Below are 54,141 nucleotides of genomic sequence, written 5' to 3'. Positions count from 1 at the left end.
AAAGAAAAATACCATATTCGTTCGACTTGGAGTAAACAACAAATCACATTATCACTGACCGCCAAATGTAATAATTACGTTCTATTCAAATTTAAACTTTTTTTTGTTTAATTATTATACATTTATAATATTAGGTTTAGGTAATTCATTGACGTACACAGGGGGGCGAGTGTTTTGGGTGTTCAAACACCCCCCGAAATATTTGGTTTTTGTCATAAAAATGATGTACTAAGAAATTAAAATAATTAGTATAATTTGAATAAGAATAAAAATACTTATTTATAAATAAAATAAAATTATACCAATTGTGCATTGATGTGATGGGAACAAAAGAAATACTTTGCAATAACTGATTTTCAAAAACACCCCCAAAATTTTTTTCTGCGTACGTCATTGTTGGGTATAATACTATAATATGTATATTAATAAGTGCAACTGGGGGTGACCCCCCAAAAAAACTTATAGCACCCCCCAAAATCAAAAATATTTTATACATTTTTAAATTCAATGTAAAATAGTTATTTCGTTCATATGAATTTTCATGATAAAATAGAAAATTTTGACCTCGCTCAGCTATCTTATCACAACTTGTATAAGCCATAAGGTTTGTTCCAACACGGAATTTGGGATTAGTTACCTACAACTAATCCATGATTGATTTGCAACGCATACGCTACCATGGACTGATCATGACTTCAACGATCATGGATTTTAACTCCCAACCCGGTCAGAATCCACGGATCGTTTTGACTGTCGATAACCAGTCATAAAACTGGTCTAATAAAGTGTTCAGACTGAACAGTTCAGTGTTGGAACAAATATCTGATAGTTTGACTTAGGCGAGTTGGAATGGAAAAATTCTACTGCACATGCTCCCAACAGTTCTATGATAGTTCGACCGCGTGTTGAAACAAACCTATAACAGTATTTTCACCTGACATCCTTTTTTTTCATAACAGAAATAATTTATTACTCAATATTATTTAACAAAACTATTTTTCATTACTGTAACGCGTTTTTATGTGTTTCCATATAATCCTTGAGTCGCAAATGTTTTGGTAACAACTAGCAGGTATGTCATAATGGCATTGAACATCAATAACTTCAGATTTAGATATCAATATAATATTTTTTAAGCCATAAACTTCAAACTGAACATTTTTTTTACATCCTCTATAATTTACATTATTTTATTCTAACGCATTTAATCATTATATTAGAAACATGAATATATAATTTTAAATCCTAGAGAATTGTATTTATTGTGGCAAGTCAATAACCAAATCGAAATATATTTTATTTCTCAAAAGATTACATGATTAGCATATAATTACTAGATCAACTTTATAATATATTGACATTCTCAAAGGATTACATGATTAGCATATAATTACTATATCAACCGTATAATACGAGTATATTGACATTTCATCTAAATTAAAACAATTTTTAATTTAATAGTTTTTTTTTTTTTTTAATTTACAATCAATGTTAAACATATAATTGAACGTGCTAATACAAAAAATAGAAGGTAATATAAATTATAAATAAATAAAAAATATTTCTGACATTTATTAGTATAAAATTGAACAAAATAACTTTATTTCTAAATCATTTAAGTTGTATTACAGTTAAAAATAAGGAAAGTACAGGAGGTTATATCACAAAAAGTTAACTTTAAGTGCGACAGTAAGTCAAGTTCATCTTAAGATTACATAAAATCTTAAAATGAACCTAAAGTTAACCAACTATAATCCCATTATCCAATGATTAACAAATTAAATACAGAAAACGTATTTAGTGTTAACGGTTTGAATATAAAATAAAAATCATTACATTATAATAAAGGTAGGCTAAAACTTAGTTATAATGAAGATATATATTAAGACTTAAAAAATTAGTTTTCTAGTCATCATTGTATGTGGTTCATATTTATACATAAATATGTGTATGTGTATGTATCAGTATTATAATTAAAATATATACTTAGCATTTAGTCTTAAATAATTAAAATTTTAGTTTTTAGAATTTCTTTTTATCCTTGTTGTGGTTGAATAATATTAAACCAATGTTTTTGGTCTTCTCCATCATCGTCCTGTATTTGTATCTGTACTATTTGAACATTTTCACCATTTATAGTAGCATGTTCAGCAAATGCTGCAGCATCACTTTCATTCAATGTAATATGGCGAGTGGCTGGCACTATTAATTGACGATGTTCTTGTCCACCAACACTAACAGTAACAGTCTCCAAGTGTCCAACATCCACATCACCATCATCCCCATGATGATCCATATTCAACATTGTATGAACATCACCATGTTGGTCAGTCGTTGTGTATTGAATCTAAAATATATTAAGATATTAATAAAAGATAAATTATTAAAACAAAAACATTGGATAGCAAATGATTAATTACTTGATATTTATTATCAACAAGTATTTGCTCAACAGAATTTAAATCATTTCCAAGATCTTCTTGTTTCCCTGGCAAAAGTATGTGCTCTTTTAATTCTCCCGCAAACAATTTTCTTTCTTCTTCAGTCATATCACGCTAAAATGTTATTTTTGTAACATTAAATTAATTATTGTTATTTAATTTAATTAGTTTATTAATTTTAATACTAACCAATGCTGTTTGATTTCCATCAGAATCAACCACCATAGCCAATTCCATTTCAGAATCTGTACCTGGCATTTGAATGTCTTCTTGAATTTCTTGTATAGTTACAGGACTTGATGCCAGCCGGGGTTGATTAACAACAATAGTATCATTCAAATGTCCTGCTGTAGTCATATGATTATAAAGCAATGGTTTTCGCATAAATCCAGCACCACAAACTAAACATTCGTAGGGTTTTTTGTCACTATGTACAAAACGATGAGCATTTCTGTTATCTCTACTGTTGAAGGCTTTACCACAAACCTTAATTTGATAAATTTAAATATTAATTAAGTAATTTGAATAGAAATATTTTTTACTCTGATAGTAATTTCTTACTTCACATAAATACGGTTTTTCCCCAGTGTGAATACGTGCATGTTTTTTAAAATGTTCTGGGTAAATAAATGATGCTTGACAAACTTCACATTTGAAAGGTCTTTCTCCAGTGTGCGCAGCTTTCATATGATAATCTAATAAGCGACGTCTCTTAAATCCTTTACCACAATCTGTACATTTATAACGTTTATCATCATAATGGGTAGCTCGTTTATGAGATTGCAAGTTGCTTCTTTGACTATATGCATAAAAAATATAATGTGAGTATTAATTGATAAAAATATTTCATTTATTAAAAATTATACCTGAATGTTGCTCCACAAAATTCACACTGGTATGGTTTTTCACCAGTATGAATGCGCTCATGATCTCTAATCTCAGCTTTCCTAGCAAATGCTTTACCACACATACGACAAATAAATGGTTTGTACCCTGTGTGTACAACATAATGCACTTCTAAATTGCGTGCAGTGCCAAAAGCTTTGCCTAAAATTATTAAAACAATATTATATTCATAATTATTAAAACTTGTAAATAAAATAATATAAGATACGTAATGCATTCAGTATTCAGTATTTTTTTTTTTTTTTATTAATCTTTTTAAGCACGGCAACTATGACCATTAGCTGTTAGTAGGTTTGTTTATAACTGTTTTACTGTGGGAGAAGGAATGGTTAGGTATGACACGTGTATGTGTGGCAACAAGGTTTTTATCACTACAATGCCCGAGTGGTTACCTATCCGGAAAATAGTGGCAATGGTCGGTGCTTACTCTCGATCACGTCACGTGGTTAATCGCAAGCACTGTGCCACACCAAACCACCTATCCAGTATTATACATGAATAGAAGTTCATTTTTAAAATAATGAAAAAAATAAATATACATTAATAAAAATGGTAATTTAAGATCACATAGGTATTAAATAATCAATAGTTCATAAAAAAAAATCGATTATTTTTTAATTATTTAAACATAATATAGAATTTATACTGAATTAGCACAAAAAGTATATAATATGATGATAAAAAAGGAAAGAACATAATATGCACAATTAAGAAGTCATCCATTATTTTCTTATGTTGTAGGGTGATTGAGAAGAGAGAAGGGGAGGAATTAATCAATAGAATAGAAAAAAAAATATGATTGTATGAATGTAAAAGATATCTGCATTACCTCCCTTTCAGTTGACAGTGAAGGTTATCGAGAAGCATTTAAGTAATTAGATTACTGATTGTTAGTTTTAAAAGAAATTTTTTGATTGAGATATAAATATATATATACCTAGTTGTACACTTACCACATTTTTGGCATACATAATTTTTAAGCCCCGAATGTGTCCGTTCATGATGTATCAGATTTTGCTCAGTAAGAAAAGCTTTACCACAGTTAATACAAGTGAAATTTCGCTCACGATTGGTATGTACCTTTTCATGTGCTTTGAATGTATACTTGGAAGTAAAATCTTTACCACAAATTTCACAACGATATGGACGCACTCCTGTATGTGTATTATTATGTTCTTCTAATGTATTTCGTGATCTGTAAAATAAATAATTTTTATACCGATTTTTGGAAGGAAATAACTAATAAGTAAACATGATTAATTAAATTTACTTACGCAAATTGTCGGCCACATGTTTCACAAGTGTGATTTTTTGATTGTGGCATGTGCATTTTTTTATGTACTCTGAACATACGCACATTGGTAAATACTCGACTGCAAATGTCACAAACAAAGTTACCATCTTCACTATTTGCATGGTGTTCAAGATGTTTCATCAGTTCAGGTCTAGAAAAAAAAATTTACATAATATAACAAAATATTAAATTAGCTAAAAACAAATAAATATTATAAGCTATAGAAAAACCTAATTCAATAAATAATATTAATTGTATAAGAGTAAAGAAAACTTTTATAAGCTAATGATGATAATAATAATAATAGAATAAACTAAGTCACAAAAGCAATGAAATGTAATAAAAATCAATCATTGCAGCAAATGTTTAATGCTTTGCTGTCTTTTACCAAGTACTTATATTGCTGTAATGTAGCGAAATATTCATTCATCAAATATCTATTAGGGCAAAGAAATTCGTTGTAATGTCGAAATGTGCACAATACAGAGAAAACTTTTAAAAAATTGTTCACTAATTTACAAATTAAGTATTGTGATGACTAATAATATAAAAAGGCAATTAGGTAAGTGTATTCAAGTACATTGGTCATTGTTTTTTTTTTACTTGTGGACCATTTTCAAGAAACGCAAGTGACAAATATTTTTTAGGCAAGTTTACTAGTCATGAGAACCTAGCATATGGATGTCATTTATTATTAGTAAATATATATTGATGTTCATCATTAAAAGCATCCATTAATTTATACTTTAGTGTCTAATTATAAAATTGTGTTAAACACCAATTAAGGATAATATGTAGGTAGTTCTGTATAATTAGTAGTTAATATTTCTAAATTACCTTTTAAGGAACTCTTGACCACATATATCGCAAATAAATAACTTAATCTGATGTACATTTTTTGCATGAACTACAATACCTCTAGCATCTGCAGTAAATTTATTATCTACACTGCACAACAGGCAAGTGTAAATTTCTCCATCGTGATGGACCAACTATAAGAATAAAATAGATTAGAGATTAGAGATAGTTAGTCTTAAAGTATTTCAATAAAAATAAATGCACAAATAACTTACCATTTGTGGTATGAGAATTTCAGGAGTTTTTTTCTTTAGTGTACTTTTTGTCATTTTTGGTTTTTTTGGACTACTAGACTCGGCACCATCATTTTTAGAATCATCATTTCCTTCATAATCTGAATCATCATCATCAAGTATTGCACTGTCATCTAGATCTTCTTCTTCGTCAATATCTATGTCTGCAAGTAAAGCTTCCTGAGCTTCCTGTTTTATATCAGCAGGTTGAATCAGTTTTTGAGTGCACTCTTCTTCAATTCCAATTGAATCATTATTATCCTTGCAATCATCTTCCAACATCTCTATTAAATTATCTACTGATGAACACTTTTGCTGCTTTTCCATCTCTTTGTCAATGTCATCTTGTAAAGCATCTTCACTGGAAATAGGTACATCAATAGTTTCCTCCTTAATCTTAGGACGTCGTCCTCGTTTTTTAACTGGCTTTGGTGTATCAATTTCATGTTCCCCATCAATAGTGTCAATAGTATGTATATCTACACCTTCAGATTTACTCCTAGAATAAAAATTGTTTGCTATATAACATATATTTAAAAAAAATAATATTTTTTTAATTCATTACTTGAGTGTACGTTGATATTGGGAGGTAAGCTCTAATTTTATATCAGCTAACCGATCTTCAAGTTCATCCACTTCATTCAAAGATTTAAAACATCGACGGCACACAACAGTGGAATGTACATCTTCAGAAGAGAGAACTATACCAAGGACACCGTCAATTACCTTAACTACAGTACGATCTGAAGATGTTACACGGTGCTGAAATATAGAGATAGCATTTCGAGCTGACACTCCTGTGCTACCATCACAAATTAAACATGTATTTGATGTCGTTGTTGAAGACCTGTCATGATCTAGATCAGTTGCCATTATAACTTGCAAATTTGTAAAAATTCTAAAAAAAAAAAATCAGAAATTCAGATAATTAACCATCATAAACTAATCTTTTAAGCTAATAACTTAATGAATTTAAATCGATAAAACTAAATTAAAAATCTACATTATTTTGATTAGGCAATCATTTAATTTGCTATGAAATTTTGGTACTTAAAAAGTAATTTTAATTATTTAAAATCTAAATTACATCTTTAAGTTGAAAACAATATATATATATATATATTATATATATGTTGTTATTTTCATAAATAATATTATAGAGTTCAAAAATCTAAGAATGGACATGAAAATAAATTTTAATAGGAGTTTAATATTACATAATTATTAATACAAATTAAAATTGATTTAATAAATAATAGATATGTAGTAATATTAGAAATTCTAATTTCTAGTAATTGAACGAAAACAATTTATTAAGCTAGACTGCAGTTTACATATAAAACCCGAATTCTTAACTTGAAGCAAATCGAAAGTCTACATGATACTATAAGACGGAAATTTTAAAAAATTATAATAAAAATCGTCAAAATATTCTAATAAATATACTTTTGGAGGGAAAAAATTGGACGGCAATCATTTATCACCAACAGTCGAACGCCAAACAAACTTTTTTGATTATATCATTGGAAGAAATCGAATGAGATCGCGTATACTTTATTATATGATAATAATAAAAATTATATAATTTTTTTATGGTCCATCATATTAAAAAACATAATGGGCGCTATAAATCGATCGGACATCTGCGACCGTCGTTTACGCAGCATAGACTACCAGGAATTACGAAAAACAACCTTGATCATTATAGGACAGCATCGTTTGTGCCATCGACAACACATAACAATTATAATAATATCATAGTATAAAACGTATATAATATTACGCTTAGTTCAGAGAGCAAAAATAAAAAAACCCTTAAAACTAATTTTCGTTTCTTCAAAAGGACTTTGCCGTCGGACTTACGGACGTACGATACGCGTAACGACGTATCGTCACCGACGTCTCAACGGCTCGGCATCCGATCGCCGACGGGAATCGGTATTAATTAATCATTACAATTGTGGCGGAGACGTCGGGCCGAAAGGGAAAACAAATCGGAAAAATCGTCAGGCATTTGGGAGACGTCGCGTTCGTCCGGGAAAAATAACCGTCCGGAAACGCGACGTCCGGGCCCGGGAAAGCGCACTCCGCAGTTGGCGCGGTCGGGCGACAGTACCGAACGAATTACGAAATATTTACGTCTACAAATAGTACGATGATATAATAATGTTATGGAGGCGCAGGCGAGAAAAAATAACGTCCGTCCGTGTCTGCCGAAAAATGGACAACCTGTAACGGTCGGAACCAAAGTTGCCAATATGAAATAGTATATTGTGTGGCAAGGGCGGGAAGTGAGCCATTTCAGTCGCGGGCGTTGTGTGCGGCACGAGCCGTAGGCAAGTGCCGCATTTCGCCCAAGACTGAAATGGCCTTCCCGCGCGAGCCACACATACTATTTTTTGTCACGCCCCTGCGTTCATGAAAAATGTTATGCAGGGATCTATGCAACAATTATAGACTATTACTAACGCATCGTTCGACACACTTATATAGGAACAGTGCAAATTAAATATGTTTAAATGTTTATGCGTCATGCAAGGAGGTTACTATACATTTAAGATGTAACCAAAAGTTTATGTTTTGTAAGAACCGTGGTAGGTGTACATTTCTGGTTGTGCAGGAGATACCTACGCGCCCGGCGGCCGGCACTTTAGGGGATTTCCTCTTTTCCGCCCGGCACTTTTGGGGATTTCCTCTTTTCCGCCCGGCACTTTTGGGGAATTCCTCTTTTCCGCCCGGCACTTTTGGGGATTTCCTCTTTTCCGCCCGGCACTTTGGGGATTTCCACTTTACCGCCCGCTGGACGGAAAAAGGACGCTTTCGAACGCTTCAACCGTGGTCGAAAACCAAACTTTCGGCGCAGGCGTGACAAAAAAACATTTGCCCGTACAGCATTGTCGTCCCAGTGTTGGCCGACGGCCGCCCGGTCCCCATACCAACCAAAAAAATAACGCCGGTGACCGGAAAACGGCGGACGCGGTCGCGAACAGGCTGTACTCACCTGCACTGTGCTCGGGTGCGTCGTCGTGCTCGGCGTTCCGCGTGCTGTCCAAACCAAGTGCAAAGCTCACGGCGCGCGATGTCCCGACGAGAAAATCGACTGTCGAACCGTTGTTACCGTACGGCGGTCGGCCATTTTAGGTTTCGGTTTTATGTGGCAGGCGGCGTACTGGTAGCGCCCGTGTTCCCCCTTCCCCCGTCGCGGTAGTCGAGTGTGCGTGCGTGCGCGAGTCGGCGGCGTTCGACCGACGTTAACGGAGGACGTAAACATCAACAACAACAACAACAACAACACAACATATTATTAATATTCGGGCACGCTGATAACGACGGTAAAACGTAACCCGTACGCCGTGATAACAGTACGCGCCCCGTCGTGGTTACCGGTTTTACTGTTCCATGAAATGCGCGACAATTTGTTTGCACGTTCGTAATTCGCCGCCGTCCGGGACATGATCCGACTTCCGTGTCGATTTCCGAGTTTCGACGACATTTCTGTCCTATCACCGCCTCGTGCAACGGCCCGGGTGCGTTTGAATGCCGGCCGGAGTCAATGTGCGTCCAGGCCATGCAGTCGAACCGTCACATCACGTCCGTCGAGTACGGTGAATGACATTGTCTCTCGGGTGGACAGGTTACGTGCTTTATATTCCGAATTCGGTCGTCACCGTCTGCTGGGCCCGTCACGCCCGGAATATTAAAGGCGCCAATTCTCCCGGGTTCGCGGGTCTTCCAGCGATAATCAGTCATTCCAGGTTAGTTTAGCCGTTTAGGTTATTTGTAGCTGCTCAATAGTGGCGTGGCCAACTAAAAATATTCCACACTGAATCCAGAGGCATTTGACGATATGACATATCTCCCATAGGACTAACCCCCACTACTATAAACCTAAACAGGGTCTTTTTACCTAAACCTCTAGGTTAGATTAGGTTAGTCGATTACCTCAGGAATTACCCTTCGCCATTCCACTGTAGCGGCTACTTCAGTGGCCCTCAAAAACCGGGTTACCCACATATATATATATATATATATGTACAAATCACTTTCACGATAATTTTGACAGGCACGATATTTGTGACGCTAAATTAACTTTTAATGGAATCGTGGTCACCTCAGACATTATTCATCCATAGATTTCGTCAAACACAGGCTTTTCCAACATAAAACCTCATGATTAACTTTAATATTGAATTTCATTTAAGATCATTTTTGATAAATTATTGTTATTTTTGTACTTAATAGATACTTATTTGATTCAATAAGAACTCAAAATAAAAAATCATACTAATTAAAAAATATTGTTTTAAACTAAATCTTAATGTACTTATTATTTAATTATTTTACAATTTTTATTACAGATTTTTTATTCGGTCAAATTGAGAATATGTCAAACAAAGTAAAGTATGGAGTAAAAAGCCCACGTGCTAACTCTAAAATTATTCATTTTAGAGAAGTAAAGGATGTTCAACAGAAACCTGTGAAAAAAATTGTTAGAATGAGCGATTTAAAAGAAAACAATACTGAAGTTATAACTGTTTCTCCAGATTTCTTGGATGACAGTTCATCCGAGATTAGAGATGATGGTATGTCAGATTCAAGTTATGATGATTTAGAAGTAAATAGTGAATACCAAGATGATCCAGAGGTTATTGTTGTCTGTGGTGATGATTTAGATCAATCTAGTGGAAGCGATTTGGAATTTATAGAAGACATTCAACAACAAGAATCCAGTAAAAATAAATTGCATTATGATGTCAACTCTTCCGATGTAATTGTGAGAACAGACATTTTAAATAATTTATTAGAAGGTCGTATGACAAAAACTACTAAAAAGCTTCTTGATTCTACCAAAATTTCTTATTTACCTATGCAACTAACTCCAAATGAATTTCATTCTACATACTCTAATGAAAAAAGTCCATTTAAAGTTCGACCTATAAAAGCTAACAAAGGCTTGAGACATTTTTCCAAAAGAGTGTGCGATAAAGTTAAGACTAAAATGGTTACCACGTATAAAGAAGTAGCTGATGAATTAGTTGCTGAATGCGTTGGCAATAGTGATAGCCCAACATTTTTATATGATCAAAAAAATATTAGGCGCCGTGTATATGATGCCTTAAATGTATTAATGGCTTTAGATATCATTGCTAAGAATAAAAAAGATATAACCTGGAAAGGGTTACCAACTGGATCTATACAAAACAGTGTATATCTTGTTCAAGAAAAAGAAAACCGCCTTAATAGTGTAAAAAGAAAACTTTTAGCTCTTCAAGAGACTATTATGCAAGAAGTAGCCGTCAAACGGTTAGTAAAACGTAATCAAGATTTAGAAAATGAATTTGGTCCTCCACCTCATAACACGTTTGTCAATCTACCATTTATGGCCATTAGTGCTAATGAAGATACATCTGTTGAAATAGAAATATCAGAAGATGAAAAACAATATCAAATGAGTTTCAATGATAAATTCAGTGTAATTGATGACACTGAAATTTTGAAAACAATGGGTTTTACTTTAGGATTGGATCGTGGTGAAGTGAGCCATGAAGACTTAAAGATTTTGAAAACATTAGTACCCAAAGCTTTTGAAAAACACATTGTTATGATGGCTACCAAAAATGGAGAAATGTTTAATGATATCTGTAAGGAATTCGATGAAAAAATTAAGTCTGCTGAAATTGAACAAACTTCATCAAGACCCAGTATCATTAATAGAAGGAAGAATAAAAGATAAATAAAAATTGTTTACAATGTTTTTTATTATTATCATGACAATCAAAATTACTTTGTTAAATATGTATACTTTTTTTTTTTGTAAATAATTGAATGTTAATTAGTTTTAACTTGTACAGGTTTAACTATTTTATAAATAATTTAAATATATATATTATATATTATATGTATATATTTATCATTAAATTACAATAATGACTTGTTTAACTAATTTTCATTATATTTGACAACTTGTTTTTATTATTTGAATTTTAAGTGCCACATTACTATTTATTTCCTTAAGAAAGAAGAAAATTTAATTTTTATAATTTGTGACTTCTTATGTAATAATAAGTTTACAGATAGTCATTTGAAATGACAAAAGCAAAGCTTATGTTATGGCATTTTTAAGTGCTTGTCGGAGATATGAATGTATTAATTTTACAATAGTGTTAACAAACACATAACTTTTTTTAATGTTATTTTAAATCCAAATTTGGGCAAAATTAAATATTTAAACAAATAACAGTTTTAGTTATATATTTTGTGGTAATTCAAAAATATTTCTAGTAGGATTTGAAACTTACATAATATATTATTAACTGTTATAATATTTTATATACACAAAAATATTAAGATTAATTTTGTACAGTGGGGACCCTTCTCGTCAATTATTTTATCATAGAACCCCTAAAACCTAACATCAAATCCTAAATTGTGTTGACTAAATCAATTTGAAAGATTTCGGGCTAGTACTTATTTTTAACATAAGCTTTTTCATAAGTCATAACATAGTACAATAGTCAATAAGTTAGTATTTACTCAAAATTTAATTTCATAAATATTTACCATAATAATTAATAGGTGATATAATACATTAATTCAACAATATAAATATATTGTGAAACATAAAATACAGATTGATAAATCTTATTCACTTGAAAGTGTATTTTGTATACAATGATTTATGACTAAATACAATATACATCAATCAATGATGACGTCATATTATACTTAACATCTACTGTACTGCAGAGCTGTTATCCACTTATCCCTCCCTTTTTATTATTAGGGATATTTGTGACAGAATAGATTTTATAAAACTTTATTCATTATGACAATCATAAAAAGTTATTTTATAAAAAATATATTGATATACTCGTTTCATTTTGATAGGTATTTGTAATTCTAATTAAAATAACATTTTCTTCAAATAAACAGTAGATAATCTGATTTTTATTAAGATTAACAATAAGCAATGTCATAACTCATAATCATTAATATAAAATATATAATTCAACATTTTTTTTTTTTAATGATAACTAATAATAATTATAAAATAATCATTTAACCAAATTGTATACCTTTTTCTTCTTTAATTTGTCTTTGTATATCTAATGCTCGTTCTTTATACTTCTGAGCAAGATTCAAATCTTTAGGTACACCATCTCCTTTTTTATATATAATTGATGCATTAACACAACCTTTTAATTCATTTTGATCACAAGCTTTTATTGAGTATTCTAAGACTTTGGACATATTAGGTTCCAATCCAATTTCCTTAATGCCAGCAAAATGAATATTACTAGCTACATAACATGCTTCTGAATGCTTGTTATTACATGCTTTTTCTAAGTAATGCAGACTCTAAAATAGATTGGTTTTGTTATTTACAAAATTTAATTTTAATTAAGTATTGCCTAAAAAACTTACTTCAAGTAAACTTTTTGTTCTTTCATCAACATCAGTAATTGAATCACTGTGATAACGGAGTTTCATTCCTGCAGCAAAACATCCATCAGACCAATTATATTCACAGCCTTTCTTAAAATATCTTATCATCTATACAAACAAGAAATTATATTTTTACAACTATAATGTTGAACCACAAATTAAATATCTAGAAAAACTGTTATTGGATAATTATATAATATAATTCACTAAAATATATATTCTCAATACCTCAGGAAGTACTGGTTTGAGATTTTTCAAGTTATTTTTTTCAACATAAGCAGCATACTTGTAGCAACTGCGACCAAAATTCCGTTCATCACAATTTTCTTTATATATTTTAGCTGCCTTATCATGGTTATTTTCTACAGTCTCTAAGTAATCACCAAGTAACTGGCATACTACAAATTATTTAATAAAATTCTATTATTTAAAATACATATAAAAACAACAATAATAACAAAATACCAATTTATAAATTTACTTTGTGCATCTTTTTCACTGAAACATCCAAATCTATATTCAATTCCTAAGTTTTTAATATATTCCTTAACATCTTCTTCTTTCTTGAAATCATATGACATTTTTAGGAAAAGTTTATTAGTTACAAACTACTTATTAAAACTAAAACACAGAATGAACTAATTAATTAAAATGTTTAAACAATATACTTAACAAAAAATTCATTTTAAAATGCTTATTAGTATATACTATTTAGCTTAAAGTTATTCAGCTGTTGTTGTATCATATTCTTATCAATGTGTAGTATCACAGGCAATAATTTTGTGCTGCTTGCACAACCCTTAGGGCTTAGGTTAGGTTAGTAAAAAAGTAATAAAAAAAACCTAACAGTATATAATATGTTCATGCACAAACCTATCTTTAGACTCATAACCTAAACGGCTTAACCATTCCCCCCCTCCGTCCAACCGCCATCGAAACCCGCAAACTAACAAATTAAATGGTACCTATGATTATATAGGTAGATCAATGGTAGGAAAAAAGTACAAATTGCAATATTTTAAATAAAACTTATACCTAATCACTCTATTATTGTCTGTAACATGATTAACTAACTAACTACTAAATAATATAATTCTCTGGTGGAGATTGAAATTGTTGAAAATAAAAATATAATCCCGCCAAAAACTGATAATCGTTTCTAGAAGTCCCGTGGGCTGTACCAACTTCAAACTATTGTATTGGTTTTAAATTGTAGTTGGTACGAACACCTGAAATGTTTATCACTTTACGTAAGATCATTCGTGCCATGATTGATATTTGATATATCACAGTTAAATACAATATATAATATATATATTTATTATTTATCTGTGGATGTTACATTTCTTTACTTTTCCGATATTACCATTAAGGCACGTACCGACTAGTACCGTACTACCGTAAAAATGTAAAATGTTTGTTGTTTATAATACAACGTTTAGAGTAAAACAATAATTTTTTATGTTTAACATATTGTTACATAATAATTCAAGTCAAATAATATGTTGTTGTGTTTGGATTAATTGATTTTAATTGCTCATTGTAAACAATAAACAATAACCACAGATTTGAGATTTTTCTTTGATGTCTGTTGTAGTTGTTACGTTTAAATGTCGCATAGTCGTGGGTTATGATGTGTGTAAATGTAAAGTTAAATCGTGAAAACTATTGTGCTTACATATTTTCCGACCAGAAGTAAATTTGACTTGCGAAGTAAGTAAAATTAATTATATTTTCTTTCGAAAATCAATCAGGTGAGATGCAATACGTTGTACAACATTTTAAACTTTGAATAATTTGTCGGAATACACTGTTAATTTGATTTAAAATATTGTAAATCATAAGGTTGGTTAATCTACCCCAAATAAAATTGCAGCCATCCTGTTTCAGTATAAATTAAAAATGAACATGCTACCTGGTCCAAATGGTAGCATGAAAACAATGTAAAACATCCCTACACAATTTAAAAAGTTGTATTTGAAAAAAAAAATTGTAACTTTTTTACCCTAGGTATTTTATAAGCGTCCTGACACATTATAATATATCTACTTATTGTCAATTTAAGTGTGAATTTAGCAGTTCAGTAATGAATGATTACTTTACTCTATAGATCACACACATTGCACATTATACATTTTACAGTCATTTGGTATCAGATATTATATATTATGTTTTTATATAAAAGCTAAATAACATAATATCTTGGTCTCTGTCGTATGGATTACAAAATACAACATAGGTATTGAAGCTGTATGATACAATCATATAGGTATTATTATTCACCATTAACAACATTAGTTAGTCGCATAATATAATAATCAATGAATTTTTAGTCATATTACAGATTAAATAATTTAACTAAATTAATAAAATAATAGTTAATATACTGGTCATTTTTATTAATTATAGTGAAACCTTCCTTAACAAACATCTCTAAATAGCAGATAATGGATATACTAAATACTACCAAATAACGGGAATTTTTTTGAGAACGGGGACATTTTATTACATATTTTCCATAACAAAAAAAATCTCTAAACAATAAATATACAAAACGATTTTTTTTTTTTTTACCTTTTTAGTTTTTATACATTTTTATAAATAATAAATATATCTATTAATACATACATAAATAATTTTAAATAATAATGTAATAATATAAATGCATACCTATTGTAAACGAATTACACATTTTTATTAATTGATTTACAGTTTTCCCCACTTTGAATATTCAGACACCCCCAAAAAACATACAAAATGTTGGCAACTGAAAGTATCCAATATTAATAGGTTTCACTGTATTATACATTATCAAATTATTGTTGTTGAACTATTGTAGTTGTATAATAGTAGTTGTTAAAAATAAAAAAATTTAATAAATATGTGTAGGTACAATTTATGTTAATACTCCCAAGTGATGGAATAAATGAGTTTTAGAGTTATAGTCAATAAATTAATAATAAAAAAATATTATTTTTAAATTTGGTGATCACGGTTTTAGATTGATTTTCACTATATTCAATGTGTATAACAGACAATTTATCAGTCTTGATTTACTATTGTGCATTTATTAAAATAATTATGCATTTTTGATCTATTATGACTATGTTTTTGTATTCATATTTACATAATTAAACCTTTGAATATAAAATACCTACACAAATTATTATATGTTGATTTATCTGTATTTTACAACCAAAAACTAAAAATTCTGTAGTATTCAATGTTTCTGAAAAATAAATTAATATATGATCTTATTTGAATCTGCTCTATAAAGAATTTTTATATTATTTTTTTATACATTTTTATTAAAATAAGTAAGGTTATCTCATATTTTTGTTTGCTATATAAATTATATTTTTAATTATTTACACATAAATAAAATCGTAGAATCACTTCTCTTGTAAAATAACATTTTTTTTTTTTTAATTTATGATAACTTAAAAATTAGATGCAGATATGTTTATTATTTATTTGATTCATGATAAATGATATTATATTATTTCCTGTTTTATGATAAGTTTATTTTGGAATAAAATTTGATAAAGATAAATATAATAATTGGTATTTTACTAATGATGTATCTAACAAATGAAAATGTTATTCTTAAACTAGAAAAGTATTTGTTAACTTTGTTTTTTAAAATTGATTTTTATCAAGATTATTGGAAATGATCCGTTAATAATTGTTATTAAAGAAGTTTTGAAGATCAATTTTATGTAAGGTAAGTAAATGGTTAATTCATACTATCAGGTATAACAAAGTATATCTAATTTATGACATTTTGATTGTAATATGGTTCATTTTAATATATTTTAGTGTATGTATTAAAATTAGTTGATGTAGGTATCTACCTATTTAAATTAAAACTAAAACACAAATTTTTATGGTTACTTCTATATTTAAATAACTATAGTTAAATAATGCCCATTATAATTCAATTTATTTATCTCTATAAAAGTGTAAAATTTAAATTTAAACAATACAATATTATATTTTTGTATAATATAGGAATAGCTTTTTTTTCTATATTGTTATTTTAATAAAACACCTTATGAATTAAAATGTATGATGTATTTATTTAAAATTATTAGTATCAATTTATCAAAAATAAATCAATTTTAATTTTATAAACAAATATTATTGGATAATATATAAGCTCTAAGATTAATATATTTTTTTAACAATTATTATTTGACATTATGTTGGTATTTTACAACTTTGTTAACAATATTATATTTTCATCGAATTAGATTTTAAAATATTTTCTACTTTTCTTACCTATCTATAATTTCTAACCTCAAGTTGATTAACTAAAAACAATTATTTTCCAACAATAACAAGAATTTTTATATATTTTCGTTGATTATTTTATTTATAATGAATGATAAACATCATATTGAACATATTTTTTTTCTTTAACCATTCAGGCTTTTTAATTTAATTTTATATTGTTACTGGTTCTTCTTATAAATAACCTTTATATTGTATTAATAATTGTTGAAACTAATTTTATTTACAAAGTTGAAATAAAAAAAAAAATAATAATATTAATCAATGATATTATTTATTAGTTAAAAATATTTTCAATCTATTTTTTTTAATATTGAGAAAAATTTATATAAGCATTAATTATAGAATTCTGTAATCAATGATATAAGTATAAATATAATTAATATGCATTTTAATATGATTCAATTCACAATTAACTAACAGAATCTTGACATTTACTTTTAATATTTACAAATATATAATATTTTTTTTTTATGTTAAGTAAATATCTTAACTGGTTAAATTTTAATTAATGTTGTTAGGAAGAGAAATGATAAAATACTTGTGAAAAGACTTATCACGTTAGTCGTATATCATATTTAAGTAAATTTATCGCAATACTGAAAAAAATATATTTTAAAATATCAATGTATAACTTGCACATACTTATATAATAATATTTTTAGGGGACGCTAACAAAATCTTATAGTCTAATCATAATGTTAACCAAACCATTATGCATTTAATAACAAAGTGCATTATGTCAATTGGCGTCATTTAGTATATACAAACAATGTTAATAGATGTCATTTGGTTTTATCTGCAGTTAATATGTTAATAGGTTTTTTAATTTATTGTAAAATATTTTATTATTTGTGGAAATTCTGCAGGTGGCTATAGGTATTTATGAAGAGATTAGTCTGTGATTTTAATTTAATAAATAAATAATGTACTATAATACTATATCGATACCGTACAGTTAATATTATACAATTGTATATGGTTATATAATATGTTTAATTTATTACTCTAGGGTTTATTTTATCCAATTTTATTAACTTTTAAGTATATTTTTACTAATTTTATTTAGTATGTTCTTTTATTACATACTATTATTTAAATAAAAATGAAGTGACTTAAATTTGTTAAATATCCTTACAATAGAACACATTATACCACTTTGGATGTTAAAGAAAGGTAAGTATAAAAAAGACATTGAACATTAATTTATCAATGTATATATTTTTATAAACATTGCAACATTTTTTTTTATGTTTCTGTGTCTAATTAAAAATTATAAATTAGTGTATGTAAAAACAAAAACATCCATTCTTAAATTTCTATAAATATTATGTGTAAAAAAGTAAATATGTATTTCATTTACTTGTCTTTTTTATAACAAAAAGAAAAAAGTTTACTTAGTTTGTTGAGTTTTGTTAATTTGTCATAAATATCATATAAAATAAGTATTACTTATTAATGTCGTACCTGAGGAAGGGCTCTTTCCTTAATTCTTTAAAGATTGTAGGTTCAATATTTATATTTTAAAATATTTAGGAAAGTATTTAGTTCTATAGAATATTAATTGAAGATAGAGGTTATTTAAAAACAGTAAAAATTAATTTTTGTATTGTTATGTTATAAATTCTTCAAATTACAAACAATTATTTTATTCAAAATCAGTAAATAGATATAGAAATTAATCTGGTATATTAACCTGTATGTACATATATGTAATAAAAAACATCTATCCATAAGGATGGTTTAACTTATAAATTATAGGTAGTTAATTTTTGATTAAATTATAAACAGCAAAATATATTGTTATTTTTCAGTTCTCTAAAATCAGCTACATAAGAAAATCCTTCCATTGAAGTGACTAGAAGAGCATGTGTTCTCATAAAATTTGATCTTGAGTGCAGTGATTAAATTAAAACATACATAAATTAATTTATATTCGAAAACAAATTTTGTTTTTTATCGAGTGGTTATTTTACAACTTTGCTATTTCAATGCATTATCAAAATTTTAATGATTTTGATATTGAGTCAAGTTTTCAAGAAGATGAGAATGTTGTCATTGATAAACCTTTTATTCCTGCGAAACCTCCAAAAGCAGCATCTCCGCCACCAGTACGTTCAACGTTTAAGGTAATAATGTTTGTTTATTTAAATTAGTTGCATATATATTTTTTACATAAAATATTGATGTTTTAATTTGATATTTCATAGTATTATGTTTCTCTATTTTACTATTATTATTTAAAAATTGTTACTGTTATATATTTGTAAAATATAATAATATTTAATTTTAAATATTATTATTTATAATTTTAAAGCTTAATTATTTATTGTAATTTAAATATAATTTATGTATTCAACTTTTTACATACTTACTATGTTTTATCATTAAAAAGATATTGTTCAGTAATGAATGGATAAAAATAATTTAAATTCATATTTTGAATAATCAAACAAGTTTATGAATTTTCCTAGATATTTATTTGTACAATAAATTAAATTTAATAGCCTTATTACATATAATTCTTAGTGTGAATAATATGATTAATAACCATTATACTAATTATTGGTGAAAAATATAACAAAAATTTATCATGAAAATACATTTAGCCTACTTATGTATTTACTGTTTTTTCTGTACCCATTTGTTTCGTTAAAAGATATTGTTTCTAATAATTTATCTAATATACATATTATATATTTTTTTGATAAAGTGTATGATTTAAATTAAAAATTATTATACTTTTAATATATTTAAAAGTATAAATGAAAATAATTACCAATACAATTTTTCTAATATTAAGTTATATTAAGAAAATTTACTTCATAATAATATTACCTATAGAATATTCAAATTACATTGAAAGTGAAAATAAAAGTATTTATATTACTAATATTATTGAACAACTGAAGAAATTGTTATGTATTAAGGGAATATCTTGGAATATCTTCTATATATTTTGAAAGCAGTGAAAACAATAATATTAACAAACATCAAAACATGCGATTAAAACATATACCTAATTATCAAATTCTCAAGATTCAAGAATAATTGCTATTATAATTTTTTTTTAATTGTTCAATAGTTGTTTTTTTTCTATTACTAAATTGTTTTGTTATTAAAAATGGTATATTTAATTGTTTAGTGAATTGTATTTATTCTAAATCAAAAGTATAGTTATTGTATGGTTTAACATAGAACAGTATTATATCTATTTTCTGAAATAAGTACTTTAATTTAATAATATATTTTACTCCTCTATTTACTTAGTTTTCTTTAACATAAAATATAAATTATCATAAATATTAGATTAATGGAATTTTATACTTCAGTATTGTATTTTATTGTTTTGATAAATAGAAGTATTCGCTTATTACATAGACTATGGCTTATTATTACAAATTAATTCTTAAAATATAATAAAACTTTTAAATTTCACCACTAATCCAAAATCCTTTTTTAAAATTTGTATAATCATTTGTGTATACTTTTGTTCTAAAATTTTATTTACCATTTTTTTTTCTCATGTTTGAATTTTTTAGTTGAATTCTAGCATTGATACATGCAATTTTAGATCTTACCAGTTACCACTGATAAAATAATTAGGAAAACTATTGATTTATATATATATATATACTATTATACTACTGAAATATTCTTTCTGAAGACAAATGAATTAAAATTGATTCATATGTGAATATCTTTTTATACAGATTTATTTAAATCAGTCAAATCTTGCTGTTTTGTTGATGGAGTACACAGTGATTCTTTTAATTGTGTAATCACAACATAATAATATTACACATTAAATTGTTTTTTTCTATCCATTAATCTTCATAATATTCAAACATAAATGTTTCTAAATTCATTGTAATGTCATTCTTTTATTATAACAAAACTAATTTAATATACTATATTAATATAAATTGTCTACCTAAAGTTGATACTATCTATGACCTTTCTATTGGTATAGCATTATTAAATAATTTAATTTTCTATATTCCTATTAAATATGCATTTTTGCTTTTATTGCTCAGAACAATGGTTTTCATCAGATATTAAATAAACATGTTAAACAAGAAAGCTAATTCCATAAAGAAATTTAATCCCTTTACAGTCCTGTGATAAATTTGTAATTATTTTCTATACTGTTTTTTAAAAGTGGTTTTATCACGTTCTTTTTGCCTGATCTTATTCTCTTTTATGATCCTCTTCTCATATATATCTTATTTAAGTTTTTTTTTTTATTTAATACATGATTTAACACGAAAATAAGATATAAATATCTGTACACAGTGTATCATATTGTGGAATGTAACCACTTAACATTAAAATTAGGTATATATGAATATTTTAAATAATTGTGATATGCTGTATATTATTATTATATTTTTATATACAAACTGTACCTAAGATAGTTTTTATTAAAAAAAAATTAATAGAATATAATTTTGTTGTATTCATATTTGAGAAATAGTTTTTATTATCCGTTGTTAATCTTTTTAACGAATTTCAAAATAAAATGTTTGAATTACTAGTTATACAGATAAATGATTTCAAATTATTTTACCTATTGTATTTGTATTTAATTGTTTATTTGTTATTATTGAGCTATAATTGAATAATATAGAAAGCTATAAAAAATATACAATTATATTAACATAAATAATTGTTATTTTACTATAAATTGAATAAAGCTGAACTACTTTACAATGTGGGGTATTTTGGTTTGACCAATGATAAAATAAAGTTTTAAATTTTTTAGGCACCCACAGGTCTTTCTAGAGAAGAACAATTGTTGTCCACAGTTGTTCACTTGGATAACGGTACAACTGGGTATTTAATAACTTTAAATAAAACAACAGGATCATGGTCATGTCACGCTTGTTATCCATTCAAAGTTCCATCTTTATCATTGCTCGAAGAGCATTTAACCAACAAAATGCATTTATTAGAAATGGGAAAATCTTGTTTTCCGGCAAAAAACTTTATCAGAGCATGTTCAGAAAGTAAATATTTTTTTTTGTATTAATGAAATAGTTAGGCATTTTTCGTACTAAGTTTTAAACATATGTATGGTAATATTGAATAGCAGGAATAACTGTTGGTATGCCATCAATGGTATCGGGTGAACCAATACCGCCAGGAATGGAAGATGAAATAGATAATGTGTTGGCCCGTATTCAAGCTACATTGGATTCAATTTTCATGCCATTAATAGGTATAGAATTTATTCTAGAATTATTGCCATCTGAACCCACTGAAGAACCTAGATACATGTGTGCATTGTGTGATAAACGAGGTGATCCACGAACTTTTCCTAATCACTTACGTAGCTTTAATCACCACATGGCATATTTGGTAATTACTATTTTTAAACTGTCAATATTCATTGTAAAGTTAAAAATTTTGATTTTAAACTCTAGCGAAGATATTTTAGAACATTAGCTAGTGCATTGGAAAAATTAAACAAAGTGTCTTCTAAAGGATTTCAAGAATTAGTGTTTCATGTTATTGGAAAAATAGAAGAAACATACGGCCGTATGAAACCAATAGTGGTTGATGCAAGTCTATTTGATGTATCTACTGAAAAAATAAAAATCTTAAGACAAGTAAATAATGGAAAACATATCATGTAAGTACATTTTATGTAATTTAGATAAATATTAAACATGTTCAACTGTTAAAGGTTTATTATATGGATAATAGTTATTAAGTTTTGGTAATAAACCCATTTAAAAATGTATACAATGATACTATTGTTATAGTTTAGTGTTATGACAAAATAAAAACATACAACTTACTATTACTTAATTATATATAATATGTTTACCCCTTTAAAAAAACTATTTGGTTTGTGCTACAAGTATAGAACGTTGAGGCCGTTGAGCAATACCAAGTTAACATTTTTAAATAAATTACAATAATTATTTTTCTCTAACTAGTCAAACTTAAATTATTTACTAATCCATTGTCTTCAATATCATTATCCATTAAACTCCTTTATAATACTCAATCTTATGAACTTCAGTTATTCTCACATGAGCACAGAATTTTTTTTATTTTTTATATTTATGATTTCAGCATATTATATTATTATATTATTATATTATACTACATAAATAATTACCTATATACTTATAATCAATAGTAATAGGTCATATATAAAAATATTAAAATATTAGTTAACTGTGATTTATGTCATAATTTGTATATAAATAAGTTGAAAAAAAAACCTTCTTTCGCTATCATTTCTATAAACATATACTTAGAGAAAACCATTAATTTCTTATTAATAAAATTTTTAAATTGGAATTGTCTGGTTATTACAAAAAAACAACTGTAAACTACACATTCTAAAGAACATATTTACAGGAAAACTTGAGAAAAATTCAAAAAATATTGAATATTTTTAGTACATTTTGTTTATCTTTGATATAGGGAAAATCCAGAAGATTTATGGATGTTAGATATGATAAAATCAGAATTTGTTGAAAACCCTTCACTATTACAAGAAAAATGTAAGTTATATTTTATGATTAACTATCTTAATATCATTACTTGGTCATTAGACGTAAGTCTATTATTTTCATTTTAAATATTTATTGTTGCAATTTTAAATTATTTATTTTAAGTTCCTTTAAAAAAAGTAACTGAGAAAAATAAACGGGATGAAGAAGAAAAACAAAAAGCTATTAAAGCTGAAACGTAAGTAAAATTGTATTAAATAATTTTCATATCTTTCAATTACTCTCAATTTGTTAATATTTAAAAAAATGTATATATTTTAGGTCATTTAATAAAAATCCAAGAATTTCTGTTAATAAATCTCAATTACGCCCTAAGAATGATAAAGAAGAAAGTGATTCTGATATTGAATTTGTTGATATTAAAACAAATACTGAATCTAAACCAAGAAAGCGTGTATCAAGTAAATTTATCAATTATTATAAAATAATTAATTAAAATAAAATATTTCAAGTTTAAATAAATTATTTTTCATTTTCAGGTAGAGAATCTAAAGATAGAAGACGTAGATCACCACCTAGAAGACATCGCCGTTCTAGAAGTCCATATCGTCGTAAGTCACGTACTCGTTCAAAAACCCCTGTAATGATTAGACAGAGATCTCGTTCACGTTCTCGATCAAGATCTCGTTCACCTTACTACAACCGTAACAATAAATATTCTAGTCATCGGTAATTTAATATTAAAAAAAATAAAATAAAAAATAAAGCACTTGTTTTCAATATTTATTTATGTATTATACCAGAAGGCGTTATAGAAGTAGAAGCAGAGATAGAGATGAATCATACAGAAGACAGCTTTCTCCTACATCAGACGTGCATTCTATGCACTCCATGTCAGGTTATGTCTCGGGACATCCACATCCTAGAATGTTTTATGCTGCACCTTATATGTCTTTTCCTAGGCCATTTATGAGATTCCCTCCACCTAGTAGACCTAGGTTCTACTCTCCAGATATGTATTCAGCTGAATATCATACACAAAAAGAAAGGTTTGAATATTACTGATTTTTAAATTATAATGTGTGTTTATAATACGTTTAAAGTTTCATTAATATTAATTTAAAATATGTTACAATAAAATTAATATTTAAAATATAAATAAATATTTATAATAAGATTTGATTTTCAGAAATACTAGTAAAAGAAAAAGATTGATACAAGAATACGAAAAAGCAGTTGAAGAAATGAAAATTGAAATGGAGAAAAAATTAAGTTATCATGAAAAAAACCCTGAAAAACATCCATTATATCCAGATGAATGGAAAAAGTTTTGGAATCGACGTTTTAAAGAATTGCAAATGGAAGGTAAAGATCCAAATACTTATGATTTTAAACCTGAGTGGATCCTTTCATGGAGTAAGCGCACACAGGAAATGCATGATGAAGAAGTTAATGAAAAGATGGAAAAATTGAAAAATAAAATATTGGGTGATATTAATATGGATAAAAGTTCTTCAGAGTCACCTTCCAGAGATTCTCCTCCCTTAAAAGATAAAAAATCGTCAACAGATTTAAAACACAGTTGGCATAATTTTCCAGTATCTGAAGTATTAGAAAGGGACCCTGATGTTGTAGTTAACAAACCGTCTAACGATAGAAAACCTAAAGTTGCTGGGGCATCTCCTATTAATTCAGATTCAGAGGATTCAATAAGCGAAATCAATGACCATAATAAACCTAGGGAAAAAATTAAAATTGAAAATCCATTAAATGTAATTACTGTGTTGAGACAACTAAGCGTTTTGGAAAGTCAATTAGGTTTATTAGCACCTAAAATAGTTGATTTGTTATCTAAAGGTCTTGTAATGGAAAAAATTGAACCTAAATCATCAATTAAGCTGTTGACCCCAGAAAATTGTGTGATGTTTGAAACAGTAAAGGAAAAACTCAAAGGACAACTTTTAGCAGGAGTTGTTAAAAGAAGTTTAGTAAATGCTACCATGTTCTCTATTCGCAACATTGAAAAATTGATGCAGTTAGCACCGAAATTTATACCTACTTCAAGCATGTTGAATTCTACACCCACACCCATACCTATTCCTAATCCTATACTTGCACCTATACCTACACCTGTACCTACATCTATACCTAAAACTGCTCCAATTGTAGTGCCTGGTGTTGGTGTTATTGATAAAATGGCTATTGCTCAGCAAATAACTCAAGCATTACTAGCACAAGGTAAAGTGGATGTGTCACAGGACGATTTAGAAACTCTGATAAATGCTGTTGTGGGTATGGCACAATCTGGAGATAATATTCAAGGGGCTAAGAACTTATTAGCAAACATCAATAACAGCGGAGCTGTGTTGAAAACTGCTCGTGAAGAAGTTGATAAGAAGGAAGAAGTCGATAAGATGAATTTAGACCAATTATCACAGGGAGATATAATAAACTTATTGAAAAATTTCAGAGATTTGAACACTGATGAACAGGATGGACTTATAACTTATTTAAAAAAGTTAGGAGAAAAAAAACCAGAAGAAGTGAAAAAATTGAGAAAGTACATTGATATGGGACCATCTAACTTAAAAGAAGTTACTTCTATGTTTAAAGATGAAGAAGATGATGATAATTACGAACTATCAGAAGTTTGTTTGGCTGTCAAGGAAAAAGTTGGTGAAAATAAAGATGAAGATGTGAAAAACATGACTGTTAATTTTGAGATCACTGAAGAGCAACAGAAACTTTTAAGTAGTTTAAAACAATTTTTACCAGAAATAAAGTCTGATTATGGTTTGGTACCTACCAACACTCAAAAACAAACCACTTCTGATGAATCATTTTATAAAAATTCTAACAATGAACCTCATACCACTTCATATTCTTTAGATCCATATTCAGCTAATAAAAATGATACTAATTATTCGCCACAGCCATCAACATCCACTACATTTTTAACAGACCAACCTGATAAATACAATATTCCTCAAGAAAAGTCTAATAAATATAACAAATCACAAGAACAGCCTAATAAATACAACAGACCATTAGATCAGCATAATAAATACAGTCATCCACAAGATCAGCTTAAAAAATACAATAAAAAGCAAGAGCAGCCCAATAAATACAATATACCCCATGAACAACCTAATACATATAATGCATCACAAGAGCCACCCAATAAATACAATGTATCTCAAGATCCGACTAATAAATATTTGTCTCAAGACCCATCTAATAAGTACATTGCATCTCAAGAGCCACAAAATAAATATAATATACCTCAAGAGGAACATAATGAATATCATACGTCTGAAGAGCAATCTAATGAATATAATATATCTCCAGAGCAACCTGATCCGTATTCAGCTCACCAAGTAGATGATTACAATGATCCTTACTCACAAAATCGGAGTAATAATTATTATCAAGGGCAACAACAGGATTCTTATAATAAATATCATCAAAATTCTTCCAGTTATTATAAAGGTAAAAATACTTATAAAACTAATAATTCTTATTCTGATAACTACCAAGGAACGTCTAGAGAAAATAATAGGAACAATCGATTTAATCGTGGTCAAAATAATCGATATCAAGGTAGACGGTAAAATGAATGTAATTTGATTTTATATTATTTAATTAAACTGATAGTTTTATAATCATATTAAGGTTTTATGTATTTACTAAAAATTAAATCACATTTTATGTATTACATATAAGTATTTTAATATTTTATTGTATATAAACCAATAATTTTCTGACCATGATTTTTCTTGGTTATATAACATTTTATTCTAATAAAATGTTTTATTATTGTATTTTTTTTACATATATATATATATAACTAGTATCAAAACTGAAAATATAACATGAGAAATATAAGTAAAACACTTTTCTCATGTTTTTGATGATATTTGGATATTATATATATTATACAACAAATTAAAATGCATATTAAGTATATGACTATATTTTTTAAGTATTAATGCAACTTGCTAAAATTATTATATTATACCATATTGATACCTACATACTTTTTAAGTATATCTGCATATGATTATTTTACATTTTTACATATAACTCATAAGCAATTGTATTACTGCTATAAACTATTACTGTTTACAAAAGTTTTAATTGAATACATGTGATTATCTACTAATTTTATTATTTTAATTTTATTGTTGATAATATTGTGTACATTTAATCTCTTAAAATACTATTTATATTAATATTCCTATTAATTTGTGTTTCTACTAGACGGTAAGTAACCAATAGTTTTTTTTTTAATTACAATTTTCAAGTATTCTATAAGTATATTATTGTTGAATTATAGATGCTAAGTACTAACTATTCCAGTAAAATACATTTAAATATTTTTAATGAAAATGTTACCTTCTGCAAAGAATGCTATGTTACTATATATTATGTATGTCAAATATAAAATTTATATAATAGCCGTCTAGATGAAACACATAGGTTATACTTGCTGACATGAAGTATTTTAAATAAATAAATATTCAAATTAGTTCTGAGGATATTTTCTGAAAAATATTTCTAGTTAAATAATGAAAAACCATCTAATGAGATGTATAAAATTGTATGATGAGAAAATTTTAACAATTATAAAAACATCTTACAGCTGTTCTTCAGTAATACATTCAGTGCTGCTCGTAAACTTATATTATGTCTAAATAGACAAAAGGAGATTCAAGTTAGAAAGTTATTAGCTAACAAACCATAAATTTAGCTCATAATGTTTAAAATTAATATGGAAAAATTATTGTTTTAGCTCACTTTATAAACAATGTATCTACTTTTTTAGTTTAAAAAATGGATTACATACATAAAAAGTATCTTTTGCCTACCTACCTATATTTAAGTAATATTATTTTATAAAAAAAAACAAAAGGAATTTATTATAGTATTGTTAATTATTAGTGTTATTACTTTTATTATAGTATTAGATTATTTTTTATTCAAAACCTTGTATTTACTAGGTAACTATAAAAGAATAATGTTAAAAACCATTAAAACCAAAAATTTCAAAAATTATATTTATAATTTTAACTTGATGGATTACTTTTAAACTAGCTGTCAAATCGATGATACCTAAGCAAGGGCGTATTTCTGGGGGGGGCGATGGGGCGAATCGCCCCCCCAGAGCCTCTGTTTTTATTTCTATTTAATAGTACCTACTTTAATATTTTCGTAATTATATGTAATTATGATACAAAAAGTGTACACCGAATAAAGTAAAATAATTAAACATTTTAGAATAGCACTCCTAGTTGTTTAAATAGGTTAACATATACATTATAATACGGCCTTTTACGGTTTTTTTTTTTAAATTGTATCAATAAGTCGCCCCCCCTTGAAAATAGGGCCAGAGACGCCCTTGTACCTAAGTAAAGATTAATAAGTTATCACGAGCTTTAAAAATAAACAATCAACTAGAAGCAATTATATTTTAATAATATTATACTATAAATATTAATCATTTCTACTAAATTCATGGTGTTTCAAAATATCGAAAATATTTTGAAAAATTACTCAGTTAAATTCAATTTGAGCTATTACAATACCCTAATACATATATGTCATATGATTTATAAATAAATATCTGATTTTTCATAAACTTGTATCATGTACCTGGGTATTTATGTGTGCCGTATTACCTCAGCAACCACAAAAATATAAATTATGTATTGATGTTTCCAGAGTATAGTCGTAAGGATTATACACTCAAAACCAAATAACTATTGGACAAAAAAAGTTCGATTGATTAAAAAGTCCAAGAAAAAATATAAATAAAGTAATTAAGAACGAGTATATACGTTAATAAAAAAGTATATAATATATATTATATTATAACAATGTGAATAAATAATAATACCCCACGCCCTATTTAGGCCTCTATACGTTTCAAGTTGAGTAGACTTCAAGAGGTATGGACTCGCTACAATATTTGTACAAAGCTGGGAATCGGCTTTTCTCTCGAATCCTTATTATGATATTGAATATTGATGTGACCCTGTATAGAAATATGATTATTAAATAATATAAATATTGCAAAACATGTACACTGTATAAATACGTTGATCGTTGATGCAACCCGTGATAATCGAAGTCCACATCCGAAATCTCGCACATATACCAATACACTCATATTTGTATATTTTTTAGATATACTGCGATCGGATTGTAAATGACTGAAGATTAAATTTCTGGTCAATGGCATTTCGCAGTCCTAGTAAACACGAAAGTTGCCACTAAAAAATTAGATAAAGCGCATAACTTTTTAATTATTCCTATTGTATTCCGACGTTCGCAGAACACTGTGATATTAATGGACACTTTTAGGTACATCTACTTCGCAAAAACGTAATAACATGGTTACGATTGTTATGGAAGGAGATGACTAATGCTACCCAAAAAAAAAAAAATGTATATAATACGAATACAAACATTTATCAATAATCAATATACAGTACGCATTTATTATGTCGTGTGATATATCGTCCACTGCATCTTGTTTACAAGGGCTTAATGAAAAATAAGGGAACTGTTGATAACCCGCGCTCTGTCCCCCAGCAATCCAACATATGAATCAGTGGCGTAACTGGGTTAAAAAACTAAGCGGAGGAAATAATAAATTCATCAAAATTAATAAGGCTTACTTTTGCCCATCTACAAAAATATCAAGTTGGCAAGTGCCTCCCTTGCTTCCCCTCACAATTACTCCACTAATATAAATAATATATTATGTTGATAGTCGAACTCTTGTGTAACTATTTTTCACACCGTGAGTACCTACATATCTGCAATAAATAAGTAGCACAATTACCGAGTGAAGCAGTTTTATATATAGATTTAGTTTCCACCCTATAAGTATGATATTTTTGTATATTACTAGCATCTACACCGTAATATAGTATATTAATATTACCAATCGGCATTACTATACGTCTATACTTACGTCATATAGTATCGCATTCGCATAGATATAATCATAGATCAATATAGATCATCAATAACGATAAATGTTCGACTCACTACGGCAGCATTTCACATCGTTTGCAGGAAGTTCAACGAAGGCTTCGTGAGAGCGGTAGGTATTGAAAGCTATCGGAATCGACGGAACAGGGCGTGATGTCGAACTCGTCCACTCGGGATTTAAGTTTTAAAGGACACCACTGTGTGTACCATATACATGCTTCATCGACTATACGTTTTGAACACGGCGAATAATGTTAGCTCACGTAGTACTGCATTTGCAATGCACTCTGTAGGAGTTCTGAACCTTTTCATTATTCCATGTTTATATTAAAAAAAAAAAAAAGTACTTATAGTTACTAGGTATTCATTCAGAACTGAAGAAAATAAAACTTATAAAAAAGTAAAATATCACTAATATAAACATTATATATTTTTATCATTTTAATTAATAAAATAAATATAAATAAAAAAAGAATGGTCAAGTGAGTAACGCTCTGCTGTGTATAGTAGGTTACTATAATTTATGTATTAAATTTGAATCCAATGATAGGTATCATTGTATACGAAAAACGGTTCTGAACGGAGGTGATTTGACAACCTAGGATATAATTTCCAATGGTTGGTATAAAAGGTGGTTTGTGTTCTAATGGCCTGAATACACCAAAATTTAAGTTCTTTTATAGGTACCTAATTATTGTAAGCTAAATTTATGGAAAATCTTGAATTAAATTGTCTACTCTTACAAATATACATATACAAATGTTTTTTTATGAATGTAGGTATCTATATTTTGAAAACTGTTAACTTTTATAATGCACCACGATATTCTCTTTGCCATCGGAAACCAGCCCCGAAGTTTGAAATTAAAGCATTAAAGCATTATTTCGACAAGTTATGTTGTACACACACACAAAATACATTGATTAGTAAAATCAATACATTTATCACTTCGTTAAGAATCTTAAATGTATAACACATTATATGTTAACATATATATAGTGCTTATACTTACAAAATGTGTAAATAAACCAAATGTGTGAGCATGTCTATGACTGCACTCTGTATATATAGGGATAATCTTAAAAACTACGTAAAATAGTAAATAATAAATAATAATAGATTATACTACGCTAGGTATTACATTGTTCTAGGGCAGGGATGGCCAACCCGCGGCCCGTGACATTTTCAAATATTTACAAAAAAAAAAATATTTTTGCGCTGATAGAATATTCTAAAATGCCCATCTGTATTATTAAAAACGTAATCGCAATAAAAGTAATAATTCTAATCTAATCTGATAAAAATATATACGAGTAGACACCAGCATATAGCAATTAATTGCATTGTTATAAAATAATAAAAATAAATAATAACTCATTCTGTTTATTTCAAATAATTAATACACCAAAACTTATTTTATAATAATAATTAATTTTGTTTATAAAGTTTACTCCATTTTTTTTTTTGTATTGGGGCAAAATACTTTTATTTTTTTATAATATGTGGCCCGCAAGATCATTTAGGTTGGCCACCCCTGTTCTAGGGTACTACGCCAACGTTTAAAATCATGAGTCATTCATAAAAAAAAAAATTACCTAATAAAAACCGCGTAAAATATTTTTTTATAATCCAAGTATTATACACCTTTTCATGATTCATAATATGAACTACGTAGGACTGTAATTAAAATTTCTACATAATTGAATAAAAATATTTTACTGATTCGTATACCGTGAATTCGAAACTGACTGGATTTGACTGGATAGTGGAAACTCTGTCCACTGTCTAACGAGAGAACGCGAAGATTCTTCGCATCTCCTGCATCACTCAGCACTCTGATATCTAAATCGGTTCCCTTATGACAGGGTGACATTTGGATAACAAAACTACAATATAAGTAAAGTATAGTTAACTAATTAGTTGTAACTATAGCTCAGATTTTAAAGCATAATAAGCAACTAAAAAAGCACACGATTGTTTTAAAAAAGCAAAAAAGATGTATATTTATATTTTTAAAAAATTAATTTAAATTAAAAAATAAATTGGCTATGCCGTGTATTTTCCTTGACTTGCAGTAGTGAAACTGATTATTGTCTATGACAGATTATTTTTATACGTAGATAACAAACTCTACATCCAATGAAGTGATTGGTTAAATCTTAAATTTTGAAATGATCGATATCATCGATGTTATAGGTACATTGACTGTATAGCCGTATAGGTATTAAGTACTGACTACTGACTACTGAGGGCTTATGGGCTATATTATATAGATCGATAATCTATAGGTACATTTAATATAAACAAGCCGATAACGAAAACAATAATAATCCAATATAACCATTTAGTCCGCATTCTGGGTTTTTACATTTCTTATTAATACAATTTTTTATTATATTATTACTATAATAGCATACTAGAATAATAAACTGCATAATATACAAATTCTACAGTTGAAATAACTGAAAAAGCAACAAAAAAAGCATTGACATTCAAAAAAGTCAATAATAAATCTGTTTATTTGGAATCAGAATGACGCGAAACAAAGTTATGTATAAAAATTAGATTCCTATCTCGACTATCTAATATATAAAAAAAAGAAGCATATATGCTTAAAATCGGAGCCCTAGTTATAACTAAGTCATTTAGCTACACTTGTACAGTGAATCTAGGAAAAAAAGACCAAGGAAAAAAAGAACACAGAAAAAAAGAACAAGTAAAAAAGAACACGGAAAAAAAGAACAAAGGAAAAAAAGAACAATTTTTAGAAATTTTAAAGTGTCCCACTAATCAATATTTTTTAAAAAAAAATTTTAATATAATGCATAGACACTTATGCTATATTTTTGGTATTCATTTTTTAATTTTTATAACTGAAAATAAAAAACTTAGAAATTGATAAAAAAAAAAAAAATCCGAAACATTCAATATAGTCAAATTGTAAATCTTACTTTGAGAAATATTTGTATGGTAAATTTTTTAAGTATTAAAAAATAAAAAATGTAGCTCAAGTGTCTATGAATTAAATTTTTAAAATATTGCATACAACCAGGGTTGGGCAAGATACTAAATGCAAGTATCATGATACATGATACTTGCATTTAGTGTATCTAGATACAACTGATAGAAGATACAAGAATACAAGATATATGTACATATATATATTAAATACAATAAAGCTTAGTATAATAATATAGAGTAAGATGCATTTTTATTACTGGAAATTCCCTAAGTAATCCTAGTGCCTTTATAGATGACTATAGGTGACCTTTTCATACTTTATCATAAAATATAACTAATGGTAAAATATAAAACAACATTTTATTACTGGAAATGTAGACTTTTCATACTTTAGAGCTATAATTTGAGTGAACATATTTTAGTCTATTGACAGTCATTGAAGTGTTCAAGTGTTTTCATTAAATTTTTATACTTCAATTTTTTAAATCTAATAAAGGAGGTGAAAAAGTAGCTTTTGAAGGATATACTTATATAACAAAGTACAAAGGTAAAAAATATTTTACATGGAAATGTTCAACCCTGGTTCTATGCAATATTTTAAAAATTTAATTCATAGACACTTGCGCTACATTTTTTATTTTTTAATACTTAAAAAATTTACCATACAAATATTTCTCAAAGTAAGATTTACAATTTGACTATATTGAATGTTTCGGATTTTTTTTTTATCAATTTCTAAGTTTTTTATTTTCAGTTATAAAAATTAAAAAATGAATACCAAAAATATAGCATAAGTGTCTATGCATTATATTAAAATTTTTTTTTAAAAAAATATTGATTAGTGGGACTTTGTTTAAAATTTCTAAAAATTGTTCTTTTTTTCCGTGTTCTTTTTTTTCTTTGTTCTTTTTTTCCGTGTTCTTTTTTACCGTGTTCTTTTTTTCCTTGGTCTTTTTTACCGATTACCTGTACAGTTATACACATATTATAAATGTATCATGAACAAAAATATTCTATATTATTATTATGTTTATGAAATCTGAAAGATGAAAACCGTTTTTAAAATTTTAGTAAGAAAATAAATACGTAAATAACGTAAATTAATAATTACTCTACTTATATAATTTAAGTACAGTGATAACTGGTTATACTGATCTAGCCGATCAAGGATTTAATCTTATCTATATGGATTAGTGATTATCCTTACCCCTACGTTTAGTTTATTATGGGAACTCTATTAATATTTTCAAACATTATTTAGAACGTTTTACCAATAAACCATATTTTACTTACGAGGATTTAAGCGCTTGAAACAATTTTCAAACCTCATCACTCCTCATTGTAATACAAAGGCGTAGATTATATAGCGGCTTGTTTTCCATCTTATGATTCAATCGAATATAGGACGAATAACCCAGAGATAAAAAGTCCGAAAATACAAAATTACAAAATATTCTATTAAATTTTCATTTATAATTATATAGGTATAAACATATTATTTATGTTAAGGTAAATGTCCATATTTTGAATGATTATTAAAAATATATCAACATTCAACATTCACAACGATTATATCAGCGAGTGTTGACTGTTGACATACACAATTGAGTTTTGGAGAATGTTAGAAATTTTTTTATGATAATTATTAGCGGTAGTCACTTACTCATCGGTGCAACGTGCAAAGCAAACGAAATTGCATTAAAAAATAAAGCAGCAGCAAAAACGAAACTTGAGTTACAAGCTGAAAGAATACTACGTTTATGATAAACGGTTTATCAAAACAAAAGTTTACTTCAACCAAACTTTACAAACAAAAGAGGGTATTAGGAATTTATATTAGGTAGGTACCATGTAAAAAATCCTTTTTGAGTTTATTCATCTTTTTTTTTACAAAATATCAAAGACAACATTCACTAAAAACAGTATAAACAGAAAGTGTCATTCACCAGTGAATGTCAACATCTTAGAATAAATTGATATTCACCTTTTTTTATTTCATTTTGGAACCGACGACGCCGCAGGGACTACTTTTGCATAACTTCCACAGCATAATGTGACATTCGCCTAATAACATAGGTATATAATAATTAATATTAATTTTTGTTTTAATACAATTTAAAATTGTTTGTATATATTATACATATCTAAAATCCATTAATTAATATAAATATAAATTAACAAAAATTAATAATTATATTTTATTTTATATACAGTGTACATACCTATCTATATAATAAATTATATATAATTTATTACAAATGAAAGTTTAATAGAATATTTTGTATTTTCAGACTTTTTGATCGATTACTGATTCAACTAAATCTTATGACACAATATGTGCTTTAAATAATACCATTCAATACTTTAGTGCATAAATTGTAAACATAATATATAGTGTCCTAACTCCTAAGTCCTTGATTAAGATTTAAATAATTAGGTAAATATCATTGAAGTGTACAATATTATGTTGTTATATCGCGTATTGTTGGTTATTACTTATTGTATTGAATACTTATTTGTTTATTGTGTTCAATTTTTTTTATAGTCTCTGTGATTATTTTCATTTTCTTCAAATAATATAGGTAATATTATGTATAAACTTTGTTTGAACAGTGTTCAAACAATATATAATATGTACGTTGTACTTATTATATATTTATTATAATATTATCCATATATAGTTAAATCATTTATTGTGCTACCACCAGACCATCTATCTATAATATTAATTATTAAAATACAGAGAAATCAGTAACCACGAGTTAAAATATTTAATATAGTATATTTTAATTCGTAATAGAAACTAATCATTAACACCTAATGGCTAATCATATTGGTTACAGATATATTGTGTATAGGTACCTAAATTACGAGTACTTATCTATTACAGTAATATTATGCTTAGGTACCGATTAAAATTCAAAACTATTAGGTATTGAAGACCTGAATAGTAGAAACAACTTGAGCGATTATACGATTTTAAACGTTTAATGACATAATATGTTGTCGTATTGAGTATATTTTTGTACATTTTAAATGTTCGTCTAATGATTTTATGGTTTGTGAAAACAAATAACAATATTAGTAAAAGAATACATAATAGAAGTTAGGACGTAACTTTATATGACTATATGTCTGTATGTATATATTGTATACCCATAACATGGATAATTATAACGATAATAAATTATTACATAACGTTAAATGAACGATTACGTTATAATTTATAATAGTATGAAAAAAGTGGTAAACTAGTAAATATGTTTATGAATTCTTGAATATTAAATAAACATATTTATATTATAAAGCGATATGCCTACTTTCATGTTTGTATACATACAATTTAATTCAGTATTCACTTTTAAAATGTTTAGCTAGGTATCGACATTCGACAGTCAACAGGCAGAAATCAAATGTTCTAGGTATAGTAAAAAATGAATAATAATAAAATATAATTATTAAGTATTAAACAGTCTTTTAATATTATTTATACATCAACTGCAGTATAATTTTAATTTTTAAGTTATATTTTATTTTTAGAATAATAGGTATTTCAAATGTATTTATTTAATTTATTCTTTATTCTTTAAAAATTTGTTTTAGGTACTATAGTCTTTAATATACAGCCTTTATGTACTTTATGAAGTCGTGGGAATATAAATTTAATTGTATATGTACTATATTGTGTAGATAATAAAGACCTGCACGGGCCGGGCTTACCCAGCCCGGTCCGAAATTGGCTCGGCCCGGACGGGCTTTGGGCCGGGCCGGGTTTCTATAAAATGCAAGACGGGCCGGGCCGGACCTTTAATAGGACAAAAGTTACGGGTCCGGACCGGGCCGGACTTTCCCTAAATGGAAGGCGGGCCGGGCCGGACTTCCTTTCAACAAAGGCGGGCGGGCCGGGCTTCTACATTAGAAATTCACCAATATAAAAAATTTTTTGTTTAATATTTTTAGGGGGGCTTTTAGGCTAAAAAATTATTTTTTTTCGGGAGAGGTGCTAAGCTCCCGTACGCCAGACATTTTGTATTAAATGTGTTAAATATCCTGGCCGAGCAGTTTTTAAAATTACGAACCAAACGTACATGGTTCGGCTTCCTCACCAAATGGAAAATACTATTCCTGGGCTGGGCCGGGCTTTCTAAAAATGTTAACGGGCCGGGTCGGCCCGGGCTGCCAAAAAATATTGTCGGGCCGGATCGGGCCGGGCTTACTCACAATAAACAATTCCCGTGCAGGGCCGGGCTGTCAAAAAATATTGTCGGGCCGGATCGGGCCGGGCTTACTCACAATAAACAATTCCCGGGCCGAGCCGGGCTGTCAAAAAATATTACCGGGTCGGGCCGGGCTGTAAATTATCGGCCCGTGCAGACCTTTAGTAGATAATCAATTTCCTAGGTATTACGTGGCTACGTACATCTACAACCTAAATCTATAATTTTGTAAATTCATTTGATGTGGACATATTGAGTTGTATTATAATACATAAATACACTATATACGTAAGCATTAGTATTTGTATATAATATATTTAAAGGCTAAAATATTAAAACACTAAAATCTATAGCCCTATTAGCCCTATAATAGGTATTATTTATTATGTTATATTCAGTACGTTAGTTAGACTAAATTCCAGCACAAAAATATTCAACGGGAGACCCCTCAAGCTTATACTTTTTAATTTTCTATAGATGTAATTCAAGTAATAAGTATTAAATAATCATGTTATGTTAAATGGATAATAATTTGTACAAAAAAGTCAAAATATTTAAATAAAAATACTGAATAGAAAAACAAACGAACGAGTCTAACTTATAGTAACTTAGGTAACTAAGTCATCGGAATGATAGATTACTAACAGAGATGACAAATCATTTACCTATTTTATCTTATTTATTACGATTTACTACACATTAAACATATATTTCACATAATATTACAATGAATATTGTCAATAGGTACGTAAATAGCTAAATATAAAAAAATTATAAATTATTTAACAAAACATTCAAATATGAAAATACTTATTAGTAAAATATTTAAGAAAATGCAATTACTTCAAAAATATATAAAATGTATAAATATGAGTACGTTTAATTTTATTAGGCCTTAAGTAGTTAAGCCTTAAGGTGTTATTAATTAATAACGATAACAATAACGTTTATAAACGTGATAATTTTTAATCAGAATTAATAAATCTGCATTCGAAAAAAATACGTATATACCCACATAAAAATCCACACTTTAACTATTATTAAGTAATCAAGTAAAATAGGTACATCAATTTTGTTTTTTTAATGATAATATAAATTAAAATCGCATAAACCAAGACTAAGTATAGGTACCTACTTATGAATTATTATGACTAGTAATGTTTATATAGGTTTACGTGCATTACCATTACGCTTAATAGTATGTTGCTATACAATATGCCAATATTTTAGTACTTTATGCACTATTCATATTTTAGTGTTATTATTGTTTTAAATATATATTTTATATTATATAGAAGTTATATTATGAACTTACATACCTACTACTTTACAACTTAAGCTATATTTTTTAGTGCATTATTATTTATGAGTTTTTTAAAGAAGCTATATAATATTAACACTAATAACTTGGTAACTAGCTTAAAAATAGATACCTATATATTACCTATTATCAGTATTATCGTAGAAACCAACATAAAACATAGATAATCTCCATTCAAGAGGACGCCACACTCGCATGTGTTGTCTCCGTCTTACATACATAGGTTAAATTGTTAAAATAATTAGCTATAATATATTAATATATTATAGTTAGGTATTAGCTTGGGCATCTCATAGTCTTTTATTGATATTTTAATTTTTAAGTGAGTTACGAGTATTTTAAAGTTTTAATATTTTACTTTTTACATAAATTTAACTATAGTAGGTACAGATGATACATTATAAATTATAATACGCTAAATGTTAATTTGCTCTAATAAATCCTAACAACATAAAACTGGTTCCACTGAACGTGAGTTTACATTGCTGAGGACGCCACACATACGCAGTGTCCTCGTCTAAAGTTAAGACTCTAAACTAAAGACAAACAGCGGTAAATTTGTGTTTAGTAGCTTCAGTTTTATATAATAACCTTTAATAACGGCAAAAACGGACTGATTGTAAAACTTAAGCATAAAGGTAGATATGTAAATAATTGTTTGTGTTTTCACGTGATTATTTTTACAATATTTTAATTTTTAAGTGAGTTGTGGAAATTTTTAAATATTGTAATTATATTTTTAAGTTAAGAACATAAAATTGGTGATGCTGAATTCAAAATAGATATGTTTTACGTTTTTAATAGGTACCGAGTAAATATACTTACTACTTACATGGAAAGGTTGTGTTCTTTCTTAATTTCTTATAAATTATACAACTAGGTAAGTTAGATTACCTACCTTGGTCTACTCACTATGTAGACTTTAGCATATCGCAATATGCAATTATTGTTTGAGGTATATACAACATACACTCTGTTGTTGCTAGTGGACGTCTGGACTAATTATTTTTAACTACAATATAATAGTACAATATTACAGTCCACACTCCACAGATTACAATATGAAAAATGAAAATGTATTTTCGGGTGTGAGAGGAGAAGTTATTAAGTTGTACATTTTTTATTACAAAAGTTTATTGACAGAAACCACTTTTACTTTGTAAAATATATTTAATAATTTGAGGGTTGAATCTTGAATCCCTAAAACCCTCTAGAGTACGCGCCAGAAATTAAATACGGTAGGTATAGTAGTCATATTTTATAACTGTTTGGCTGTACGGTTTTCCGATATTTTTCATACGCGTCTCGCCCACACTGTTAGTCATATGGTCCATAGTATTTACCATTTAGTATTTAGTCATTTACACATTACGATTTACAATTTATAACAGCTGCAGCTGTTGATCGGTTAGGTACGGAGTTGCTGTATCGGCATATTTCGTTCTCTTCGCTGTTGAGTGTTGACAGAACTCGGAAATCAAAATGTCTTCGGACTGGAACAACTTGTTAGATTAATAATTAATTATTACAAACATGACAAAAATTCACAAACCTTGTGTCATAGTTTTTAGTACACTTTGAGACTGTAATCGTGCACTGTGCAGTATTTTTACATTATTATTTTACATCGTTATCGTTGCTCCTAAGAGGCTACATACTCATACTACCTGTTACTGGAAAGTAGGTACCTACATCGTTATATTATATTCCCAGATATCGAAATCGAAAATGCTACTCTTCAAATGTCTGTGAACCATTATACGTTGAATCGTAATCTCTGTATATCTGATTGTTCTAGTCGAAATGGAAACCGTCAATTGGAACTCTCTACCCAGCCTGGCCCTCCACCAGGTGTTCACTCATCTATCGCCTGAATCTAGAGTGGCTGCGTCGTCTACTTGTAAACATTGGAGGACTGCCTTATACCATCCACAGTTCTGGCACAGTCTGGTGTTAGACATATCGTCTGCTGGAACGTCGTATGCTGAAATCAAGTCCAAAGTGAAGCACGCCAATAAAAATCTAGTGACGTTGGTACGTGACATTCACCTTGCATTTGATTCCCGGAGTACTCAGTGCTTTGAATTGGCTTCATCTGTTATCAAGGCATTAATGAGCAATCAACTGTTGAGAAATGTTGACATTGAGCTTAACCACTGTGAATTGTCAAGGGATGAAATGTGAGTAACAGGCTATCTTAAACAGACATAAAAAAAAACATAGGGTTTAGAGTTAAAACTACTTTTTTTATTAACTACATAATTTAATCAGATTTCAGTATAGATGGTCTATTCAAAATTATTTTGAGTTTGCTATTCTCAATGTCGTGCAGAAAGGAAACATCGAAGGGTTTAGTTTTGGATATTTTATGTTTTACTATTGGAATGCTTTGATTCATATGCTATCTAAGTATAGTTGTGATAGCTTACAACGTTTGGAACTAGCTGGATTGGGACCATCAATTTTTAACGAAGAGAGCAAAACAACATGTTTCAATTCTACTTTTGATAGTATGTCATCACTAATCAATTTAAAGGTCAGTTATTTTATTCTTTCACAAACTAATTATATTTTATTCATCTAATAATAATATTATAATAACAATAAAACAATTTTCTTTTAGAAATTGAGTTTAGACCTAAACTCCAATACATGCAAATTGCTTCCAGCATTGTGTTCAATGTCTCAATTGGAAATCCTTGTTTTACATGTTCATAATGAGCTAGATATAGATATAAGTGATGATATCTGGGCAGATATTAAAAAATATTGGTAACTATTAACTTTATTTATTTATAATTGTTCATGTTATGCCTAACTATTAGTAAATACAATTAAATATAATTGTTATTATAGCCCTAAACTTGAATTAAGATTAACCATTATCAACTGTCATATTGTTGCTAAGCACCTTCATACTAAGTTGCTTCGTCCATCAATGCCATTAACACATCTCAAAGTTCTTTTTTGTAATGTGGTAAGTATACCAAATTTTTCAACGTATATATTAGGTATAATTATTATTTATTAACTAAAAGAAGTTTAAATATAATGAAAATATTTATGTGTTACAAATCCATAGATAAATGTTGAAGTATTGCATAGATTAGTGGACTATAGTAATACATTTCAATCATTAATTTGGGTCGATGAACAATCAATGAACCCTGCTGGTTTACTTGAAGGACATTGGCATCTTGAACCGTCTGCAGATGATATTGAAACTAATCCGTTGATAATATTATCGTGGGTTTGCCGCAAAATTACAGAAATTGTTGTATTGGGTAAATTTGTGAAATTATTACTATAATAGTTCAGTTGATAATAATATAATTTAATGATTTGTCAAGTTTTATAATTACAAATTATGAAAAATTATTCAGAATATTTAGTCTAGAATTTTGACCTTAATCAAAATTGCATACTAATGAGGTGTAATTAGTACATCTATTTTTCATTTAATTATTATCATTATAATTTTAGGATATTTTATTGAACCATTTGATGTATGTGGAATTGCAAGACTGAGAGGTACTAGGTTAAAAAGGTTTGAATTATTAGAAGAAGATATTTGCTTTCAACAACCACAAAGTGAAATGATTTATGATGAAGTTGTTTTAGTAAGTATTTCAAATTCAACTATTCGTGTTAAATTATTTGAATTTTAAGGTTTAGTGATATACATTTATTGTCTTATTAATATCAAACATCAGTACTTTTAGGTTTATATACAACGTAAAAATCCATATGTGTTTGTTGTATCTGTAAGATGATATGTCTGCAATAACATTCCATTTTTTTATATTCCAACTGTAAATTTTGCAAAATGTTTGATCAAATGTTTAATAACGTAAACTATATATATATGTATATTTTTTTAATGAGAACTTTATATAATACTTATAATATTTTTTTGAAGACAATAAAAAAAAAAAAAAATGTTTCAAAAAATGTCCTCTCTCATAAAAATAATCGATTTTAACAGTTATCCCTGTCTTACAACTTACATAAATGTATCAAAAAGACTCGTGTATTTTCTTTTTGTAACTAATGATTAGTTAATATTGTACCATAACATATTATAGCTTTATTATTTCTCAAGTTTGTTTTAGTAATATACCATAAATATTTTAAATTATTTAAATTTTTAAAAATTGAAATACTAAAAAGTTGTATTAGATATAGATAGACAAATAGTTATTTCAAAAAATATACTAACTAAATAAATAAAAAACAAATGTGAAAAAAATTTGTTTCCAGAAGCCTGAACTTATAGGAAACAAGAGCTCATAATGTTTTATATCTTAATTTTATCTAAAATTAATTACACAATTCTTAAATTTAAACAAAAATAATCAATGATAACAATGTACTAAAAAAAAGAAATTAGGTACTTTTTAATAATATTATGATTGTGATATTATGTGAACGTAATATAACAAAAATTAAAAAATTATATTTTCTAATTGATTTCAGGATGTATCAAGGTGGATGGGAACTAATTGGAAACCTTTGAATAAAAACAATTTATTTGTAAGTCATTCACACTACATATTGCAATGTATTTCAAAGGATTTAACAACAAAGTATTAGGTATTAATAATATTTACCACAAAAATAACTTAAAATACCAATCTTAAATTTACATAATAATATATTATATTTTGCGGTCATTATTAATAAATTAGTGTAAAAAAAGGTTTTACTTACAAAACTAAATATCCACTCTAAAACAATCTTGTTAGAAATATGACTTGCAGTATGTAATGATTACAAATTAATTTTACATAGTGATTGTGTAGTTCAAAAATTACTGATGCAAATAATGTAAGTAACATGGAAGTATCTATCTAGAATTATTATTTAAACATTTATTAGTATTAAATGTAAAGCATTGTAAAAGATTCATATTTTAATAGAAAAAAAAACATTTCACTATTGCTTTACTATCACATCCTAATATACTCTAAAAAACAAAAATATTGAAGTATAGATAGTTTAAAAACAATTTTCAATCTAGTCCTGTTTTATTTAATAATTTTTTTTTATATCATTGCTTAATTTATATTCGTTTTCATGGCAATCGTTTACAATTTTTCTGTTATTGGTTCATTTTTAATTTTTTTTTCTTTATCGTAGAAATTTGTTTCAATAATATTATGAGCTAATTTTGAAAAGAAAAAACCTTATAACTTCTTGGTTATTTTACAAAATTCAAAAGATCATTGAAGAACATTTTAAAATTTTTACTTATTACGTATTATATATTTTTACACTAATTTTATGATTTTTAAAATGTTCAGTTAAAAATAAAGTTGTTTATGTTTAAATAAGTATAACAATTATATTTTTAAAACAAAAAATGCAATTTAACATATTTAAAAATCTGATAACCATAAAAAAATTTATTGAAAGTTACCAAGGTACATTTTTAATTCACTTTATTTATTAATTATTATGTTACATTATCAGTGTTATACATTATTTTATTTATTTTTCTATTTCATATATACTTATAAAAAACTTAACACGATAAAACAATCGTAACATTCGGATAGTATTTACCAATTTCAATATGTATATTTACTCAATAATAAACCACCAAGATCAATTTTTTATGCAATGATCAATCCAATTGCTTCAAAAAAAAAAAAAACCATTTGTTTTCAATAACTATAAAAACAAAATGTTTATATTGTATTAAATTAGCAAAAGTGTTCCTACCACAAACTTTATAACTATGTGGTTCTACTTATATGGCGAGTGCAACTCAAAAAAGCACATTTTACTGATTAGACTGTGATAACATCTGTTAAAATATGTACAATATTATAGTGTTTAGGCAATTAGAACTGGCCGTAACTAGAACGGACCATCAAAGAGTTGTTAATATTGTTAAAATAATATTGTTGTTGAAATGTGTTTATTAAAATAATATATATATATTATAATATCATAAATGTAAAAGAACGTGATTTTAGAAATATTTGATTAATTAAGATCTAAACGACTGTGATGTTTATAAAGATCATTTCTTATGTTGTTAATGTAGGTTAATTGTCTATAACCATTTTATAAAGAAGTAAGAACTGTAACAATTGTTTTGTTAATAATTTTAAATTGTTACAATGTATTTGTGTGAATATTTTTCAACAGTAACACAAGTAACATAAACAAAACTATGACTGAACGAATATGAAAAAAACATTCGTGATAGACTATATTTGTTATCATAAAAAAATTTTTATCTGTGATCGATAACAAAAAGTTTAAAAGTACGTATTCAAAATCTTAAATTAAAATTCTTTGTTTTCAACAAACTAAAACTCATTGAAACAAAAAAATACGCACTGATTTTGAATTTCTTTTATTTCTTTTTATTATATTGTTATCCAACGTTCATAATAGATTTTAATGAATTAATTATTATTTTATTTTATTTATAATTCATATTATGTTGATATTATGATTTAAAAATATATTAATTGATAGTCAGGAAATGAAATAAAAATAGTCATTTTTATTTTATATTTAAAATTTTAAAATATGCCTATTGGCTATTTGTTGATTAAAATATATTTATATAAGTATATAACCTTTATCTTTATAGAAAATTATTTATAACCAAAATATTGTTTTAAAGTATTTACTTTCAGTTAAGTATTGTATTCTTAATATCCTAGTAATGGTAAAAAAAAAAAAAAAATGTATTTGTGTATTCACACATTAATTTTTTGCTTGTGTTTGTTATTATATTTTTAGCTAATTATATTGCATACAATATTATAATAATGTAGTATTGTTAGCATACAAAAAAAAGTTATAATAATTGTTTATATAAATGCAGTGTTAAAACTATGTGGAGGTAAAAAAATAATTTATGTTATACTATAATTTAAATAGGTATACCTTGTAAATCAGATTTTGTTGGAATTTGGTCATTTCTAAATTGTACGTTGAAAATATTATGTTTAATTATCTATTATCCTATTAAATTATATTTTAGTGTGCACTTATAAAATTTTATTTATGTTTAAAAATTGTTTTATGTATTTTATTTTTTAAACCAAATTTTATTATTGTTATTAGTTAAACTAAATATTTATTAATGCAGTAGATAAATGTACTTTGCTGTTTCAATATCAAAATTTAACTATCACCAACTAAAACAAACTTGACATAAAATGTCTATTAACCAAACGTTAGAATTTTAATCCATTTTTATTGATGTTATTACAATGTTTAAATTACAATTTTATTTTTATTATTTAATTTCATCTTATTTTTACTGTATTTATACTTACTGTACTTGGTCTTGTAATCAATAATTGTTCATTTTTATTAAGCTTATATTTATGGGTTCATGGTTTAGTTGATCATGATAAAATATAAGTGATCAACGCTTCATATTATTCAAAAATAATTTACATATTTAAGTGTATTCATTATAAATTATTGTTAAATAGAAAAAAAATTAATAAAATATATATTACAATTATTCAAATTGAATATTCAAGTGTTTTCATTAATACTGAGTCGTAAGTGTTGTACTTATACTTGTTTATCCCATTTGATAAATTCTGAAACCATTCGGCTTAATATTTATTGAAAAATTGTTTCTTATTCCCATAATTCCACCAGTGATTGAGTGTCAACGCGTCATGTATTGAAAATGACGTATTCTAATAATTAGGGGTTAATGGATTAAATATGTTAACAACTCCTTTTGGGTTTTGAACTGCCAGCCTCTAAAACATAATATAATTTACCTAACGTCCTAGCACTACACACTGTAATAACTTATAGTCGTATTAAATATCTTAATATAGAATGTCGTGAACCGAATTATAAATTATACAGATTATTGTAATTTATATTATAGGTATCCACTATATAGTGAATAATATGTATTATGCGTATGAATAAAATTTCGAAAACCGATCATAGTCAACGATTGCGTAAAGTATAGGTACCTCTGAAATTATTGAAATGTATTTATCGTGTTTATGTAGATAGCCCCGGATAGGTGCACAGACGTATATCAGCCAATTGGAGTTAAAAAGGGGGTAAATGAAAAAGGCTGATTTTTGGAGAAAACTATACATGAATATTGTTACACTACATTTTATATTTATATACAACTGTCAAATTATTTTATTAATTTGATATTTCAGAACGTACCTTTGGTGTTCTTTACGGGGCGAAACGATACAGTTATTAGATATAACTATGCGTTTAAGATTGGATGATAAATGTGATAATCTGTGAATTCATAAACGATTATATATTATTATTATTATTATTTAAACTTTTCTAGATTCATTACATATTTATTAATATGTATAGTATAGTATAGTATAGCTCAATTGCTAGTATAGAAAATGTTTTGCAAAATCGTTTTATTATATTGAATATTGTGTTCATTTGACTATTGATCGACTTAACCACATAAAATATTCAACAAAACTGGATTTGTTTGCATAGTAATGATTTTTCTATATAAATGTCAAACTACGGTTTTATCAAGGTAAACACCTTGATCTTTTATTTTTTTTATTACATTTTGGATCATATCACTTGATTATCTGTTGATAATTGCGTATGTTGTATTTACATATGTACCTACCTATTTTTTTTTTAAATCGTGAGCCAAGTTGAGAAATCGTTTGCATTACTTTTCCTCAGACATTGTTTATTAACCAAAATTACGATAATTTATTTGGTGTGGAGGCACAACGGCACACGGCGGGCCTTAAGGTTCTATCCTCTAAATTGTTGGCCTCTGGTCTATAGACTATATAATAAATATTCTATATAGGTACTACGTTCAAAGCTACTTGGCGCTGTTTCTCGTTTGTTTGTTTCAGTAGGCGGACATCTTCGGTAAACTGCTAGAAAACTGCAGACTTTCGAATCAGCATCTTTTCGATTATAGGTATTAGGTACCTATACTTTCTGAATTCCACTGGCCAATCTTCCCCGTTGACGATAAGCGTCCATCCTGTTATGTCGGATATCTCAGCAGTGTATGAGCGACATCGTCTTAGTCCTAACTCCTAACCTAACGAGATTGGATCGTGTGCATCATGAGTTAGGGTTCAACTTTTAATTGCCTCATCTTCTCTAGAATCTTTTCTCACACCACCCTGTTAAAGGCGCATTCTTAAAAGCCGACTTCTGTGCTAAAACTGATAAGTAGTATTAGGTAACGTGTTTTTTTTCTGTCTATCAGAGGCGAGTACTGGCTGCACAAATTTACCCAGTCTGTGGCTTGAAAACGCGTTCGGTGCCATGCTAATAGTTTCCCGAAGTACCCGGTATATAGGTACCTATATATTTAAAATGCACAGTATATTTTATACTATATGATAAGTATAACTGTTAAACTGTCTTAATTTTCTCTAAATGTTTTTTAAAGATATTAAAAATAGTAAAAAAATCTTTAATAATCGTTCATTCTTCATTGTTCACCTTTAAGTTTTAATATTGTATAGAGACAAATAGCTGAATATATAAGAGTTATTATTTAGAGGATAATACCTACATACCGATGTCGATGTGTTGTATTTTGTCTCCATCTTACAATCGTGCAACATCAAATCTGCGTTCGGCAGAACTAATTCTGCGTTGCAATATCTTTAATATTATAAAGTCAGTTGACATATCAAAAAACTTAAAGTTAAGAATGTGATATTGTTATCTGTTTTTTTTTTAAAGTATTTTAATTTTTAAGCAAAATATGCAATTTTTTACGTAGTTTTATTAAATATAAAAATTGAAATATCGTAAAAAAAACTAAGTATGAAATTCGTACTACGAATACTGAAACACAGATAATGTTTTTAATATTAGTTTGATAATAAGACAATTTACTCAAAGACAACTCGAACAGCGGTTATGATCTGTGATGTCATTTTATTATGATTGACGACATAGGTAGATGACATAAGTATTAGGTACCAGGTACTCCCTCATAAAACTCTTTCAAATTAAAATATCTAGAACAAAAACTGAATTAGTGTAAATCATAGATAATATTTTTACATTTGAACTTATATTTAATAATATGTTGATTTTCTATAATATACAATTAAAACAAATAAATGTAAACACGTGTTACACGTAAATTTATTTTATAACAATATGTTTTAAATATGGTTGTGACGGTATTCTCCATTAGACATTTTCTAATTTTAATTTAAATCATGTACCTATTGTTATTTTTAGGTATTCAGATAATCTGAATCAGATTAAATATGTATTTTGGATACAGGATGTTTCAATTATTGTGGCTTTTTTAATCGAATAACTATATTATAATAGTTGAAAACAAACATATTTTGATTAGATAAGTACGAATATACTATAATTTATAATATTGTGTATCGTATTTCAGTTTTTCAATTTTATTTTTTTTTATCCCAAATTCTGGCATAATAGATATTTGTTTATTTTCATATACAAAAACAACAAAGTTTTAATGATTCAATTATTATTACTTTTTTTCTATTAATCAATTATATTTTTCTATTTATTATTTAAAGACTAAAACAAAAATTATATTTTGATTAAAGTAAATTGCAGTTTACGTTTTAATTTTACAACAATTTTTTTTTTTATTAAACTCACTGTTTCAAAAACAATAAATAACTTAGGTATTAAAAAAAATCTTAGGAGTCTTTCTAGTTTCTGTTGTATGTCTATAAAGGATATCGTATGAACTATGAAGTGCACTCGTCATTGAATGAGTCACTATACTACTATGCAAGACTGGGTAAGTTAACGATTTTTTTTTAACTCGTTAATAGTTAAGTTATTTTAAAATAATTGAGTTAAGTTAAGTTAAAAGTTAATTATATTTATTTTGTTAACTCGTTAAGTTAAACGCGTTAACTTTGAAAAGAAACGTAACTAAACTTAATTTAAAGTTAAAATTTTCTAATTTTCAAAATAAAAAATTTCAGACACATAATAATGCTTATTAAACAGTTTTTTTTATGCACAAGAAAATTACTGGGGATATTTAATACAAGATTCTTCATCAGTTAATACGTGTAAGTATAACTAGAGGTACTATACGCAATGACATTTAACAAATATTTAGATTTATTTTAAACCTATTTATACTATTTATAAACTTATAATGCTCATTGCCCGTACATCGTATTACTAATAGTAAAATTAATTATTATAATAGCAAAATAAATGTATCACAAATAAAAACTCAATAGTATAGATTCACCGTCTTCGCCCGAAATCTTTATTTTAATGCAATAATTTATGACAATATCACATTTACGTTATGTATTCACCATAATAGTATAATACTATAATGACTTACTCAATGATTACACATCATATAGTCACTATACAGTAGAACAGACGAGCAGTTATCTACTTCCCCCTTTTTTTTTAAATCTGTATAAAAAATTTTACAATTCCGAATATGTCGATAAACTATAGATAATTATTCTATTATTTCACCGTCTTAGCATAATAAGGTCAAGTCCTGATAACTTGAACTTTGATAACTATACTAAAACCTTGATTACTAATTTTTTCCTTGTCCCTTGGAATGTTTACCTAGCTCTATATGCATTTTTATGCATTCAAATTTTTTAAATATCGAGTCTTACTAATATTAAAAAACATATTCCACGCCCACATTTCGTTTAAAAAATGAAATAAAAATCATTTCATTTATATAGGTAGGTGTTTAACGATGAAATTACAGCTACACAGCCTATTTAATAATAATAAAATGTGAAGGTATTAAAATAAGTTAAACAAAAATTGTTAAAAAATTGTTTCATTGTTTTTTAAATAATAAACCGTAAAATATAATTAAAAAATAACCTAAATAGACAAAAATGACTGAATAATAAAAAAAACTCATATTTATATAATACACATACTCCCCCACCGTTTAAAAATTCTGTGAATGGTTCGCGGCACTAAAGCATTTTTTTTTTATATAATTTTATCGATAACGCCGATCTTTTGGTGTTTAATGAACACACCTTTAACACCACATTGACCTTGTTTTTCGTGTTCATGGTTACCAAAAGTTGTACAATCAAAACATTCGTGTTCGACGAACAATCGCTTTACTCTTTAATTTTTTTATCAATTTCTAGAAAAAAATGGCGTTCGTACAAATATGTTGCATAAGTAGGTAGTTATATTCTACAATGTTATTGTCATTGTATAACACAGTATCTATATATCTACGATATATAACGATTATTTTTTTTTGACAGAGTATTGGATAATATATATAAGAGTCAGCATTAAATTTTTCTTGCATGACACAACTATACTGAAATATATATAGATAAACATTTCTGGAGAGGAATAAATTATACGTATATATACATCGTTCTAAATTCCAAGAATTATAATTACATATATCAATCATCATCACGTCATAGACCTCATATTATTACGGTATAACAATAGATTTTCGGGGGTGTTATTACACCCGTTTCTATAATATACTATATTTTAGTAAAATATAATGTCAAATTTCGATTTACTGTTATAAATTATAAATAATTATACCTATAATCCATATGTGTAATCATATAATCTTATATTATGCACATTGCACAATGCCACAATGTAATTACTTTCCTTCATAACATTAGTCATTACTAAACAAATTTTGGAAAATTTATCCTTCCATAAATTCATTCTTTTGAGTTTTTATTATGAATCGTGCAGCAACAATTCATGTGACTAATGACTGCAGACTATACATTATTACCGTCAATAAGACACTATGTTTGAGTAGATAATATTGTATTAATATCAGTATGCAATTTGCATTATTAAATGTCTATGATGGTCGAGGGTACATATTATTATAAATACTTTTTACATACACACATGTGACTTATGAATTATAAGTTATGATAAAATGCAAACAATAATTTGTTTACCACATCAATACGTTTTGATATATATACCTAGTACGTAAATATTATAATTATTACAATGGCATAAACGTAGAAAAGCCTTTAACTCCGTTTCAAACTAACTGTACAAATATAAAACTATAATAGTTTTAAAATGTTGACAAATAATCCAATCATTAGAAACATTAAACAAAAGTTGTACAAATTATTTATAATCTAGATAAATACATTGAAACTTCTCTTAACAGGCATTTCCAAACAGTAGGTATATTATCAATTTCAATGACTGACGTTGTTCGGTATTTAGTTGTTTCATTAGAGTAAAAAAAAAAAGGAAATAGGTACCTACTATTTTAAAAAAAACTACGGAAATCGCTTTGTATTAGCATGTGTTGAGCGTACCTGTCTCGTGTTGACTCGTGTAATGGATACCAAATACCTAATATCTATTGGAAAAACAAAAATTGATTTTAAGAATATATACATCACACATGATGAAAAACAAAATCATACAGTGAAGACACTGAAGAAAGTCTGTATGGTTGTCTTCTACAAAATAATACGCAATTTCGAAGAATTTTATCAATATAATAATTTTCTATTCAAACGAATATATTCGATTTGTAAGGTTTTACAATTTAAATTAGGTAATACAGTTATAGGACTTTACTATTTTTAAAATGTTTAAATAAAGTAAATGTAAAATCTGCAACAAAAATACGCATATTTGTGTACGTATAATTTTAAATTCATATTTTACCAATTTTGTCCCTATATTATGGAAGAAATCATTGGCATTTTGATTTTTAATACATTATTCATTATTCACTTTTTATACAATAATTGATTCAACAAATATTCTTAAAAAATCTGAATGCATTACCATGTATTTTACACTTTATTAAAGTAATATATACTTATCTATAATAATTGCGCTGTTATTCACAACATCGATTTATTATGACACAATACACATACCTATATTAAGTAAGAATTTTTCACAAACGCACGTTTTTAAATATTTTAATCCTCAATAAATGTAATTTATTATTTATTTAGATATACATATAGTTATCATGATTCACGTGTTTCATATTTAATATGCAATACGTAGCCATAGCGTGTGCCCTCACTCCTACGGTTATAATTTTTTCTTTATCATTATTTATTTGCAATAGATTAGCTCAACATTTATTATTGATAAATCATATAACAATTAATTATTAATATTTAATAAGGGATTGTCAATAGAACTTTCATTTCGTATTACAAATATACCTACTATAAAATATAACCATAAGGTATTAATTTAAATAATTAAATTTTTGTGCGGGAAGTATTGTGCATATATGGTTTATAATTTATATAGTTAAAAAATAATTTATAATTATTAGGTCTAATAATATTCTATATTTTAATAGCATACTATTATAATTAGTTTTATACTATTCAACTATAGTTAATTATTAAAATATGTATTGTAAATATTATAAATTTGAGATTAGTTGTAATTATATAGATTACATTTCAATATATTTATTATTATTATACTTAAATGTTTAAGAATTAAGAATAGGGAAAATCAATCATGTACATTTCAAGTAAAAAGAAAGTCTGTATATATATTATATACCTACTATATAAATATTAATACATGTTGTTTTAAATAATCGGAAAAAATACAAATAAATTATAGAAAATATTACTCAAAAGCAACTTTCAATTTATTGTTTTTATTTAAAAATATATCAATTATAATAGGAACTTGAATATTTTCGAATTATT

The 54,141-nt window shown here is 27.0% G+C and overlaps 5 protein-coding genes and 3 long non-coding RNA genes across 18 annotated transcripts in view; 4 read left to right on the top strand and 4 right to left on the bottom strand.

Annotated features, from left to right (window-relative positions):
• Positions 1 to 1,552: 1,552 nt before the first annotated feature.
• LOC114131257 (zinc finger protein 502-like) lies at positions 1,553 to 8,880 on the bottom strand. Its single transcript, XM_027996431.2, has 11 exons — positions 8,734 to 8,880; positions 6,298 to 6,630; positions 5,715 to 6,231; positions 5,479 to 5,633; positions 4,622 to 4,792; positions 4,301 to 4,542; positions 3,308 to 3,488; positions 3,003 to 3,240; positions 2,631 to 2,927; positions 2,421 to 2,555; positions 1,553 to 2,347 (listed from the first exon to the last, which is right to left on the bottom strand). Exons 2-11 carry the CDS (start codon positions 6,603 to 6,605, stop codon positions 2,036 to 2,038), a joined length of 2,556 nt encoding a protein of 851 aa, XP_027852232.2. The 5' UTR covers positions 6,606 to 6,630; positions 8,734 to 8,880; the 3' UTR covers positions 1,553 to 2,035.
• Positions 8,881 to 9,337: 457 nt separating this feature from the next.
• LOC114131258 (transcription factor Dp-2-like) lies at positions 9,338 to 11,677 on the top strand. Its single transcript, XM_027996433.2, has 2 exons — positions 9,338 to 9,487; positions 10,091 to 11,677. The coding sequence occupies exon 2, from the start codon at positions 10,117 to 10,119 to the stop codon at positions 11,464 to 11,466; it is 1,350 nt and encodes a 449-aa protein (XP_027852234.2). The 5' UTR covers positions 9,338 to 9,487; positions 10,091 to 10,116; the 3' UTR covers positions 11,467 to 11,677.
• Positions 11,678 to 12,658: 981 nt separating this feature from the next.
• On the bottom strand, positions 12,659 to 14,281 carry LOC114131241 (cytochrome c oxidase assembly factor 7 homolog). Its single transcript, XM_027996415.2, has 4 exons — positions 13,660 to 14,281; positions 13,407 to 13,576; positions 13,158 to 13,286; positions 12,659 to 13,091 (listed from the first exon to the last, which is right to left on the bottom strand). Exons 1-4 carry the CDS (start codon positions 13,757 to 13,759, stop codon positions 12,792 to 12,794), a joined length of 699 nt encoding a protein of 232 aa, XP_027852216.1. The 5' UTR covers positions 13,760 to 14,281; the 3' UTR covers positions 12,659 to 12,791.
• Positions 14,282 to 14,470: 189 nt separating this feature from the next.
• On the top strand, positions 14,471 to 28,143 carry LOC114131236 (uncharacterized). 5 transcript variants are annotated; one of them, XM_027996402.2, is made up of 12 exons: positions 14,472 to 14,891; positions 16,839 to 16,902; positions 19,286 to 19,600; positions 22,237 to 22,480; positions 22,564 to 22,832; positions 22,898 to 23,106; positions 23,913 to 23,992; positions 24,107 to 24,179; positions 24,263 to 24,402; positions 24,481 to 24,670; positions 24,745 to 24,990; positions 25,131 to 28,143. In XM_027996402.2, the coding sequence occupies exons 3-12, from the start codon at positions 19,463 to 19,465 to the stop codon at positions 27,550 to 27,552; spliced, it is 4,011 nt and encodes a 1,336-aa protein (XP_027852203.2). In that variant the 5' UTR covers positions 14,472 to 14,891; positions 16,839 to 16,902; positions 19,286 to 19,462; the 3' UTR covers positions 27,553 to 28,143. The 5 variants fall into 5 exon arrangements, with proteins under 5 accessions (XP_027852206.2, XP_027852203.2, XP_027852205.2 ...); XM_027996405.2 differs by lacking the exon at positions 16,839 to 16,902 and having other exon boundaries at positions 14,471 to 14,891; positions 24,748 to 24,990; XM_027996404.2 differs by lacking the exon at positions 16,839 to 16,902 and having other exon boundaries at positions 22,567 to 22,832.
• Positions 28,144 to 28,707: 564 nt separating this feature from the next.
• Positions 28,708 to 31,125, bottom strand: LOC126551459 (uncharacterized). 3 transcript variants are annotated; one of them, XR_007605356.1, is made up of 5 exons: positions 30,998 to 31,125; positions 30,622 to 30,762; positions 30,039 to 30,213; positions 29,346 to 29,975; positions 28,708 to 29,053 (listed from the first exon to the last, which is right to left on the bottom strand). It is a non-coding gene; the product is annotated as an uncharacterized LOC126551459 (long non-coding RNA). The 3 variants fall into 3 exon arrangements; XR_007605357.1 differs by lacking the exon at positions 30,998 to 31,125 and having other exon boundaries at positions 30,410 to 30,667; XR_007605355.1 differs by lacking the exons at positions 30,622 to 30,762; positions 30,998 to 31,125 and having other exon boundaries at positions 30,039 to 30,296.
• A 6,112-nt stretch (positions 31,126 to 37,237) lies between these two features.
• On the top strand, positions 37,238 to 46,948 carry LOC114131245 (F-box only protein 33). Of its 5 annotated transcripts, none has more exons than XM_050204765.1 (8): positions 37,238 to 37,323; positions 41,238 to 41,619; positions 41,711 to 41,975; positions 42,063 to 42,211; positions 42,296 to 42,416; positions 42,522 to 42,723; positions 42,923 to 43,059; positions 43,916 to 46,948. In XM_050204765.1, exons 2-8 carry the CDS (start codon positions 41,243 to 41,245, stop codon positions 44,030 to 44,032), a joined length of 1,368 nt encoding a protein of 455 aa, XP_050060722.1. In that variant the 5' UTR covers positions 37,238 to 37,323; positions 41,238 to 41,242; the 3' UTR covers positions 44,033 to 46,948. The 5 variants fall into 5 exon arrangements, with proteins under 5 accessions (XP_050060722.1, XP_050060724.1, XP_050060723.1 ...); XM_050204767.1 differs by lacking the exon at positions 37,238 to 37,323 and adding an exon at positions 39,829 to 39,991; XM_050204766.1 differs by lacking the exon at positions 37,238 to 37,323 and adding an exon at positions 40,055 to 40,077.
• A 2,319-nt stretch (positions 46,949 to 49,267) lies between these two features.
• LOC126551463 (uncharacterized) overlaps positions 49,268 to 54,141 on the bottom strand; it is a 7,058-nt gene continuing 2,184 nt past the window's right edge. Inside the window, exon 3 of the long non-coding RNA XR_007605361.1 lies at positions 49,268 to 49,437. This is a non-coding gene — a long non-coding RNA (uncharacterized LOC126551463). The remainder of the gene's footprint in view (positions 49,438 to 54,141) is intronic.
• Positions 50,394 to 54,141, top strand: part of LOC126551460 (uncharacterized) — an 8,064-nt gene continuing 4,316 nt past the window's right edge. Inside the window, exon 1 of the long non-coding RNA XR_007605358.1 lies at positions 50,394 to 50,493. This is a non-coding gene — a long non-coding RNA (uncharacterized LOC126551460). The remainder of the gene's footprint in view (positions 50,494 to 54,141) is intronic.

The sequence above is a fragment of the Aphis gossypii genome, chromosome 3 (assembly GCF_020184175.1).
Source record: "Aphis gossypii isolate Hap1 chromosome 3, ASM2018417v2, whole genome shotgun sequence".
In the NCBI taxonomy this organism is placed as follows: Eukaryota; Metazoa; Arthropoda; class Insecta; order Hemiptera; family Aphididae; genus Aphis; species Aphis gossypii.
The sequence above is the reverse complement of the archived record's forward strand: the minus strand, read 5'-3'. Positions and strand labels throughout refer to the sequence as shown.

Coding starts and splice junctions, on each gene's coding strand:
- LOC114131241 (XM_027996415.2), bottom strand. CDS start 13,759: ATGTCATATGATTTCAAGAAAGAAGAAGATGTTAAGGAATATATTAAA. Junction 13,577..13,659: donor CAGTGAAAAAGATGCACAAA/GTAAATTTATAA, acceptor AATAATTTGTAG/TATGCCAGTTACTTGGTGAT. Junction 13,092..13,157: donor GAACAAAAAGTTTACTTGAA/GTAAGTTTTTTA, acceptor AATCTATTTTAG/AGTCTGCATTACTTAGAAAA.
- LOC114131257 (XM_027996431.2), bottom strand. CDS start 6,605: ATGGCAACTGATCTAGATCATGACAGGTCTTCAACAACGACATCAAAT. Junction 4,543..4,621: donor ACATGTGGCCGACAATTTGC/GTAAGTAAATTT, acceptor TTTATTTTACAG/ATCACGAAATACATTAGAAG. Junction 3,241..3,307: donor TTTTGTGGAGCAACATTCAG/GTATAATTTTTA, acceptor TTATGCATATAG/TCAAAGAAGCAACTTGCAAT.
- LOC114131236 (XM_027996401.2), top strand. CDS start 19,463: ATGCATTATCAAAATTTTAATGATTTTGATATTGAGTCAAGTTTTCAA. Junction 24,403..24,480: donor ACCAAGAAAGCGTGTATCAA/GTAAATTTATCA, acceptor TTTCATTTTCAG/GTAGAGAATCTAAAGATAGA. Junction 24,991..25,130: donor TATCATACACAAAAAGAAAG/GTTTGAATATTA, acceptor TTTGATTTTCAG/AAATACTAGTAAAAGAAAAA.
- LOC114131245 (XM_050204765.1), top strand. CDS start 41,243: ATGGAAACCGTCAATTGGAACTCTCTACCCAGCCTGGCCCTCCACCAG. Junction 42,212..42,295: donor GCAGATATTAAAAAATATTG/GTAACTATTAAC, acceptor TTGTTATTATAG/CCCTAAACTTGAATTAAGAT. Junction 42,724..42,922: donor TACAGAAATTGTTGTATTGG/GTAAATTTGTGA, acceptor TTATAATTTTAG/GATATTTTATTGAACCATTT.
- LOC114131258 (XM_027996433.2), top strand. CDS start 10,117: ATGTCAAACAAAGTAAAGTATGGAGTAAAAAGCCCACGTGCTAACTCT.